This window comes from Myodes glareolus, chromosome 4 (genome assembly GCF_982192425.1).
Source record: "Myodes glareolus chromosome 4, mMyoGla1.1, whole genome shotgun sequence".
In the NCBI taxonomy this organism is placed as follows: domain Eukaryota; kingdom Metazoa; phylum Chordata; class Mammalia; order Rodentia; family Cricetidae; genus Myodes; species Myodes glareolus.
Window position 1 is genome coordinate 101,081,137 of NC_142029.1, and position 72,089 is coordinate 101,153,225.

Sequence of the window (72,089 nt, forward strand, 5' to 3'; positions counted from 1 at the left end):
ATAATGGCTCACAACCATCTGTGACTCTTGTTCCAGGAGTTCAGTCAATGCCTTCTGACTTCTGCAAGTAACAGACATGCATGTGCTGCACATACATACATGTAAGTAAACCACTCATACATATAAATCTTTAGAAACAAAAAAAAATCCTCCAAGGCGAATGGCTCTGAGAAAGGACACTTGAAGTGATCTCTGGTGTCCACCTGCAAGCATACACACATGTACATGTGTACCTTCATAAACATGTGTACCTCTACACCATATACACTCATGAACATATACCTCATACATACATAAACACAAAATATTTAAAACTTGAAAATGTTTCTGTAACTCACTGAAAGTGTCCACACATAAAATGTATTAGTATATCAAAATGTAAAGGCTGTGAAAACTTTTTTGTAAAGTAAATTTTAAAACTAAGAGAGGGCCAGTGAGATGACTCACAGGTAGAAGCTGTTGATGTGCAAAAGCTCGGAACCCCAGTTTGATCTCTGGATCTCACAGTAGAAGGAAGAGTAACTTCTGAGGGTTGTCTTCGGACCTCCACATGTGCCCATACATGGATATCACACACACATATGCCCTAAAAGATATATAGGAAGTAAGAAACTGATGCTGAGTGAAGAAGTAAATGGGCTTAGTTTCTAAAATAGATTTTATCATAACAAAACTTACACATTCATTTAGAAGAATGAGAAAACATTGAAAAAAAAGAAAGCACCAAATCTCCTCATTCATTCATTCATTTCTACACACACACACACACACACACACACACGCACACATATCTACATGCATTTCCTTCTACATGTTTTCTGGGAAAAGAGAACAAATGCCAGAGGTTGCAGCATGTTTCTCAATGGCCCATTTTCCTAGGCTTGCTTCTCACTGATTGGAAGAAAAAGGGCCCGCTGGAAGCATTTGAGTCACCAGCAGCACGCCACAATGTAAGTGGGACACTGCAGCTCCACTCTTCCTTCCTTTCACATCCTGGTACTAGAGCGAATGGCTTTCCTTTGCGCATGTGTTCACCATGATACCATGATGCCATGACAGGCCCAGGGCAAGGAGCCACAGCCATGGATTTAAGTATGAGACAAATTAAACCGTCCCCCTTTTAAGCTTACACAGTATTTGGCTATAATAATTGGGAGTCGGAAACAAAGTTTTTTTCAGTGCTTTTCTCCTTACTTTATGAACAAGTTTTTAGTATACATTTGTCTATTCATAATTTTAAAACATACATAATTTCCCTCCATACGGATATATGAAGCTTTTTTTGTTTGTTTGTTTTTGTTCTTCAAGACAGGGTTTTTCTGTAGCTTTGGAGTCTGTCCTGGAACTAGCTCTTGTAGACCAGGCTAGCTTTGAACTCACAGAGATCTGCCTGCCTCTGCCTACCAAGTTCTGGGATTAAAGGAGTGTGCCACCACCGCCTGGCATGAAGCTTTATTTAACAAATTACAAAAATTTTGATGCCAGGCATGGTGGCGCACACCTTTAATCCCAGCACTTGGGAGGCAGGGACCAACCTGGTCTACAGAGCAAGTTCCAGGACAGTCAGGGCTGTTACACAGAGAAATTCTTTCTGAGGGTTGTGGTGGGGGCAAACAAACAAACAAAAAATCTTTGGTATTTGGTATTGAACTCATGGACACTTGAATATTAAGCATAAGCAAGCATTCTTACAGCTACATTTTCAGCACTTTCTATTTCATGTCTTTTATTTAGGAACAAAATCTTACTATATAGCCTATAGTCCATACTGGCCTTGGACTTGCGATCTTTGTTCTTCAACCTCTCAAGTGACTACAGTCATAGTAGTTAAATACTGCCATTATAACCAAAGTTCTAAATTAATTCATTGCTCACATTCCTCTTAAACTTATGAATTAGAGTGAAAACATATGCACATTTATAAGTTTTAAAATTGTGAACTATAACATAGTAACAGTAATATACTCTCTCTCACTCTGTGTGTGTGTGTGTGTGTGTGTGTGTGTGTGTGTGTGTGTGTGTTTGTTCACAGGTAGAACCCAGCTTTGTGTATGTTAGGAAAGCATTCTGTCACTGAGTAATTGACCAAGCTCTACATAAATACAATAATAATCAAGCTGGGTGTGAGCTTGATTGTCTTGTCTTGACATGAGACAAGAGAGGCTGAGGCAGGAGGACCACCATGAGTTTGACACCAGTCTGGGCTGCAGAGTGAAAGCTTCTCTCAAATCAATAACAATAAAAAACCAAAAACAACCAAAAAAGTGTATCAACCACATAGGTTGTGAAATCTAGCATCATGACACATCCATCCTTCCTGTATTACAGACCTCTTTTGAGGATTGGAGCTGCATTATCAGTAATAAAAAAAGATAGAATTTTATCAATGCTACGCTGATATTACTAAAGTTTTATCTTTATTCCTAAAACGCATTTATAAATATAATCCAATTTCCTGTGCAACCTTGTGATATTTAGCACAGGAGGCGTTTGTTGGCATATACTGACCTGTTAGGCAAGCTCCTCTACCCCAGAAAGGTACTGCAAGTGGGTCACAGCTAGTGATAGCATTTGTATCTCAGTACAGGAATGGAATCTAGTTCACACTGTTTAATCGGCTTCTCATTTTGTCGTTGAACTGCTTACTTCCCAGGGTCAGATTGATACTGAGCTTGGTGAGGGCTTGAGAGAAAAGGTGTCCTAGTGACAAAGGGTAGTCCTTTCATTGGTACAGGACATTGATTTTCAAACTATGTATAGATATAGAATTATGGGTTATATATGTATGTATCTGTAAACAGGTGTGGCCATATAGAATAAAAATTTGCAAATATACTTTAAATTTTTTTTTTGAGACAGCGTTTCTTGTGTAATAGCCTTGGCTGTCCTGGAGGCAGTTCTGTAGACCAGACTGGCCTCGAACTCACAATGATCTATCTGCCTCTGCCTCCAGATTCCTGGGATTAAAGGGGTGTGCCACCACTATCTGGCACATTTTTAAATTTTTATTTCATATGTATGAGCGTTTTGCCTGCATGTATTTATATGTACCATATGCATGCAGTGCTGATAGAGGTCAAAAGAGGGTGCTAGATACCTTGGGGCTGGAGTTATGGCCTCATATAGATGCTGGGAACTGAATCCAGGTTATCTGCAAGAGCAACAAGTGCTCTTAATCACTAAGTCATCCCTCCAGACTTTACACATATACTTTAGGCTAAAAAAGAAATTCATAAAATTCTGTGTGTACAATTATTACTTAAAAGAACTTGGTATGTACATGAATTACTTATAGATAAATGAATGTGGTACCAACTAGAAGACATGAAGAAATGAGTTGCTGCCTCAGATTGATGAGATCACATACTAGATTAAATATTTCATAAAGTTATAAAAGGCTTTCAAACCAAAGAAATTATAGCCCAAACAAAAACCCTTAAAGATAACTTCTTCAACATAAGACCATAACTCCTAGAATGAAGATTTCTAAAGGAAAAAGTTTAAATTTTGTATGTATATAGGTATATCCACATGTATATAAGTCATGTTTGTGTGGGTACCTATGGATCCAGAAAAGGGTGTCAGATTCCCTTCAGATGGAGTTACAGGCTGTTGTGTGCCACCAAATGTGTTTACTGGGGACTGAACTCTGGTCTTAACTGCTGAGCCGGCTCTCTAGCCCCTTTAAAAGAATTTCAGTGATAACTTGGAGAAATAACTTAGAAAGGGTAATGAAAGAATACCATCCCACACGAACTGGTTTTTGACTTTCTGTAAGCTTATCCACTCCCATATGTTCTTTGGCATCCTTATACATGTATGTGGTTCATAGAAGGATGCTTCAAGCTTTCCTCTTCCTTGAGTATTATGTTACGAGCTGCAATTTGCTGTAGAAATGAAGAAAAGATGTCTGTATTAGACAAAGAATGACTTTCATAGACACAAATGCTTCAAGCATGTAACACTTTTAGAAGATCCCAGACATATGTACAATAACTGTTACCAGATTAAAGTACTGTTTGCCAAAGGAGCTGCAGGAGGTTGGCTCTGTTAACGTCAGTCCTTAAATGAGAATGTGTATAAGAGATAAGAATTCGGCAGAATGCCGAATCTTGTGGCTATTTTTCTTTATATTTCTGGGTGGATAAGAAGCAAGTTGGTAGTTAACCAGGATGTTTTCAGACATGTGACTCCTAGATTTCTGAAGAGTAATGTGTTACACAATGCTTTGAAACTTTGTCCGTGTGGCAACGGTTTGTTTTTTTTCTGCTTAACTCTGTATTCTAATCTCAACATGGTCAAGACGTTTCCACACACTCTATCATCACACAGGATAGAGGACATGAATTTGTTGTACCAAAACTCTACATAACTGTACCTAGAGTGATGTTAAATAGAAATAAATGAGAAATTAACATAGAATTATAAGGCTTTTAGCAAGTGTTCTATTAATTACTAAATGGTTGATCCTTAATTACTCATTTCTCTACAGCCCATGTAAAATTATCCTTTAACTGATAGTATTTATTAGTATACAAAAAGGATTATGTGGAAGCAATGGCGATATAAAAATGGTTAAAGTTCATCATTTAACCAAAGCTTAGTAGGAGACAGGCAGATGAACGACCTACCAAACAGTTAATGTGAAATTCCACTTTACATGAAAGCATGGGAACGTCTAAGGATGTGACGAGGGTAAGTCTGAAATTGGCACTCAGAATTTATCTTGAAGGGATTCAAAGAGATTGTTCTGTGCTAACACCCGGCACCCTCTACATCTGGAGTAGGGGGGAATCAGGGTTCCATAGAACATTCGTCTTCATTTTGCAGCGATTTTGACTATCCATTCCTGCAGCAGAACTGAGCATTCTTCCACTGACATCAAAGTTGTTAGCATAAATCCCTTTGGGGATAAACGTCTGCATTTTTGAAGAATGATGATTGCAAAGGCTATGCTCAAGAAGCTGTTTCAGCATCTCCTAACACTTGGAATTCAGTAAATTTTCACTGACTTGCATTTTCAAACACTTTTGGAGTTTGCAGAGCCTAGGAAGTCATGAAGAGCAATACACAAAAGAGACAAAGGAAGTAAAATATGTGAACCCAGCTGAGATTGTTCTTGGAAGAATTTGGCATTTTCTCTTGACTAGTTATATAAATATTTAAGTGGTTTGTATGGTTTTAGAAATGTTTTCAAGATGAGACAAAAAGCATGAGGAGTACGTTGGATTACCAAGCGATCAGATGAATAAGTGAAAGAGGCTGGTAGTACACGTACTTGAAGCCCTTGACTTGCCATTTCCCAGTTTTTACCTTTGCCAGTCACACTCATCAATATTTTCTTGACTCTACATCTGGCCTTCGAATTCTGTTTTTGATGAGACAGCGCCTTGCTGTGTACCCCTTGACTGGTCTAGAATTCAGTATATGTACCAGGCTATCTTTGAACATTTGGTGAGCCTTCTGCCTTTGCCTCTTGAGTACTCAGAGTCTTGTGGCATTGGGCCTGGCCTAGCATGAGATTTTAAAGACATTTAGTTAGGAAACGACCACCATGGTAAGAAAATTGCAGTGGAGATTACAATTTACATGGGAGGCAGCAGCAGAGTGTGATGGAAAAGATGAGGCTGTCCTCCAGAATGGTAGCAGGGTGGTGATGATACAGGCCTGAGTATGAGTCTGCGTGCCAGCCAAAGCTACACAGTGAGACCCTGTCTCTACAAAGGAAAAGGAGAATCACCCAGTGGAGAAGATATTAGCAGATAAGAAACAGATACTTAGTAGTTTGGGGCCCATCCTAGTGCATATGTCTTACAGTGTCTGTTTCCCTACAGGGAAAACTGAGTCTCATCCGAGTTGGAGGAAAGATACTGGATAGATGATAACATAAAATGTGGGAGAAGCGTGTGGGGAAGAAAAACCATGTCAGACTATTGTTTGCATTTTGAAAATGGCTCCAGCTCACTTTTATACCAGATCGTGTGCGTTTCCTCACTTTATTCTGCTCCTAGCTGGCAATGCAGAAGGGCCTGGAGCACCTCCCTCGCTCTGTTTTGTTTTTATACTCACTGGGTGCTTGTCTCATATATTTCTACTGGACTATAAACTCCTGGAAAGGAAGTGGATTGTATTATTCCTTACATTCTCTGTAGTAGCGACTGGTGCAAATGCTAGTGTTGATTAGAGCCCTTAAGCCTCTCTGATTCGAAGTTCATACTACATATTGTACAAGCGATCTTCTTCTTTTGTTTTTGAGATGCTCTTCCCCAGCTTCAGTCACATTAACAGGTTCATCTCAATGGCATCGCCTTACAGTGTCCCTTGTATGGAAGGGAGAGTGACTTCAGAGCTTCCTCAGTGTGGGTCCTGTCACTAATGTCCTCCCTGCTCTTGTAGAAGGCATTCCCTTTCGCTGCAGCTGAGGTACAATGCATTATTTCCAGTAACCCTGCCATGCCAGGAAAGCTGTTGCAAATGCAGGCTGTTGCTGACTTCAAGTACAACCAGCAGGAAAGCCATGTTTGCTAGTAGAAAGATCTTAGAAGCTTTGAGTGAGTTGGAGTTTTAAGACTGACAGTTTGATCTGGCCCTCAGCAAATATCTCTCCTGTAATAGTCAAGCCCTAAATTTCACACCAAAAATTGAATCTAACTGTGCACCCAATAACTCAGTCAGCAATTCTTAAAATATTGGAACTAGGGGCAGTAGCATTTATTTCCAGTACTCCATGGAGACCAAAGTAGGAGGATTTCTTGAATTCGAGGTTTGAGATCAGCTCAGGCAACACAGTAAACAATACAAGGACCAAAAAATAAAATTTCTGTTTGGTTTTTCAATAGTACCTCTTCCTCCATGTCCACAACAATTAAAACATTCTTTTTCAGTTATAACGGAAATATTCTGGTCTCAGGTCTTGGCTGGTGCTGGAACTTATTTTCTTTCTAGAACTGCTCAAGAGCACTAGAGTCTATATCCTGCCATCTTACAGATATTGTAATGGCTAAAATGTGTAGGCAGAGACTATGTTCATGTTCTGGCTACTCAGACCCGAAATAATCACACAGAGACTATATTAATTACAACACTGCTTGGCCAATCACTTAAGTGTATTGCTAGCTAGCCCTTATATCTTAAAATACCCATTTTCATTTACTGGCAAGGTTCCAGCAGACTCCAGTGGGCGTCTTCCTCCTTAGGCAGCTACAGGGCATCTCCCTGACTCTGCCTTGTTTCCTCCTCTATCTGCTTGGAATTCCCACCTTACTCTATTCTGTCCTTCTTTAGGTCAAAGAAGTTTTATCCAATAACCAATAAAAGTGACACATATACAGAAGGACTTCCCACACCATTTCCTATTTTCTGTCCAAATAAAAAGGAAGTCTTTAACTTTAACATAGTAAAATTACATACAACAAAGCAGTTATTCAGCAAGAATTATAGTTATAATATTTAGTCCATTTACATTTGGCAAATTAAGGAAAATACTCTATCATTTATCTTATATTTGTGAGTCTAAAGTTTTATATCTAATTTATCTTTTATAATTATAACTATCTTTCTTCAACTCCATCAAAGACTCCAGAAGGATAATACTGAAGTAAACAGGAAGGGCATTGTAAGCAACTTCCAAAACTCTAGAACTGACAGAGACATCTTGCTGCCTGGACAGTCACCCAAAGCTCTTCTATAACATTGGGGCATCCATCTTCAGCCTACGGGCCCATATCTGGCAGATTTTTCCATAAAGCAGAAAACTTCAAAGACAGTTCCGCCTATATTGGCAGTTTGTCAGTCACTTTCTTCCATGTCCTGCAGAATGTCTGGCACACTCTTTCATGAAGCAGGAACCCTGAAGGACTGTCACACCTTCTTTAGACAACCTCAGCAGTCATTTTGCTATGGGTCCTGCATGTCCATTTTATGTGGCATACCATCAAGCAGTCTAGGCAAGAGCAGTTTCTTGCCCAAATGGCTAACAGATTCCATAAGGAGCCTCTTTGATGCCCATTATCCTCTTGAAGTAGATTGGTGCTGCCAGGAACAGATGTGTTTCATTGTCATGAAAAGTCCTAAGTTCTTAAACATTTTAAATGCCAGGGTGCAGCAGGTCTATGTCACCATTAAGCAATCTGTGGCACGCTGCTCACAGACCCCATTTAAGTGCTTGGCTTCTTGAAAGAGCCAGAGCTGTTCATGCAACTAGCACAAACCAGGAAATCTTAAAGGAGCCATACAGTTTTGCTGCTACCGCTGAGTCAGGAAGCCTTTTTTAAAGAGAAATGCATCTCTGCTTGCTTCTAGCAAACAAAGCCCACCTGAGAAGATGCTGCTATCAAAAAGCTGTGCTTAACTGTTATTTTGTGTCTAGAATTCCTTTCCAAGCACTCTCAGGTTTTATGTGGATGTAGCGGCCCAACTTAGGATGCTAATTTGTAGGCAGAGACTGCTTGTTCTTTTCCTGGCTAGACCTGAAATAACATAGAAACTATATTAATTAAAACACTGCTTGGCCAATCACTTAAGTGTATTGATAGCTAGCTCTTATATCTTAAATTAACCCATTTTCATTTACTGGCAAAGTTCCAGCAGACTCCAGGGGGTGTCTTTCTCCTTAGGCAGCTACATGGCATCTCCTTGACTCTGCCTTCTTTCCTCCTCTATCTGCTTGGAATTCCCACCTTACTCTATTCTGTCCTTCTATAGGCCAAAGCAGCTTTATTCATTAACCAATAAAATCAACACACACACACAAAGAAAGACTTCCCACACCAAAAACGGTCAAGGTCAATAATCACATGACCACTCACTTCATTATCTCAGCATCAAACTCAGAGGAAACTCTAATTTTAATACCTCCATATACCAGAGGTCTCCAGCACTACATCTTATTGAGAAAGGATATTAGCAAACCGATTCTCAGTTTGTCTTTGTGTGTACCCCTTCTGGGGTCATCCCTGAAACCAATTCTATAGTAGTCCATGTTGAATAAAAAAAAGGACAAATCATACAGTATTTTGAACACAAGGAATCATTTCAAAGAATTTCTACTTATAACAGGGACATGGAGCAGCAAGGAGATGACTAGAAAGGAACAAATAAAACCCTAAATATAACACATATAGGAATGGGTTACTCCCGTCAGGACTATCACTCAATCATACAGAATCCCAGAGTGTGGCCCACTGGATAGTCAAGGTTCTGTGACCACGCAAAGCCACTTAATCATTGAGAGGGGTACTCATGGTGTTCCACTAGGAAGCCAGGTGAAGGGGTCCAAGAAAGCTATCTGTGGAGCTGCTTGCTAGTTTGCCTCAGGGTGCACCTGAGTAGACAACTGTGGGAGAAAGGTGCACTGTATCACTGGTCACTGACACTGGGGGAACATGGTGCTGAGAAAGTTGCAGATTTTATGTACTGAAAAAGCCTGTCTAAGTCATGTGTAGTGCCTCACACCTTAATCCCAACACCCTGGGAGGAAGAGGTAGGCCAGCCTGGTCTACAGAGTGAGTTCCAGTCTTGAAAAACTGAAAAACAAAACCAAACAAAACCATACACATGGAAAAAAACCAAAACAACAACAAAAAAGAAAAGGAAAGAAAGAAAGAGAAAGGAAGGAAAGAAGGAAAGGAGGAAGAAAAAAAAGAAAGAAAGAACGAGTGAGCGAGCCTGTCAAGTGTCTCTTGCAGAAGGCTGGGGTTCAATTCCTGGTACCTATTGGTGGCTCAAAACTATCCATAACTCCAGCTCCAGGGCATTTATCTTCTGAACTTCTCAGACACCCATATGACATATTTCACACACATAAATGCAAGCAGAACACTCATACATATAAAAATAAATTCTAAAAAATAAAGAAAAAAGAAAAGTAAGAGGAAGAAAATATGCTACCAGGTAGAGATCTCTCCAATGCCCCCTCCTGACAGCTTAAGTTTATGCCAACTAGTAAAAGAGTTCACACGATTTGACTGTTTCTTAAAGCAAGCAAAGGAGGGTACATTCATAATCTTACAGTAATAATGTTAACTGGCCACTTTTTGTAATTGAAAAAAAAAGCTCATAATGAGAACTGTATTTCACTGGCCTCTGAAAAGTATTGCAAATGAGCCAGACACTCTTCTATAGATAAATGGATAGATGTATATACAAATATGAACCTGTAGAAGGTTCAGGAGATGTGCACTCTGCATGCCCATCTCTACAGAAAGATTAGAACTACCACCCTCTGATGGTCAGGCTGATGACTCTCTTCTTGTGTACATTTAATGTCATAGCCTCAGTTTTATTTGAGTGTTGCTTTTTAGCAACAAAGGTAACAGGCATTTAAGAAACAACCAATTGGGGGTGGGCTGGAGAGATGGCTCAGTGGTTAAGAGCACAGGCTGCTCTTCCAGAGGTCCTGAGTTCAATTCCCAGCAACTACATGGTGGCTCACAACCATCTGCAATAAGATCTGGCGCCCTCTTCTGGCGCAGGGCATACATGGAGGCAGAATGTTATATACATAATAAAAGTAAATAAATAAATCTTTAAAAAAAACCGTAGAGTTATGAAATCAATAAAAGAAACATTTGAGAACCTATCAGCAGGAGGGAGTGGCTGTGAGACACTGGGGTTTGTTCTCAGTCCGTCATATGCTGAAGAAGAGAGCTGTTGTACTGTCATTAAGTACATTATGGTAGCTTGCTGCAATGAGACCAACACACTCCACTGCCTGGCTCTCAAGTCCATGTTCTTCTTCCCACATCTTCTCAGAGCGAGTTAATATGACCAGCACAGCACCTCAGAGGTGACTGAATGGTTTTCAAGGTTGTCATAACAGGCATTATGGCTTCAGCATTGGTCTCTTTGACACCTTATTCTCGGGAGACCCAGTTGTCATGCATGAGACATTCAAGCAGTCCTGTAAAGAGATCTAAACAGGGAAGAACTCGGGCATTATTCAGCAATCGGTATCAGCACACAAGCTGCATGAGTCAGTTAGCTGCAAAGTCAGTCCTCTTTTATTTACTGAACTTTTAGATGACTGAGTATCAGCTGATAGCTTGATGCAACACTGGTAAGTCTCAGACCAGAACCACAGAATAGCTCACAGATTTCTAACCCACAGGGTTTGGAGGCAATTAATTTTATTACTAATACATACTTATAGATAATATTCTCAGAGGCTAGAATCTGCCCCAGCCCACATCATAAATAAATGTGAAAAGAATTTATAAAGAATAAACACTGTTTTGTGCTGAGGATGCAGCTTCATGGCAGAGTGTTTGCCCATTATTAATGAGACCCTGCTTTCAATCCATAGCACTGATAAAAAGCACGAGTAAACACATTTTGAATTAGTCAAAGGGTAAGAGTAGGCCTAACAAGGAATGATAATACTGCAGGCTGTAACTCAAACAGCTGTGGATGTTTATACAACTGGCCGTGCTACACTGAAAACTGGGATTCTCTGTAAATGTTCCCTAGCCCTTCCGAAATGTGGGAGAGAGCAGCTAGATTCGCTCTCCAAATACCACAGGCTCTCATTCCTTGTTATCATGTGTGTTGTTATCCATGTTTTTTTTTTTAGTTGCTTCCTTGCTAAGCTGCCCTCATCTTGAACTCTTTTTTTTAAATTAATTTATTTTTTATTTATTCTTTGGATCTTTCACATCATGCCTCGTGATCTCACCCTCCCATATACACCCCAAATTAAAACAAAGACAAAATTTAATAGGGGAAAAGCTGTCATGGCAGCTGCAGTGTGACACAGGGAGTCACATAGTAAACCCCTTTGTCCATATACTTTTACATGCAGGCATTCATCATAAAGAACCATGGATCTCATTCAAGGCCCCTGGTTTCTGCTGCACCATCAAGGCTAGGCCCTCATTGGGACTCTTCCTGGACATCATGTTGTTGCCTTGTGTTATGGAGATCCTACAGCCCTGGGTTCACAACCCCCACCCCACCTCCACACCCCAGCAGATCACAGTGGACCAACACATAACCCTTGTTTTGGGCCTAGGTAGTTGCAGGATTAGTCAGCCAGTCAGTTCTCCCAGTCTTTGCCGCCAGGGTGGGCTCTCCAGCTTTGCCCTGGCTAGTTCACCCCCTTCGATGATGAGCAAGGGGCAGTGCCAGTTCTCAGCTTTTGTGACCTCCAGGTTATAAAAGAATCTAGAATCTCACAGAATTAATCAATTATGCTTTTTTTTTTTTGCTATCTTTGCACTCTTGATTAAAGCAATCAGAAGTAAGCATTCCACAAATACTGGCTATCACATTTTGTCATTTTAAAATAATTTTCTTTAAATTTCTCTTGTACTTTTTTTCAAGAGTGCTACTCCAAGGACAGAAATCAACCTAACCTCAGAAAAGTTAATATTGCTGAAGAACGCTAATTAACAATCACAAATTTTTCATTATCTGTTACCACTGTACTTTTATGAAAAAAAATGGGGACAATAAAATAAAGCCCACCAAGACCAAATGAACAAAAAGCAAGTATTTTTCTTAGAATTTGTCTTTAGTAGCAAATTATAGGTGACACATACAATTGTTCTTTTGCATTTCCAAATTTTATATAACCCATGTAAAAAGATTTTTAAATGGCATGTTAGTGCCATGGAAGCCCCTCACCAACTGCTACCATTTGGTTATCTCAAACTCATCCCAAATTTCAAGCCAAACAGTACCACTATTCTGGGACCACTGTTTCCAATATTATTCTATACCTACACATTTTAATAGAATGGAATATTTGCATAATGTGCACAATTTGACTCAGTTCAACAGGAGCAAAACTACTTTTAGAAACCTTCTTTTTTTATGTTGACTTTCTGCTTCATTTTTTATTTTATTTTATTTTATTTTTTTTTTAGTAAATTTTATTAAATTATAAAAGTTTCCATTTCCACCCCCCCTCCCAACACCCTCCCACTCCCCCTATAGAAACCTTCTTAATACAAGTTTATAAAGTTTAAAATCACCTCATATAACATATATTTTAATTTCTTGATCATTTTAATGTTTTTGTTTATGCTAGTAAACCTTTGATGGACTCTACTTACCACTGTGAAACGCCTTAATGTCTTAAAAATTATAAACATTTTGTGGCTAATGTACATCTTATAGTGCTGTGTGAGAAGGTTACATCAACTCTACAAGGTCTCCTGGAAGCCTGAGTCACAAACCTGGGTGACAGGAGCTGCAGAATTAGTTGGTGGGGGTTGTAAGGAATTCCTGGATTCAAAGGATTCTGACACAAAACAAATCTGGACAAAACAGATCACAATGTCACTAAGGACCTAGCCTTCATTATTTGTTCTGCCATTTTTGGTTTTCCTTCTTGTTTGTTGCTTCATGTTCCTCAGGAGCATATAAGTGGTTCACAGTCAAATAGCCACTAGCTTTAAGGGGGATCCGAAAAAATGTTTTTAAGCTAGAATTAAGGTCTCACGGGGGTGACTGAGTAAATTAGAGAGCAGTCTTACAGAAAGTCCGGAGTGTATGGGGATATGGTCACAGCGACTCTGGAAATGGGGATTGCACTCTTACTAGAGAATAGAATTTGAGACGCTACAGCTCCAATATTAAAGGGTATCCTCACATAAATGCAAGGTAGTATGGGGAAGGAAGATGTAGGGTAGTAGATTCTTTTTTTTTCTTTTGAAAGTAATTTTATTAAATTATAAAAAGTTTCCATTTACGCCCCTCTTCCCAACGCCCTCCCACTCCCCCCCTCCCTCTCCTCCTCCCTCTTTGTCCCTAAGGGCAGTCAGGATTTCCTGCCCTGTGGGAAGTTCAAGTTCCTCCCCCCTCCCTCCAGGTCCAGGAAGGTGAGTATCCAAACAGACTGGATCCCAAAAATCCAGTATATGTAGAGGAAACTAGTCCCAGTGTCATTGTCAATGGCTTCTCAGAAAGACTCCAGGCCAGCCACATTCAGAGAATCTGGTTGGATCACGTGCTCGTTCAGTCACAGTCCAACTGGCCTTGGTAAACTCTCATTAGATCCGACCCCTTGTATCAGTGGGTGATAGCATCCCTCGCAGTCCTTCGTCATTTTCTTCCTCCTTCTGCTCCTCATTTGGATCTTGGGGGGCTCAGTCCGGTGCTCCAATGTGGATCTCCGTCTGTATCGCCATCCAACGCCAGATGAAGGATCTATGGTGATAAGCAAAATATTCATCAGTATGGTTATGGGCCAAGGCCGGTTCAGGCCCCCTCTCCTCTGTCCAGAGAACAATCTGGGGATCTCTCCTTGGACCTGGGATCCCATATATAATCAAGTTTCCTGTAAACTCTAAAATGACTCCCTTAGTTGAAATATATTCTTCCCTGATCCCATATTCATCCTTCCTCCCTTCCCCCCATCCCGGTCAACCGAGTTTTCTCCATTCCTCCCCTACTCCCTTCTCGCTAACCCTCTTAGGGTAGTGATTCTTAACCTTCCTCCTGCTGCGACCCTTTAACACAGGTCCTCATGTTGGGGGGTCCCCAACCATAAAATTATTTTCATTGCTACTTTGTAACTGTAATTTTGCTGTTACGATATCTTAATGGAAGTATCTGACACACGACCCCTGTGAAGGGGTTCGTGACCCACAAGTTGAAAAACATTGGTGTAGGGGATTCTGCTCTATTAACCAGAAAAGAATTTCCCGGTGGTCTTTTATCCAGTGGTAGCTTGAAGACCTTCCTTGGGCAAAGGGAGAGATCAGCTCCCGAAAACCCCTCCCTTCAAGTCTAATCAACTTAAAATTACTGTACGGGGTTCTTAACCACTGCAAAATGAAGAGGGCAGGGTGCAACCATGGACTCAGCCTTGCATTGCCTTGTCTAAAATGAGAAACAGAAAACGAGCACGACCATCTAGCTTCACGTCCCACTGTACCGAGCGCACAGTTGATGGAAGAACCCGGCAAGTTTTGTGAGAATCAAGAGGAACTGTGACAGACAGAGGTGTGCGAGACAACCATGCCAAGACATGCTTGGTTTTACACGCACAGCCCACTAACTCATGCAGTGGGGCAGGCAGCCTCGGCTCCTAAAGCCCAGGCTCCGAAACGGTTCCCTAGAGCTCTGCAGAGCCCAGGTCTGAGCCTCAGCTCCCGACACGACGTGGCACTGTCGCGCAGACAGCTGACACTGAGGAAAATGGGAGTCCACGTTTGACGCAGCATCAGGAAGGATAGGATATTATTAAGTTTGCCGAGCCATCTCGCGGTCCGGAGCACTTCTTCCACTTTCGAGGGTGTGGAGAAGGCGGGGTACACCAGCTCCAGTCACGCCAGTGGTCGCGCCTCACGGGGACCGAGCGCCCGCACCGGCCACTCAGAGGCCTAGGAGGCCTCGCGGGCGGGGCTGACCCTCCGGGCGAAAGGGCGTGCCGCGAGCGTGACGCACTTCCGCCTCGAGTCTTCCGGCTTCCCCGGGACCCGACCCTCCTCACAACAACAATTTCGGCCCGGTCCCCGCCCTCCTCCCGCCACCTGCCGCCCGGCCGCATTCGGGAGGGCCCGAGGCGCCTGCGGCCCAGTCGCCCACTGCCACCGCGCCGTCCCGCGAGACCCGGAGGGCGAGCACCGGGCGGCCTTCCTGCTCGCAGGCTCGCTCCCGGCCGCGGCCTGCCTTCCTCCGAGCTCGCTCTCCGGTCGCGGCCTTGCTTCCCCCGGGCTTGCCCTCCGGCCGCCGCCGCCGCCTTCTATTGAGGCTCGCTCCGCGGCCGGTGCCGCCTCCTTCCAGGCTCGCTCCCCGGCCGCCGTCCTCAGCCGCTCAGGCCGCGCGGGTGCTCGCGTAGGGCCTTGTTGCGTTTCAGCTCCGGGGTGGCGGCGGGGGCGGGGCGCTGAGCGGTCCGCCGGGGCCTGTCCTTCGCGTCCTCCCCGGGTCGCCTGCCCGCCTTCCTCCGCAGTCCGGAGCCAGGCGGAGCCCAGACCTGGCGGGGACAGCTGCACCCCCGGCCCGGCACCCAGAGCCTGCCGCCACCATCGCCACCGTCCATCGTTGGTACCGGCAATGGCCTTCGTATCGCCCGCTGTGCTTGTGACCGATTTGGACCCAGAATATTGAGAACTCACTTCGGTCCCCATCCCAGCCGTGCCCGCCCAGTTACGGCTTAGCTGCAGCGCCGCTAGACTGTCCGACTTTGAGAGCACCATGGACCAGAGTGGGATGGAGATTCCTGTGACTCTCATCATTAAGGCACCGAATCAGAAATACAGTGACCAGACTATTAGCTGCTTCCTGAACTGGACCGTGGGGAAACTAAAAACACATCTATCTAACGTGTACCCTAGCAAACCTGTAAGTGTAAAACAACGCAGCTGCTCTGGCCTGCAGCCCCGTGTGCCTTGGTACCTCCCTTCGCCCAGCTTGCCCCCTCCTCGCCAATCGCATAGGTCTCCATTCGAAATACTTTTGGTTGTGAGGTTGCGGGTGTCTCCTGAGTGAACCACCATCATTATCTTCCTAATGAGGTTCAGTTAATTAGTGAGTATGCAGAAATGCCAAGAGACAAGAATTTGCAGTTATGGAAAAGGGACCATCTTCGTGCAACTTAAAGTCATCTACTGGGAATGGCAGATCCTAATTGTATTTGTTTTTGAGATAAAGAATCACGGTCCATATTAGAAGAACTTTCATTGCTTCCTAGGGCAAAATTCCATTTTAACTTTAAATACCTGGCTCAGGAATATGTTGATGGCGAAGAGAATATTCCCCTCTTTTGGAATAAGTATGTGACTTAGCGAAAATTATACTTTAACCATCATCCCATCGTACCTGTTGTGAGTTGCAGTTCACTTTGTTCCCCCACTTCCCACCTCACATTCCTCTTGAAGATACAGACATTGAGACGGGCAGTTTTTCCACACACCCCAGTCATTTGATACCTGTTTCTTTCTTTGGTTATATCATCTGGTTCGCTCAAATCAGTGTGGCTTTGTTTTCCATTCTTTATCTTGGTATTGGAAAGATAATGTCGCCATTTGTCCCTAAAGTCTAATTTGAAGGTACGTAGTTGGTAAGTCTTTCAATAGTTTAGAAAGGTGTGCCATATAGAGTATATTTTAGTGAGGCTTTCCTGTTTTCTATTGTATAACTTTTTCATTCTTGAACATCCAGTATTCAACTACTCAATCTTATATATAAATAATAAAGAGACTTGGTTTATATACTAGCTAGTTGGGAAGCAACTGCTTTTTAGGTCTGTTTTGTGCACCTAAGTATGGAAGATGTTGGTCTGTGTTAAGATATTTATGAGTTAGAACTGTGTCTATTGCAGTATTGTTTAAGATTTAGACATCTGGAATAGCCACTGAATTTTTATTGCCAAGGCCGGAGGGTGTATTTTTTGTTGTTTGTTTTAAACTCATTCGTCCTTAGCAGTATTTGTGACACAAATATTTTTGTTGTGTGTGGGAACACTGAGTTCCTTAGTAGTTGGAACAAACTAAAAGTTAGGACTTTTGCTCATTCAAAACTTAAGTTTGAAAGTGAAGATTTCAAAATTTTTCTGTTGCATATTATTGTTTTCCCACATTTTTGAAATAGAAAGCACCTCATGAGAATAGTCATTGATTGGCATAGATTTCATAACACAGCCCAAATACTATTTTAAAGTACTTTCTTATGTATGCACGTACTGGTATGGTATGTACTAAGGTGAGATCTACATGTTATACTATTACACCGTTAAGGGACTTGGTCAGCAATATGTGGATCAAGAGTTTGGATTAAGCCTAATGTTGTATAATCTTAGCACTTGGGGAGATGGAAGCTGGAGGATCAGCAGTTCAGGGTCATTCTTAACTGCACAGTGAGCTGGAAGCTAGCATGATCCTGTCCCCTAATCCCAAACAGATTTAGTACTCTTTAAAACCTTTCTCCTAAAACAAAACAAAACAAAAAAACAAAACAAAACAAAAACCAAAAAACCAAAAAAAAAAAAAAAAGCCATGTGAAATAGAGATGTGAGGCCTGTTTGTCCGATCTGTCCCGGGACAGCTAGTCACTAATGCAGGACTGCTGGGCAGCTGGTCCTAATGCCTGAGGGGTGATCACTTGCAGAACTCTTTCTAGGCTTGCCTGACTCAGACACACTGGAGAGTCTTTTGGAGCTTGCACCACAGACTGTAATTAATGACTTTACCTTGTAACATTTCTCTAGCAAGTTTTCTGAGTGGATTGTAATGTCTTGTCAAGTTCATTTCTAGGTTGAAAATTTTGTGCATTTATTAGATTTGACAGGTTTCTGTTCTGATTTACATCTGAAATTAATTTGAAACATCACAGTTGTTGAGTACCTGCAGTTAGTGGTACTCTGTAGCTAATAGAAGACATCAGCTCTAGGAATTGGGAGTCATAAACATTTTCTTTGTAAGGTTATTTAGAAGTCAAAACATTTTGTAATGAAGCAAGATTATTACAGGAGTTTAGATCCTTGTGACTGCCCCCACTGACTCACTCGGTTTTTTAAATGCTCTAAGTGTTATGTCCTGTGTGTGCACTCATGTGTGTATGCCTCACCTTCACAGACAAGAAGGTCTTACTGGTTTGCACAGCATGATCGCAAATTCTTGGTCTCCAATGATTCTCCCATCTCAGCTTCCCAAGTTGTGGGACTGTGGGTCCTCCCACCCACCATGTTGACCAGCTACTCTTCTTTCAGAGTTAATGTTGCGCTGAGGACTCTAAACCTTCTATTACTATAATAATAAGCAATACAGTTCTAAGTAAAAAGACTAGTTAGGAAAAAATAAGGTTGTTTAATACTGCATTAATGCTTTTTGGAGGTTCTAGAGTTTTTAGTTTAAATTTCTCTTTATATTATACTGATTTGTCTAAAATTCTTTTATTTAATTGCTCTGATTTTAAACTGCCATTTAGATCAGGTGTTTTACTAAATACTTGATATGCCCTATAATGTTTATTTGTGGTAGACACCTTGTGATATTAGCTCTTTTATAGATGAGAAAATAGAGACTTGATGATTCTTTTGTCTAATGTCATAAAACTCTTTAAGTAGAATTGAATTTGAACCGAAGTTGGTCTGACTTGAAAGAGAATGCCCTTAGCCATATATGTACATGTATATGTATACATACACAGACACACAATTGGCAGTAGGCTGCCCTGTAGTGACTTGACTCTATCTATACATCTATAAGCAGGAAAAAAATGAATTGGACTATTAAAAATGTTTGGGACTAGAGAGATAGCTCAGAAGTTCAAGAGTTCTTGTTGCTTTTGCAGAGGATGGGGTTCAATCGCCAACACCACCAACAATATCGCCTGTTTACAAGTGTCTTAAACTCCAGTTCTTTGAGATCTGATGCCCTCTTCTGGCTTCTGTGGGCATCACACACACACTTGGTACAAAGGCATGTATGAAGGCAAATACCTGTACATGTTAAAGAATTTTCTTTAATTAAAAAAAGATTTGCATTTGATATGTACCTAGATATGCTATAATACCTAGCAACTACAGAGTTGAGTAATATATCCTAGCACCTAATCAGGTTACTGTGGTTAATACTGTTTATTCTGATAAACTATAGAGAAAATATGGGAACTTAATATTTTAAGACTGCAGAGCGTGTTGCTATTTTTGTTCTATTCACAGTGTAATAAATTCTGTACTTTGGCATTCTCAATTGCACATCCATCTGACATGTAACTGAATGGCCTATGAGTGGAAACCTTTAATCAGGGAATATTTTTTAAGAATTCCAGATAATGTATATTCTGAAGATTCTGAACGCTGTTTATTGCTGTAAGGAGATAGAGACTAGAGGCTATTTGGGGAACCATGTTTCTGGTTATATACTTCTGAATATCTTGGAGCTTTGGACTGAGGGAATTTGATTAGAGACATGTTTAAAAATTTTAAAAATTAGTTTTTCACAGAGCCCATATTTTGTGTGCTTTCTTGTATTTGACTCTTTAAAGCTATTTGACACTTAGGACTGAGCATGTAAACTGAAATGTAATAGTTTCTATTTTCTAAGTACTTGTATGCTAGTTATTAGAACTTACCAGCCAGTTGAAGGTTACTTTTATTGAATCATCATATATTTTTAAAATCCACATATTTAAAGTTCAGAATTAATATTTTGAAATTATGCAGAATTCAGTTATGCTAAAGTTGGGCATAATAGTGTCATGACATTTAGTATATAGGGTTTTTTTGTCTGTTTTCCATTTTTTGAGCTTTTTTAAAAATCACTTTATTCTGATTAATTTACAAATAGAAGCAACACATTACTCAAACTCACAAACTCTATACAGTTAAAATGGCCCTTCTTTTGTCTACTTTTTTTTTTTTGGTTTTTTTCAAGACAGGGTTTCTCTGTGGCTTTGGAGCCTGTCCTGGAACTAGCTCTTGTAGACCAGGCTGGCCTTGAACTCACAAAGATCCGCCTGCCTCTGCCTTTATTATTACCTGTTATTACCTCACTTGGTCTCCTTTTTAAATTTTATAATATTTCCAAAGTGATACCTATTAACATATATACATGTATACATTATAGCTAGGATCCACATATGAGGGAGAACATGTGGGCATTTTGTTTGTTTCTTAGTTTGACATTTTTTAAGTCATATAAGAGAGACCCATTTAGTCTGTCTATAGACACATACATACATATACACACAAACTTTAATCTTGACATACTAACAAATCTTTTAAAGTATGAAAATAGAGTTGGTTTAGTAAATTCATGTGTTGGACTTGTGAATATTTAGATTTTTTTCCTAGACTGTTGTGTATGAGTGTTTTCCTTGTGTATGTAAATACATCGTATGTGTACCTTGTGCCAAAGAGGTCAGAAAAGACCATCAAATACCCACTATTCCAGGATACACACCGAGAAACCTTTGTCCAGATGTTATAATGTAGGTTTTTTTAAGCATGTGCTTCTGGAGACTGAAGTGTCTGAAGCTATTTCTTCTGGGAAAACTTAGTCTCAAAACAAATTATAAAATTGTTTTTCTAGTGTGCTTTATATATTATTAATATAGTGTAAAGATTAATGGCTTATACTGGAAGTGTATGTGGATTAGTGGTCCTTAATACTGCATTTTTTAGCATTTTTCTTGCTCAGAAGTGATAGCTTCTGATTAATTCTATTACTGTTACAGTTTAATAAAAAAAAGGTAGAGATAATCTACATAGAAAGAAATTAGATTATGTACAGGTAGGTTGAGTACCTTAGAAATAGTTGGTAAATAATGGCATTCTTCCACTAAAAATCTGAGGTTAAATGACTTAAGCTTTGGACATGGACTTTTTGCCAACTTCAAAGTGTATTTCTGGACAGAGAAGGTTAAAGATTTCTGTTGTTACCTACAAATGTTGTTTGAAATGAAGACTTGAAAGTTAGTATGGGTCAAGGCTTTCTTGTTCAGCCTTTTGTAGCTTTAGCCAAGTTTGCTTTTGTGTTAGTCTTGTTCTTGAGCATCCTGATTTGTTGCCTTGATGTTACAAAGCAACGTTTTGGAAAGACATATCACTTTCCAACAGTTTCACATAGTCCCGTTAGGTCTTAATGAAATAATGTAGATAGCAGAAATTAATATCTGTGGTCTCTTGAATGTTGTGCTCTGTTTTAAAAGGTTGATGTGCATTCTGTTCTTAGAATCCAACCTATGCAGTAAATACTGATATTATTCTCCTTTTGTAGATGAGAAATGCAAGGCACAGGGACATGCCTGAAGGATCTTGTACACATTTCCTGACTCCTCTTCAGCTGTCTCTATATATCTGCCCTACTCTATGAGTCTGGCTCCTATGTACATGACCCCACTAGCAGCAAATCAGTGATGTTGCTCTTGATAATCGTCATCTTTCTATCCTGCAATGTCAATTTTTTCTATTAGATTCTTCCTTTGGCATACAGATGTTGTTAAAAAAAAAGCCCAACCCACAAAAGAAGAAATATGCATGAACCAAAGACCTCTGTAGACCCTACTTCTCTTGTCCTCTTTTTCTCCTGTGGGGGAGAAATGCCTTGTTTTATATATGTACTGTTTCCCACTACATTGCTGTCCTTTTTCTTGTGTCTGTTCCAGTTAGGTTTTTGTTGTTGTTTGTTGGTTTATTATTATTACTATTATTATTATTACTGTGGCTGTCGCTCTAGCAAGATTGTTTTCACTAGCCTTACTAGTGATCTTTTTGTACGATGCTTTGTGAGGGAATGCAGAGATAAATAGAATAATGTGAGAGAAGTTTCCTGTATATCAGAAGCCTGGAAACATTCAAATAAATATAAATAAGTGTAGTACTTAAGTACAGTAGAATATTACATATTTGTTAGAAAGGCTTAGGAAACAATTTGTGTACTCTTAAGGTGTTATCCACAGGATATACTAAGAAAGCATGGCCCTCAGAGAGCAAGCACAGGTTCCTGCCTTTTATGTAAGAAGGGAAAGAAAACTATATATATTTAGTGAGAAGGTATATAAAATTATGGGGGAGGGAATGGGGGCTGTTGACATGACAAGGGTGCTTATAAATGCTTACACTGAGGATATGATTTCCCTCTCCAGCAGCCAGTAACTGCACAGAGCCCCGCCCCATCTATGCTGGAATGGTGATGGGCCCAGTTTTGTGCAGATAGCCTCTGTTGTGAATTTGTGGTCGACTGGCCATATCGTGTCCAGAAGATAGCCTTTCACACTTCTTTCCGTTCTCTGGCTCTTGCATTTTTTGCGCCCCCTTTTCCACAATGTGATCCTGAACTCTGTGTGTATATGTGTGGGGAGAGAAACGATATGATGTCCTATTTCAGACTGAACTCTCAACAATCTTGTGTTCTCAGCCCTTTGACCAGATATGAGTCAAAATTAACTGTTTCCCACTGTAGACAGAAACTTCTCTGACTAAGACTGAGAACAGTGCTAATTTACAATTGTAAACATAAATATTTAGAAGGCAGTTTGACGCCAGATAAATTTAGCAATCCACAGTAGTGGATTCCCTTCTAGGGCCTATGAGTCTTACATCGGGTTTACAGTGTCAGGTATGAATCACTACTATGGCGTGGTCGCCACAGCAGTCAGAACCTGCAGCAGTCTAGCACTGCTGCTCCAGTGGTAGATTGGCTTGTCAGGTTGGTATTGTAGCTTCCACGTGAGCTCATTATTTTGACTTTGTGTCCTTAGTGGTATGTATCTTAGGACAGGGAGGGAAAAGTCTTAAGAAATTATAGATTTCATTCAAATTATTAGTAACAATCTTGTGATTATTATTTTAAGATTATAAGTAGAATAAAACAGTTTTTAAATAGCATACAAATGCCATCAGCAAGTTTACTTTTAAAGTTGAGAGAAGATACAAATAAGTAAAAACTTGAAATAGAAAGTACCAGTCTGAATTCAGGGCTTAAGTTTTTGTTTTGTTTTTGTGTGTGTTTTTGTTTTGTTTTTTGTTTTTTTAAATAAGAACTTATTTTGTAGCTTTGCTTACTGAAGACAAAAGTAAGTACTACAAATTTTCAGATTTTTGTCTTCAGGTACCATTTCAATTAAAAAGATTTAGGTACTTGATCAGTGGCAGTTCTAGGCCTCATTAGAAAATCTAGAAGCTGAACATGGGGCATATTATATCTTAAAGCAAGAAGACTATTAGATCAGACAGAGATCATGTGAAATGACGCTAGAGTAAACTTAGGGATTCCCAATGGTCAAAAATGGTGCAGTCTGAGGATTAATAGACAAAGAAAATGTTAGTGTTCAAAACACAGAATGCTGTGAACTCATAATGACACTAAGGAAAAAATTACCAACACCTCACTGGTCATGCAGGAGGCTGCTTGGGCAGTCACCCTAAAGACTGACAAAGGGAAGTAGTTCACATTGTGGTAGTTTTCCTCATGTAGACTGGGTAACCAACTAGCTAATGAGATAGGTTCTAGAATGATCATACTAAGAACAGAAGGAATTATGGAATTAGAAAAACAAGTTTGCTATTTCTAATAAAAGATTGGAGCAACTATATAGGTAATTAATAAGGTAGATAGGAAGTTTGTAAAGGACAGATCAGTCTGGCAACATCAGAACCTCGGATGAAGCTCAGTATCACTAAAAGTCACCATCCTAATCTACCTGTGCTAATGGTGCAGGAAGTACATAGCTTTATTACAGAGTACTCCTCTCACAAACCTTAACCCGAGTCTGATTAGTCTCCACACCTAACTACTACAATATGGAGTACCAGGAGGATACAGTTGACCCAAACAACACAAAGTGTAACTGTAAGACAGATAATGACTTCTTTCAGAAATGCACAGGAGAAATGAAAAGAAAGTGCAAATATTTGGGGCTGTAGCTCAGGTGGTAAAATGTTTGCCTAGCATTCATGAAGCCCTGAGTTTGTTTGATCCCTAGCTTCACATAACAAGACACAGTGTCACACACCTGTAATCCAGTGCTTAGCAAGTACAGACAGGACTAGCAGGTCAAGCTCTTTTGCAGCTGTATAGGACACAGGGATGAGAAGACAAGGCCATCTGCAACTGTATAGCAAATTTGAAACCTACCTAGGCTACAGGAGTTGTTTGAGAACATAAATAACAAAAAGATTAAGAGACATAATTCAGTCTCATGTGTGACCCTTGTTTGAATTTTGATTCAGACCATCGCTAAGAAATGAGAAAATTTGAGCTGCATAGTTTAATATGGCAGTCCTGTAGTTATTAAAAAACAGAAGCAAAACCCTAGAGATTGTGCCATGGAAAGAAATGCATTTGCTCTAACGTAATCTTTTCTAACATTGAGGTTTCAAGAGGGTAGGGAGGAAGAGGATTAAGAATGTCAGTTGTTGATGAGTACTTGAGAGTTCTTTAACATGGTAGTGATTCCTTTCATTCTATCCACTCTATATGTTAGATAATTTTTATATTGAAGTAAAGAAAAAATCAGGCAAATTTAGGCTGAGTGATGGTACAGCATGAGTATCTAGTAATTAAATGTTTAGTCTGGTGAAAAAAATATTGGTTTACGCTGCTATAATACTTATTATAAGCATTGCAGCTTGGGTGAAAAAGTATTCTGTCAATGAGGAGCCAAGAATACCACAAAACCACTGTAAGCACAGCCACTTTATGGCCCTGGTCCAGGGAAAGACTTCCCCAAAGTAACAACTTTACCCCAGCAGGGAGGGTTTCCTGGCAGAATTGTTACAGGGTGTAACAACTTCTCCCTAGGAGAAGGTTCTGCTGGGGGAAAGGTCTCACCCAAGTCTCATTCAAGAGATTTATTGGGAGGGAGGAATCCAGGAGAGTGGCTGCATCTGCCAGGGTGAAAAAGGCAGCAGCAAACTGAACAAGCATAGGGCTTCTTAGGGGTGGAGTTTTTCCAAGGTGAAAATTTGGTCAGATTTCAATCCCTGAGCTTGGACAAGCTCAGAGAGTGACTGGATTTTGTGCTCAGGGATTGATTGGGTTCACGCTTAGGCACTGGTTAGTTTCTGTGCTCTCTGTTAATTGTTTCGTTGATTCTGGTTTCAGAGTCAAAGTGTGTTTCTTTCACTGGCCCTTTTTAACCTTTTGGCTCCAGTTTCAGGATCAGGGTGTGTTTCTTTGGCTGGTCCTTTTCCCCTACACTTATAAAATGAACTTTAGATTTATTTGGTCAAGTATTGACTCATTACTTACGTGTACATGTATATTTGCCATTCACTACTTATAGGATACAGATTAGGAAGCTTGCTTGCTCCTAGTATCACAGCGTTCAATACAAAATACTTCTGTGACTTCTACTCACCAAAATGTGTGAACATTTCGTGTCATCTAATTCAGCTCACGTCTGAAGATGTACTGTCAAATCCCATACTTAAGTACTATGGGTCTGCCCTGCTCTTCCTTCTTTCCATGGATTTACCAGGCTGTCACATGTGCTTCTGAACAACTGGTTCTAAATTGGGCTTCTTCAGATTCCCGTCTTGGGTTTGATTAATTTGATAGAGTAGTTCACAGAACTCGGAGAAACACTTTCCTTGTACTTACTTACTTACTATAGAGAATAGAGATAGTATGGGAGGAGGGTGGTGGTGAATTGTTAAACACTTTTATTTAAAAAGAGAAATTAATTTGATAAGTTTTTAAATTTCAAGTTAGCTATCTAGAAACTCTTGTGATTCAATCCTTTTGGACTTTAATGAAAATAGATATGATTGATTAACTCACTGACCATGGTTAACTCAAAATGGACCATGTTGTAGGGAGGCTGCTTGTTTGTTTCTGGCTGCTCATCCCTGAAATAATCACACAGAAGCCATATTATTTGCAATACTGTTTGACCAATAGCTTAAGCATATCATTCTGGCTAACTCATATCTTAAATTAACCCATCTCCATTAATCTGTGTATTGCCACGAGGCTGTGGTTTACTGGGTAAAGTTCCAGCGTCTGTCTCTGGAGGGGCTTCATGGTTTCTCCTGATTCTGCTTTCTTTCTCCCAGCATTCAGTATAGTTTTCTCCACCTAGTTCTACTCTGCCTTATCAACAGGCCAAGGTAGTTTCTTTATTCATTAAACAATAAAAGCAATACATCTACAGAAGGACTTCTCACTCCAGGACCCTCTTTCTGGAGATTGGGACAGGAGGTGACAACTCTAATCACGGGGCTGGTTCCCTTTGAAACCAAGCCCCATTCCAAGACTTTTGCTCTCTAGATACTAATTACTTTATTAGCAAGCAAAATCTAGAGTTTAAGGGTTTTAGGGAGGGAGGGTAAGTGGCAGGAAATGAAATGAAAATCAAATGTATATAGAGGGAGCGCTGTTTAGTTTTTATGTGCTGGTTAGAGTTTTCAAGACTTGGCATTAAAAAACTTTTATATTTTTTATAATATAGGAATTTGCATTTTGCATTTTAGAAATGGCACACTAAAAGTCTTGTCTATCAGTTAAGTATCTTGGAAGGGTACCTGTATTTCTCTAGTGTCTTTTGGTGTCTGAGAATGCCTGAACTATCCATGTCACTCAGCATAATAATTTCTATTATGACTTTCAAATATATGGCTCTTGTCATAGCCTTGCTGAAAATACAGTTTAAAATTATATTTATGGCTTGGATTGGATTTTGGATTTAACATTTGATATATGTAAATGAATTGTTTTCATGGAATTCAAGGAACATTTGCAAATATGCTTTATGGGGACTAACAGAAACACACTAATTTTAAATAATGCTAGCAGTGTGAACTTTAGCAGACTTACTATGAAGTACTGAAATGTAACAGAGCCAACCAGAACACACTTTCTATAGAGGTAACAACTGAATCTCCATGCATTTGTCTTGCTTTCTTTGGTTTTGCGGTTTTGAATGTGTAGATATTTGTAAGTGGCAGAAACAAAGCTGGGATAGTTATGGGAACTCCCATTAGATCTAAATGACTTTCAAACTAAGGCCAGTAAGTTCTTCTGCACTGTGTTTGGAAGGAAGAAAATGGGTCTGTATATACTTTATATCAAAAAAAATAACTGACAAATCAGTTCAAAATAACTAGTGATCTTGAAAATTTATCTTCTAATATCTATTGATGGAAGGCCCTTTGCCTTTCCATTTATATGAAATTGAAGGCTTTTAATTAAGAGTGCTACATTACAGTTGATAAAACAAACATGTTTATCTTTTTGTCAAGTTTTATGTGATGATATGTATTTATTATTATTATTATAGATATGCTGCCATTTGCTCAGCTCTTCAATGCCTTAAGCAGAACTTGGGACTCAAGTTCTTAAAATATCTGTTTTCTTCTTACTTGTCCCCAAAGAGAGTTTAGTTTTATCCACATTTGGTCATGTTTTTCCTAATCTTAAATATATATAATTAAAAAACTGACTTCTTTCTTCCATCCCATTTCTAGTTGACAAAGGACCAGAGGTTGGTGTATTCCGGCCGACTGCTTCCTGACCATCTGCAGCTGAAAGACATTCTCAGAAAAGTAAGCTCTGCTTCTACCTCAGAAGAGTGGGAGAAACTGTCTCTCAAGTTTTGTCTAGCAGATTGAGTTCATCAAGCCCTGTGGGTAGCAGAACAGATACAGTGAGTCAGAATGTAACAACAAGGCAGAGCATAAAGGTTGTTTGGCTAACAGTGTTGTAGGCCCATCTGAGCTAAATCTGAATATTTTGTTCAGATGTTTTTCATCTCTTAGAAGAAAACACTGACCTGTCAGTACTCCAAGTATAGAGTGTTTACAGTGCTCAAAGATTGATAACATCTCTATAAGACCATTTTTAATCAGGATATATAACATTTTTAATGGTTTGAGATAGGAGTTTAATTTCAAGAAAGGAAATAGGATGATGCCAAGTGGCATACCTGTTAATCAGAATTTAAACGCTGATGCTCAACGACAGTGCTACGTATGCTCCAAGGTAGCTTTTGACAGTCAACTTGAATGCTAATTATTTTAATGGCATCTTTTAGCTCATTATTTTTTTGTTAAGTTTTTACTTTATAACTTTTTATTCTTGCTATGTTACTTTTTGTTGTGAATATAGCAAGATTGGATAGTGTTCTATTTTGTGTTTGGCTTTGGCTTTTTAACTGAAGTCTTAATGCAGATATTCCTTATATCTTTTATTCTGTTTATGATCACCTATGGGACACGTAAGATGTAATGTCAGTGCATTTCTCTGCTTAAGGGCCTTTTTAGTTTTGCCAGTGTGACTTCTGACTGTTCAGTTGCCTGTTTCAAATGACTATAGTGTTTTACCATCTGCCCACCTAAAAAATATTATATAGCACAGAGATTTCTCATCCACTTTCCCCTAATATATAGCTTGCTTTAGCCGTCATAGTTGTGATCAGTGGACATACATATTTGTGATCATACATAGTTGTGATCAGTGGACATACTCAAGAGTTATCTAGGTGATGCATACTCTGTGGATTTTGATAAATGTATAATTACATGTTTCCACTATTATAGTATTATATAGAATAGTCCTAAAATGAGCTCACCTATTCTTTTTTTCTACTTTTCTGGTGCTGGGGTCATCCCCAGCCTAGGACTTTGCACTTGCTTAGGTAAGAGCTCTACCAATGAGCTGTCCTGAACATTGTTTTCCTGTTTAAAACTGCTATATGTTCTGCTCTCTGAAATATTTTGAATAACAGCCTGAGGCCAGAACATGAATATTCTCAAAAGACTGTTGCAGATCTTGTGTAAGCACCTTGGGAAGTGTTACTTTTGAAATGGTTCTTTGAATTGTTTCTCTTAAAGTTGGTTTCCTTTCAGTAAAATGTTGGTATTGGTTCTACAAACTGTTTAGTTATAAAATGTTTTATAGATATATTCCTCAACGGTGGATGGATGTTTTGATAAACCGTTATTAGTATGACCTTTTGGTCCTGGTTTTATGGGGATACACATTGGATACTTCAGTATTCCCTGTTCAGAAGCTGAGTCTGTGTGTCAGAGACACTGCCTATGTCATGCCGTCTGTCTGCTGTGTGTCAGAGACACTGCCTATGTCATGCCGTCTGTCTGTTGTGTGTCAGAGACACTGCCTATGTCATGCCGTCTGTCTGAAGCCTTTTCTTAAACAGCAGAACCCCAAGAACTTCATCCTCTAGACCCTACAGCAACTGTAGTTTAGATTTTTCAGTTTTATGCGGAATATGTTCATGTGTGTCTCTCATTGTGCCCCATTGCACTGGTTTGTTGTGTGCCCGAATGCACTAATTTGGTCAGTTAACAGTATCATAAGTGCCTTTAAGGCTGCCCTTTACTTTCCTGGAATTCACCTCAGAACTGAGCACAAGTCTGGGTTCCTGGTAGTTGATCAGGTCTTCCCTTCCTCACCTCAGGCATCTCTCTTTGGTTCTTGCCCACCCACCCTTCACCATGCTGCTGCTGCTGCTGCTCTTCATAGGTCTTCAGAAATGCTGACCCAGCTCTCTCCTCCTCTGTTGTCTGCTGCCATCATGTTTTCTAGCTTACCAGCTTTATGTCTTGTATAAATTTCTGTGTGATCTCATTAAAGCATAAAGACCAGCCTCGTTATTTAAAATGTTTTTCTCAGCCACAGTTGTAAATCTGTGGAAATAATATGGAATATTTACAGAGTACAATTCAAATATATGCTCTATATCTGTGTGTATAAATGTTATAGATAAAAAACGTTGACTTAGTTTGGAAAGCAGTAAAAAGCTGTACTTCACTTTGCTAAAATTAAGGTAAAAGAGATTGAGTTGCTTTTATCGGTATTTTTCAAGTAATTGAAGTAGTTCTGCTATTCAGAGTTTGTGGGTCTGAAATCTCAAGGTGACTCTTACATTGTTATTAAGACATTATATGCTTTATATTGAATTAATAGTTTGTGTTGATAATTTTTATTATTAAAGTAATAAAATTTATTATGAAATATTTTATAATATTTGTTGCTTCAAATCTATGTATGCCAAGTACTCTTAACATAATAATTATTGAGTATTGAAACCATTCTTTAAGCATGGATAGAAAATATTGCATACAGAAGGCTACAAAGTATTAAAATAGCAAACTTACCTCCAAATATTGAACAATTTATTACTAACAAAATGACTAGGCTAGAAAGGAAAGGAATTTTTAAGTCTTGAGTCCAATACTTTAGCTTAGCTAGTGACTTTTTGAACTGTAAATTTTTCTTTAAATATGATCTTCTTTAATTTTAGCAAGATGAGTATCATATGGTTCATCTAGTCTGTACTTCTCGGAGTCCTCCCAGTTCTCCAAAATCCATCACTAATAGAGAAGAGCATGAAGCACTGGCGTCTAGCACCAATTCTGTGAGTTGTTTTGAGAGGAGTAAACATTGAACTTCTCTTATTTTCTTTATCTGTCCTAAAAACTAAATGGAGGGCTGGGGCGTAGTTCCACAGTACAACACGGGCTAGCATATGTGAGGCTCTGGGTCAGTCCTCGTCACAGCAGAGAACAAATGTGCAAACAAAACAAGAATAAAACAGATGGATCACTTGGAGTCCCTAGCGTTGTTTTATTTCTAATCTTCATTTGATATTTTGAGAGCGGGTCTCATGTAAGCTTTCTGGTCTTGAATTCACGGTGTGTAGCTGAGACTGTCCTTGATCCATTTGCTTCTGCTTCACAGTTCCTGGGATAGAAGACTTTGCCACTACACTTAGTGAGGTAGTTTGGAAAACTTAAAGACTATGACATTTAGCATTTATTTTTGATACAATGTTACTTTGCTTACAATATTTTGTTCACCATGAGCTATAATTTGATTAATGGACAGGTCAGCAATGGAGCCAATCTTTATAGATTTAGTTACTGAAATACTCTGGAAACAGAGTTGATGTGGTTATATAATATAAATCGTAGGCTAGTGAAGTTTAAGAAATAGTAAGGTACCAAGTGTAGTATATTTTATTCAAAGCAATTAAATTATTTTAATCTAAATGACCTAAATTTTCTTAAGGTAGATTATTTGGCAGAAGACTTTGTGGGGTTTTGTTGTTTGTTTTGGTGGTTTTGCTTTTTAATCACTGGATTCACAATGAAGAGCAGAGGAGACTCACTTAATATATTTATCTCTTACATAATTAAATGCTCATTTCTGCCTGAAATTCTTTTGGAAGCTTGTAAGAGTTCATCCAGCTTTTAGGGTGAGAGGATGGAGATCATGGAAGCTTCCTTTAGTTATTTCTTGCTGAAGCAGGGAACTTTGATTGTGTTAAAGGTATTTTCCTGGTTAAGAATTCAATCAACTAGGCTATGGTAGCTCACACCTTTAATACCAGCACTTGGAAGATAGAGGCAGGTGAATATCTGTGAGTTTGAGGCCAGCCTGGTCTACAGAGTGAGTTCCAGGGTAGCCAAGGCTACACAGAGAAACCCTGCCTTGAGGAACACAAAGGAAAAGAAAAAAGAAAAAAGAATTCAATCCAAATTTTAAGGCAGGTGTAACCAATAGGGTAAATTACCTAAGAGATCTTCTAATATATATTAGATAACTGGTTCTTTAAGAAATACATCCTTAAATTGCTTATTTACTCAGTGTGTCTTCTGTGGTACCAGCCATGGGAATTGACCTTACATTAAATTGAATATGAATCTTTATATGTTTCCTACCTTGGCATAAAAAGGGACAAATTCCAGACTAGCACAGAGATTTTTTTTAAATGCAGTTTGGTACAAGTATATTCAAGTTTTTGTTTTTTTTTTCCTACTGAGCCAGTGGTTTCTTGGCCGTAATTTTATGTCGTTAGCATATATATATTTTTCAGAGTGTTATGAAAATATAAAAAGTATTAAAGGAGAAATAAGTTTAATTTGCCCTACGTTTTTATGGTTTAAAGATTTCAAAAAGGTTTGAAAATAATAAAAAAAATCTAATCATAAAAGAATTACCTAATATGCTGAGAAGTAATAAGTTTTAGAGAACTTAAGGTGTGTTGACATATAGCTAGGCTTTTCTATTAAATATACTTATGAATACCATACCTATACTTACATTTTTTGTTTGTTTTAGAATTCAGATTACTCTGATTCAACAACTCCATCCCCCAGTCAAGAGAATTTGTCATTAGTTGCTGGTTCTTCAGAAGGATTGAGGCATCGTACCCTTCCACAAGCACAGACTGACCCAGCTCAGAGTCATCAGTTTCCATATGTAATCCAAGGGTAAGTGAAAGTATGGGTCATAATTAGGGCCCTATAAAATCTCTCTCTCTCTCTCTCTCTCTCTCTCACACACACACACACACACACACACACACACACACACACACACACACGTGCACACACACAAATCTACTTTAGAGTTTTTTTTTTACTGAAGCATCTTTTTGATTATTAAAGTACATTTGAAACTTACTTTTCAAGTATTTTCACATGCTTTATTCACAAGCAGATGTAACAGAAATAAAATTAGATAATTACTGAAAGTGAGAAGCTAAAAAAAATGTAACAACAAACACAGAAAGTAGCAAAAAATAGTAAATGCTGACTAAGTGTATTATATAACAATATCTAGTAGGTTGGCTGATTGAATAGACAAATTGTTTTAATATTTTTTAAACTTTGTGCATGTTCATAATGAAATATTTATCACCTGTAATTTAGCCCCATGTTCCCCATACATGCCCTCTTCCCCAACTTCATGTATTTATTTGTTTTGCTTTTTGAAAAATTCACTAAGTCCAGTTAGTGCTGTCCATATATACATGGGTATGGGGCCATCCACTGCAGCATGAGAAACTAGTAGCAGCCATATTCTCTATAAAGAATGGTTCTTCAGACCCCAGCAACTATCAATGTCAGTAGTGTCAGAAAATTCCTAAGGGGTTTTGCCTGAAGATCTTTTGTTGGGTTGATCTTATGAAGTAAGTCTTGTGCTACAGCTGCTATGTCCAGAAGACTGGTTTGTAGCAATCCCCAGCCCGCACCCCAACTCTTACGTTCCTTCTATCTCCTCTTTCGAGATGCTGCTTTAACCTAGCTGTTGTTGTGCTGTTAATATAGATGTCCCAGTTAGAGTGAGCAGTCAGACTTTACTGTCGGCACTTGTACATCCTTCTGTTGACTGCTGGTCACTGAGAAGTTTCTTTGACCAAGGTTAAGAGCAGCCCAGGACTACAGGTACAAAACTAAATATTTAGAAGGCAATTTAACAGCATGGTCGTTTAGCAAAATACAATAGCACGTTCTATTCCAGGGCCTGTGATCTTCCCAGCTATGGACTTTTGACCAGGGACTTCCCTCAATGTAGAGCAGGCCCCAAATCAATGAGAAAGCAGTTAGTTACCTCATAACACGCTTTTCTTGTACCAGTATACATAGCTTGTTTTGAAGGTTCATATTATAGCATGCAGGGCCCATGGTCCAGGATTCGAAAGACCATTGGTGTCTTTTCCCCCACAGTAGACTGCACAGTACCTTTTGGCACTGTGAAAGCTAGCCAAGCAAGGAGGATGTGTCCTGGTTAGTTTGAGATTGATTTCTGTATGTCCTGCCATCAAATTATGTGCTGTCTTTAATAATAATGTCTTACCATGTAGTTATGGAGGGTAAGCACAATGCCTATAACTTGTATTGTTTTGGAAGCATTTGGTCCTTTTTGACCAATAACTTGTAGGGAGATATCCCAAGCTTTGTATTGAGAATTTCATCTAATAACCCATGTCTTCTGGGAGTGGCACTGTACAGAGTAGTTTCGTTTGAATTCTTATTTTTAAGTTATATTTTGTATTTTGAAATTAGCTTACTGACTAGTGGGTTTCCCTAATATTTTTTCAGGTATTCTTAGTTCTAGTTAGCCCACCTTCTGTTCCTCGTTTCCTACACCCCTCCCCATCCCTGCTTCATCTTTTAACTCAGTATACCTCATTTCTTTTCACATGTGCCCCACTATTCCCTTCACTGGTTATAAAAGTTGAGTTTGTGATAGTAAGCTCCTCTGTGGCTTGTGATATCCTCTTCCTTTGGATCAGCTCTCTTTTTCACCCCTGATTTTCTCCATACTCCCACATTTCTCTCTGCTTAAGCCTTCCCACCCTTAGTTCTCCCCTCACTACTTATGTTCTACCTATACTCCATTATCCCTCCATTTTTATTGCGCATCCTTCCCTCTCCCCCAACCACCCAAGACTTCTTTCTACTTCCCTGGCTCCCTCTTGTGTTCCAAATTAAGTATGCAAACTGAGGGAGATCTGCAAATGAGAAAGAACATGTGCCATTGTCTTTCCGAGCCTGAGCTCCCACATTCAGTATGTTTTTCTAGTTCCATATATTTACTTGCAGATTTGTGCTTTCATTTTTCTTTGCAGCAGAGTAGTGTTCCATTGTGTGTAAATTCCACATTTTCCTTATTCATTTATCTGTTGATGAACATCTAGATTGTTTCCATTTCTTTTTTTGTTGTGAATAGAGCAATAGTTTAAGTGTCTCTGTAGTAGGATATGAAGTTCTTTGTGTATAAACCCTGAGTAGTGTAGCTGGGTCATAAGGCAATGCTGTGGTCTTCTGTGCCTCTACATAAAATTCTAGGTGTTTTCCTGTTTGTAAAGAATGATATTGGAATTTCAATTGGGATCGTTGATTATTTTGGCTCATGGCTTAAGAGGATAATAGCCATCATGGACAGAGAGCATAGTGATGAGGATGGTTTGTGGTGCCTGGAACTTAACTTCCATCTGGGAAGATGAGAAGGTTGAACCAGGTTATAGTTGTAGTGCCTGTGTTATTAAGGTTGAACTGTGCTTCACTGTGCATAGTGGCCAGCACTTAGTTGCTGTCTGTGTACAGACATATAGAGTCAGAAGATGGAGGAGGAGGATGCAAAAAGCTTAGTCGTCTGAAATACAATGGTGATCATTTTATGAAGAAACTAAAGAAAAAGCTCTGATGAAGAAATTTATGACATGCTCCAGCCAAAAAGGCACAAAATCAAATCAGATAGAAAATAAAGACAAGAAATCAAAAACAAACAAACAAAAAAACCGAACAACAACAACAACAAAGCACAGGAAAAAGTTCCTAAGACATCAGAGAACTTAGTTCTATAGAAAACATTAAAGCAAAAATTTAAGCAAATATAGAAAAAGTTAGTTCTTTCCAAAATGAAAGTCAAGTTTATTGATTATGCAAAGAATTGCTTCCAAATAACCGACCAGGAGGATGTTTAAGATCTCTGACAGTGGAGGAAGTCTTTTTAAGAATATTATTTTAGGGCCTGAAGAGATGGCTCAACAATTAAGAATACTTGTTCTCCTACAGAGGACCTGGATTCAGTTCCCAGAGCCCACATAGTGACTTATAAACATTTATAATGCTGCTTCCAGGGGTTCTGGTACCCTTTTCTGATCTCTGTAGGTACCAGGCACATGTGTAGTACACACACATACATGGCAAAACATTCATATACATAAATAAGCCTAAGAAAAATTTTAAAAGTTTAAGCCATACAATAATTCTATTGTCAGGTTTGTTTCTTTGTGCTATTACAGCTTGCTGTGTTTTCCTTATGGAGTAGCATTTTTCCTTAGTTGTACACAGTGTTATAGGTCTCCTATTCAGACACATTTCAAGAGACCTACTTCATTCTGCTTCCCCTGTTCTCTCATATTTTGTTATTCTTTTATTGCCTTCATTGGTTTTTAATTTATCTTTCCATTACTTCTTGGTGGAAAATTCAAGAAAACTTCTTTGAATTTACTCAAGTATATTCTTCTCATTCTTTTTGTTTCTTTTTTTTATTATGTACACAATGTTCCTCATGCATGTATACCTCCATGCCAGAAGAGGGCACCAGATCTCATTACAGATGGTTGTGAGCCACCATGTGGTTGCTGGGAATTGAACTCAGGACCTCTGGAAGAGCAGCCAGTGCTCTTAACCTCTGAGCTGTTTCTCCAGCCCCCTGTCCTCCTCATTCTAACATGAATAGGAGCATTTATACATATTTTTCTATATCCTGCTTAAGAAAATATTGAAGAGATCACTCAAAGATATATAAAGAGATACTAATTATTTTATAGCTACATAGTAATTCAGTAAGTACATGGTTATAAAGTCTACTCTTTTATTTAAAAATATTTGAATTATTTCCAGTCTTGCTATTAAATAGTTGCATAATGGATAACTTATGCGTGCATCCTTTTTTGTTGTTATATTTTGACTGAATGGATTCCTAGATGTACAGATGGGTCAGTGTAGCTAGGTCAGAGAGCAAATACCCTCAGACAGGGCGGTGAGTGCCAGGGATCTCTATGTTGGCATATTATCATAGTGTCCAGTGTGTCTCTGTTAGTGAGAACAGATGCTGGCAGTGTTAGGAGGCTGTATGACAAGTGTTGTAACCTTGACTCCAAGGCAAAAAGATGTGAAGTTTTGTTTTTATTTTTATATCTGCTACTTTTGTAAGCATATTTTCAAAAGCAGAATTACTTAGACAAAGAGATATGAGAACATTTTTACTTTTTAGAAATTGTTCTGTAAAAGTTTATTTTAGTTCATACTGTCACTAGCAATGAAAGAGTTGGATTTCACAGTCAGTACTAGCTGTGTGTGTGTGTGTGTGTGTGTGTGTGTGTGTGTTGCTAGAGATCAACAGGATCTGAAATATTGATAGATATTTTTAGTGTCTTCTAACTTAGGAAACAAACAAAAGCTTATCATTGCTTTAATTTGTATTTGGTGTCCTAATGATAATTATTTCTAGGAACTCTGTATGTAAAAGATGTTAGTGATTATTAAAAACAGCTTTTTCTAAGCTGCCAATTTCTGCTGCGTTTTCTGTAATTTAACTCAGTACTGTATTTTAGAATACTTGACTATATAGAAAAGGTGAAACTTTTAGAACTCCTTTTTTTTCTGCCAGCAATTTAATAATCATATTTCTTAGTGTGGAAAATTTCTTTTACTTGTTGCTTAATGGCATTGTATCCAAAGTATTTAAATTATTGTTTTAGTTAGGGTTTCAGTTGTGAAGAGACACCCTGACCAAGACAACTCTTATAGAAGAAAGTATTTAATTACGGGTTTGCTTACAATTTCAGAGGCTTAGTCAATTGTCATGTTGGGAGTGTGGTGGCATGCAGGCAGGCATGGTGATGGTGCAGTAGCTGAGAGCTTTACACCCTGTTCTACTGGCGACAGACAGAGAGACACTGGGCCTTAACTCTTAGCCGCAAAGAGATACACTTTCTTCAACAGTGTCACTCCTACTCTAGCAAGGCCACACCTTCCAATCCTTCTCAAGCAGTTCACCAACTGGGGACTAAGCGTGCAAATATATGAGCCTATTTGGGCCATTCTCATTCAAATTACTATAGTTATGAAAATTTTTATTAGTTTTTTTATTCCTTTAGGTTTCAATAATACTGTCATTTAGTATCAAAAGAGTTTTTTTTTCTTGATTCCTGGAGAGTGCTGAACATTAACATCTTATCTAAAAGTCAGTAAACATAACTGAGAATTACAGTATGCTAACTTGAGCCCAGAAGGTATTTTAATGATTACATATTTCAGTCATGTTTAATAGTATTAAACAAATAGGGAAATAGCATATCAAGATCATCTTAGAGGCATTTGCTTTTTTTCTTGGCAATATATGTTTAATAGTTGCCTTCCGTTCTAGACTGTGTGTGTGTGTGTGTGTGTGTGTTTGTATGTGTGTGCACAAATGTGTAGACTAGAGGTCACCCGTCATCAGAGAGACTTTCTCCGGCAATAGATGGGAACAAACACAGACACCCACAACAAAATGCAGAGAGTGAGAGACCATGGGACTCAGTCCTAAATGGGATGTATAGCAGAATATCATTAGGAGCCATTTTATTGCTAAGTCTTATATTACATATTTTGGAATTATAGTCTTATTTAAGGGGTGATTAATTAAATCCAAACTGGCTCACTGAAACATTCTTCTTTGTTATGACCAAATATTTGACAAGCAATTTCAGAAAGAGGGGTTTTGTTTAGCTCACAGTTGAAGGGATACGTCATGGTGGGAAAGGCAAGAAGTGTTGGGTAGCTGATCACAGTAGGGTCAGGAAACACAGAAAGTACAGGAAGTAGGACTGGGCTGTTAAACATTAAAGTCAGCTCCTACCCCTACCCCGACTCACTTTTTCTAGCAGGACTGCCTCTTCTCAGGGTTCCATAACTTTCTAAAGCAGTGCCACCAGCTGGGGACCAAGTGTTGAAATACACGAGCCTGCCTGGAACGTTTGCTTTCAAATCCCAACACTGGTGTTTGCTGAGTACACTGTAGCAACGTTCTGAGGAAGAGTCCCCTGCAAAATTAGGGGAACTGAGGCATAAGGAAGTTAATCATGACTTTCTACAAGTTTTACTGAATTAATAGAATTTTAACTTATTTACAGAAATTTAGAAGTATGTTATTCACTCTTGGCTCTTTAAATGACAGCTTACATTTGAAATGTTTGTTTTTTAAATTATTTGTCTGCTGTATCTTTAATAAAATTTTACTGCTTGACTGACCTATTCCTCAAAATAATATGTCACGAAGTTTGATTTGTATCTTTGATTTTTAAAAAGAATGTACTTAAAAATTAATTTTTTTTTTACTTTGTTCACGCTAACTCCATGTTTTGTGGATGACTTATTTTGTTTATATACTTGAGTCCAGGGCCAACTGAGGTAAGATATATTGTGTTATTTGAGGAATGTTGAAAAACAGTATCTTTTCAGTAAGATTTAAAAATACTCTGTCGGTGATTGACTTAGAGTTCATAAATAAGTTCAGAGGGATTTTTTTTTTTTTTAGCTTTTGACACATTAAAAGGCTTCATTTATTTTTGATTGCAGAAATGTGGACCACCAGTTTCCTGGGCAAGCTGTGCCACCTGGGTTTCCAGTGTACCCTGCTCTCAGCCCACTGCAGATGCTGTGGTGGCAGCAGATGTATGCTCATCAGTATTATATGCAATAGTAAGTCTGTCTGAATTCATTGTTTTAGCTTCTCTGTTAATGGCTTAATGTTCCTTTACCCTAAGTTGAATTGGGATTGCATTTGTTTCTGTCATACTTCAAAATTACTGAGTAAGAATTTATAAACTTCTCAGAAGATACTTATTTCAAATTGCTTGGGTCTTAGCCCCTTTTTCTTACCCTTGATTTTTCAATATTTAGATACTTTTAAAACACGGTATAGAAATTCAAGAAGAGAGTTTCCCTGAAAGACTGCAGTCTACGTGGAGACTAAAAAGTCAAAGGAAAAGGGCCCTAGGAAGTGTAGGGCTCAATGTGACACATATGGTCACTGCACTCATTCTTGACTGTGACCAGAGGAACTAGGCGCCTCGTCAGTGAGTCAAGTCTCTGCTTTCTTCTCTCATTCATCCTCATCCCGTACTCCCATCCTTACTGACAGCTGCTGTGTTGTGTCCTTATCTGGTTTCTGTGGTCCTGTTTTGCTCCTCTTTTTTCTCATCATTTTCTCCCTTCTTTTTAACAGTAACAATCTTGGCTCACTTTGGCAGATTTACCCACCCACTCTGTGCCTGTTGGCACCCAGGAATCTGTCCTGGGCAGTGCTCTTAGATTTCTTTCTTCTGTGGCTGCAATTACTGACTCTCTCATTCATGATGATGAGTCCTTTACCTTCTGTGTTTCCTGTGTCACTGCTTACTTGGGAGATTCCTATAGAGTAATTGTTTCTGCTCTAAGTTCAGAGCATCTAAACTTTGGCTCCTTGGTTTAAATAGGAATTTATACCCAGAGAACATTTCCTTAATTTTCATTAGCTGTGTTGACTATATAATTTAAGCATTTAAAAATACTTAATAGTAAAGCAATAAAAAATAGTAAAATGAATCTCTATGTACATGTTTCAGCTTCAGTATTTACAAAATCATGTCAATCTCATTCTACAATTTTTCCTTGTTTTTAGGGGAACCTGTAATAAACAACTTATTCTAGTCTTGTTTTTCTCTGTGAGATAGGGTCTCATGTAGCCCATGTTGGTCTCAAAATGGTTATTTAGCCAAAGATGACCATGAACTGTTGTTCCTAGAGCTTCCACCTCCCTAATCCTGGTACTTTAGGCACATGCGTGCTACCATACCACTTTTATGTGGTGCTAGACACGGAGTGCAGAGTTTTCATTTGTGGTAGATTGGGACTATGTTAACTGAATTACGTCCCCAGCCCTTTTTCTGACTTAAAAAAAATAAAATTTCTTAAAATTGCCCATTTTTATTGTGTGTGTATGTGTGTGTGTGCATGTGCACACTGTGTCGCATGTAGAAGCAAAGGGAAGCATGTGGGAGTTGTTTCTCTCTTTATACCGTGTGAGTTCCAGGAATCACACTCTGGTGGTTAGGCTCAGTGACAGGCGCCATAGCCCACTGAGCCTGCTATCTGTTGACTTACATAATCACATTAACAGCACTTTAGAGGGCACAGTTCTTCCTCAGGTGACAAAACTCCTCAAATGGAGTTGCCCAAAAACTATGATTGGGGTTGAGGAGTGGTTATCCAAGAGTCATTTGATGTTTAAACCCATATTTAGACAAGTATGTCAGAGTGTGGCATGAGGGCAAGTCGCTAGCTTCGAGATGTTCATTCCATGTAGAATAATAAAGGAAGCTATTAACGGAAAAATCTGTAGTTTCTCACTGTCAGCTTGTAAACCGTTTACTAGAATGTGAACATGGCCATTATCATTTCCTCCTCCTCTCTGCTGTGGTCTTAGGTGGCCAGGTTAAGAGAATGCTCTTCCTTAGCCCCACTTTTTCACTGGGAACTGCTTCCTGAGAAACACAGAGCAAGAGTGTGATAGTCAAGATTAGGGTTATAAAAATTTTGCATTATCTAAGACATTTTAAAAATGCATAATATGGTAAAGTTTTTTTTTCTTTTTAATATTTTGGTGAATATTTCAGTCAAGCTGCAGTTACAGCTCAGGCCTCATCAAGTGCCAACCCAATTCACCCCACTGCATCACCGCCTTTAAATTTGGCACATGTTCCTGGAGAAGAGCCTCCACCAGCTCCCAACCTAGTGGGCCAAGAAAATGGGCCCATGAATGAGAATGTTCAGATGAATGCACAGGGGGGACCAGTGCTAAACGAAGAGGACTTCAACCGCGACTGGCTAGACTGGGTGTACACATTCTCGCGAGCTGCAGTTCTCCTCAGCATCGTATACTTCTACTCTTCTTTTAGTCGGTTTATCATGGTAATGGGAGCCATGCTGCTGGTTTATTTGTGAGTGATGGATATTAACTGTTTGTGGTTTCTTTTAATTATTTCTGAAAGAGTTTATCACAGATTCTAGCATAATGTAGTCAGTTAGAATGAAAGATTTTTAATATTGGCCTTCATGTATTCAACGTGTTCATGATAACCAAAAGCAATGGCAGAGGTATTGTAATAATATTTATCAGAATTGTTTAAAAGCAGAGTATTTAATTATTGTATTTTATATAAATTATTAATTTGATGATTCAGATTTATTTAGTATATTCAGTTATTTAGTATATTCAAGTACATGATAAATACTTTTTTAAGTAATATTTATCAATAGTAAGTCCTAGAAACATAGGTCACACTTTTTTTCATAAGTAGATTGTTTTTTTTTTTCTTGGCCTTGCCTTTTCTCTAAGAGGCCAAGAAATATATTTAGTTATATTTCATTTTGAAAAAAGCTCCAAATAATTTTGTGGTTTAATATGTCACTTTGAGCCAATTATGTACAAGATAGACTTTTGGATTTGAATTGAGTTTTGTTTTGCTGCTACTTACCTTGAGAAATCCACTGACTTGAAGTAAGATACTTGTTTTTATCATTTATTAGAACACCTCCAGTAGTGTTTCCCTGAGGGACACTATTTTATAATATTACAAACACAAGTGATTGTGGCTTGCTTACTTTCTTCATTTTGCTGAGCAGACACCAGGCTGGATGGTTCCCATTCAGGCAAGAAGGCGGCCAGCAACAGGTTCCTAACAATGTTGACATTAACAACGACGGGCAGAATGCAAACAACCTAGAACTTGAGGAAATGGTAGGTTATTGATGTTTGTGTGGATTTTATAGGTAGATAGTCCTTAGTCCTATATGGGACAGAAATGATGATGGATTCTTGGATTCCACAGATATCTATAGAAGGCACATGAAGAAAAGTTAATATAGAAACTGTGATAGTTTCATCTGAGGAATTTAGCATATCATATCATTTATTAGAATAAGTGGAGAGATTAACATCTCTATAAACATAGTTACAAAAGAAAATTACGCCTTGGTGAGAATGTATTATATTGGCAGTTATTTATGTACCACAGAATTTATTAATTTTAGACTTCACAAAGATTTCTGATCACCCCGGATCTACCATTTTCCATACATACTTAGATTTCTTCTTGCTATAGAAAGTATTTAGCTCCCCCCTCTGCTATTATAAGTTGGTGTTTGTGGTACCAATTCCTCAAGAGTGTGTTTATGTTTTTGAAAGGAGCGTCTTATGGATGATGGACTTGAAGATGAGAGTGGAGAAGATACAGGTGAAGATGCCAGTGCAGTGCAAAGGCCCGGGTTGATGGCTTCAGCATGGTCTTTTATCTCCACCTTCTTCACTTCACTGATACCAGAGGGGCCTCCTCAAGTTGCCAATTAGACCTGAAAACTGTGCCAGCTGAAAAAGAGGGTTTGACTTTAGGAAAGTGGTTTAAATAACAGTGCAATTTCAAAAGAAGAAAATGTATAACTTTCTTTTAATGATCATGTACAGAGGTCTTTTCTTTAAGCTTCTCACGCATATGAATATTTTAAGCACAAATGGACTACTAAGTGTGTGATTTTTTGTTTGTTTGTTTAAAGATTCTAACAGAGCATAGCATAACAGTACTGGTCTTCCAGTTTTATTCATTTCAATTATGTGTAGTGCGCCAAGCAGAACCACTGTGTGTTGTTTCTTTAAAGAGCTGCTACACCTTTAAATGTCCATAGCTAGATAGCCAACCCTTCAGTGTGTACTTTGAATAAATATATCTATTTTCTGTGAATTATCCTGAAAGTTTTAAACAGAAATGACCTCATAGTTTTTAATAAAGAAGTTTATTTACCTAAAATGTGCTAGTAGCATCTTGCCCACCCATAAAGCAATAAACTTCTCAAAAATCTTAATTTTGACATTTGAATAAATGATGGAAACTTTCTATTTTAAGGACACATGTCGTATCAGTTGGAATTAGTATCTTAAAAGAAAAAAAAGGCAGCTCTTCATTGGAATGAAGTGATACAAAATGTTTGATATGGCAGTACTTTTATAAACTATGCTGGAAATTGCCCCCTGTAATTTTTTAAATAAAAAGTCAATTATGATAAATAGCCTTATGGGATATTTATTCAAGTTCTTCAATACTAATTGACATACAGAAGTATTTTTTTTTTTTTACAAGTTTGGATGGACAGATGTCTTCCCGACCAGTTTGGCTTTCTTCCTTTCTAAAGGGTACCTGTTAGTTTCTAGGTAGTCTCATACTGACAGAAGTACTCCTTGGGTTTGAGCCTGAGGCACCTACAGGGTAGTGGCAGAAGAATGCATAACTATTGAAACTCTTGTTAAGTTTATTTCCTTCTGTTGGAAACTAAAGAGAAGAGCTGTGGAGTCGGTTGAGGGTACAACATTTTGGGGTACTGTTGTCAGGGTGCCGTAGTTACAGGGGATCCTGAAGGGGGAAATGAACAGCCTTCTTGTGTCTCAGCCCAGGCAGAGCCTCAGGAGAAAGATGCTTGTCAGCTTTGCCTTGAGAAAGGTACAATTGTGGCTTCTAGGAGTGGTAACTGTGTTGTTATTTTTAATTATTTTCTCCATGTTGTTAATTTTCTCATGTCAGCCTTGCTTTCAATAAGTCTTGGTTAGAAAACAAAAAACAAAACAAACAAACACACACACACACACACACACACACACACACACACACACACACAACCCCAAACCAACCAACCAACCAAACAAAAAAACCACAAAAGAAACTAGTCAAGTGTCAGCTGTGTTTGGAGGGGCCTGTGATTGCCAAATGACCATGGTGCTTAAAGATGGTTTTCAGACAGCAAAGAGGTTGTACTGAAGCGCAGAGACTGGTCTAAAACCAAGTGGAGAGTAGTGACAATGAGGATGTGTTTTTCGAGAGTGCTTCCAAGGTCTCTTTATATTCTTCACATTGACAGAAGAGATTAGGTTTTTTCCAGTGAAAGGTTATATGTGCAGGGCAAAAGGTCTGCAGAGTTGAAGACACTGCTCAGAATAGTAACTGGTTTCTCTGGCTCTTTCCACCATCACTACTGAAAATAGACATCTCAATAATGGGATATAGACCATTTTTGGAGTCACAATTGTGTAGTTCAGTGACAGGTTTTGTTGTTGTTGTTTTGTCTCATAGTTAAGACTCGATTTTCACCTCACATTTTAGTAGATTGTGGTGAGGCAACCTTGTGTCTGTTGAATCTTGAGTGGTGGCACTGGAGCTGCAGAACTGGACCAGGCTCTGGCTAATGGGCTCTTCACCAGCATGTTGTCGGGGAAGCCAGTGGGGCCAGCTGGTTCAAGCCATGCAAATGCAAAGTGGTGGCAACTTCCGTAGGGTGGGCACAAAGCATATTTATTTGTGTCTCACTTCTTACATGTACATTGCACTTTGAATATCCCAATATTTAGACATTTAGAAACATTATATAGAATAGGAATTCATGATAATGCTTCCTGAATGCATCTATTGTGGAGCAATGCAAACCTTTTCTTAAAGGTCCCTGTGGGGACTATGGGAGTTGTCCTCTTAAAGAGAGTATAGAACCATCACTGGGGTGTTCTATTCCTGAACTTGGGAGCTTATTTCCTAGCCAGGACTCTTAGGACTCTGCCTGGCACAGTGAAGCTTCAGGTCTACTGAAGACTTGTCTCTTCCTATAGTAAACTCATGAATGCAGCTGCCCATGCTCTATATTTATGGGTACATTCCATAGGTCCCAGTCTTGGGGATTATGGTAGGCGACCCTGCTTGGACACCCCTTGGTTGAGGGGGTGAGAAAGCACGGAGTCAATGGCATAGATACCCGGAATAACAAAGCATATAACTGCAGACTCGTTTATTGTGAAAATCAGTCTTGCTTATATACCCTCTGTCCTGCTTCCCATTGACTTCAGTGAATGAGTCTGTGGTGCTGGACTCCTATTGCTTCCGTGGATCAGGCAACCCGTGTCAGTGGTCTCCAAGCATGGTGAAAGACTCCAGGTTAGCCCAAGGGGAAGTCATTAGTGTGCATGCTCATGTGGGCCAGTCTGTGCAAGGGCATCCATGACCAGGTCACTGGCAGGCTGTTTTTCTCCTGTAGGGGACCAGTTTGGAAGACATCTTGTCAAAGCTTACTTCCCAATCGTGCTGCTGAGTTCTGACCTACTTTACAAAAAGCCTGCCACTGCTTGCACACACTGTTCAGAGTATGTATTGCAGCAGCTCAAGCCTGAGTGAGCCAAGGCTACAGAAGAGGCAGGTAGGAAAGCCGAACATTCATGGCCTTTACCAGTCGCCATTCTCATGGAAGAAGCATAGAAGAATAGGCCGTTGTTGGGCCATCTTGACCAGTTACATAATGATAAAAATAATTAGCTAGAATGCTTATATTGCTGATGTTCAAACATATGCCATATACCTGCTGTCCTAGTTACATTTTTGTTGTTGTGATAAGCATCATGACCAGAGCAACTTGGGGAGAAACAGATTTATTTTATATTAAAACTTCGTCATGAATGGAAATCAGGACAGGAACTGAAGATTGGAAGCTGGAGGCAGGAACAGAAACAGATTATTGAGGATGCCTGCCTACTGCCTTGCTCCTTATGGCTTGCTCAGCTTGCTTATACCACACAGGATACCTGCCCAAGAATTGTACCACCCACAACTGGCTGGGTGCTTCCAAAAAAATCACTAATCAAAAGACTACCTTACAGACTTGCCTACAGGTAGGCTGATTGAGGCATTTTCTCAGTTGAGGCTTCTCTTCCTTAGATAACCGACTAGCTTGTGTCAAGTTGACAAGACACTAAACAGCACACCTGTTCTAAGTGTACTTCATTTTTAAAATGTTTAAAACAGGGTAACTTCCAGTATTCTGTTTTCAGATGAGAATACCACATTTAATTAAATAACTTGCCCCAAATCATGCAGGTGGTACACCACTGCCTTCTGTCCTGCTTTTTTATACTACCTTGCACTCCTCAATTAGCCAGTTGCACAAATAAGGCATCTGGGGGCTCTTAGCTCTGAGCAAATTGTGATGAGCTTGTCTCACACCAACCCTTCTCTTCTCTTGTGAAAACAAGAAAAGTCATAGTATAATCATCTATCACCATGTTCCCAGGGCTGTCAAGAAAGAAAGACAAGTGTTCCAGAGCTGGGAACAGTGATTGGCACTTGTTGATGTAAGGCTGGGAAGCTGAGTAGAAATTTTATAACTCTATTTTTGGTACAAAAATAGAGTTCGGGAGCCAAGTGCTAATCTTAAGTTCTTGAGTAGTCTTGAAAACAGAGAAGGTGCACACACATGAAAGCATACACAAGTTAATTATAGCAGTACCATGTTTCAGTTTCTATAGTGTTCTCTACAAGAATGGAGGAATAATAGAATATGATACAAATAACCCAAAAGAACAGTCCAAAAATGAGACAGGAAAATAGAACAAATAGAAGCAAAGAGAAAACTAGGTTGATAGCTTGAAACAGCAATGCCTATATCAAGCACATGTGAACTAAGTATTACAATTCAGAGACGGTGTCAGTCCGGATAAAGAAAAAGACAATGATGCTAACAATGCCAGTTTAATGTAAGGGTACAGAAAAGATGGTGAGGAAAGACCTGATAAGCAAAGAAGAACCGATCAGAAGCTGGTGTGCTCAGCACACACGTGGACACTGGCTGGTAAGAGCACGCAGCCTGTTAGGCATCTGGGCTGCAGTGGAGCACAGGGAGGTACTGAAGGTCCTGCTGGCCTCCAGCTGGTCAGAGGAGCCAGACTCAGTATGTGGGAGAAAGGAGAGGGGGAGGGTGAAGGAGCTGGTGTCCAAGGCGATTACTGTCAGAGTTCCTGCTCCCACTCACAGGTGGCTCCCAGAAGTCACAGTTTGCCTGTTTTTTTCTTTAGCAAATGTCATACCTTTCAGGAAGTGTCCTCTGATCATTTCAGGTTGACATGGAAGATTTTAGTTTAGAAAAGAATGTAGAGCAATGGTTCTCAGCCTTCCTAATGCTGCGGCCCTTTAAACAGTTCCTCATGTTGTGGTGACCCCCAACCATAAAATTACTTCATCACTACTTCATAACTGTAATTGTGCTACTGTTGTGAATCGTAATGTAAATACCTGATATGCAGTATATCTGATATGTTATCCCGCAGGTTGAGAACCATCTGTATAGAGGATGAGAAGGAATACATGCTCTTGGGGCGTACTGTGGATCCAGCACTCATGCGTTTGTAGAAGGTTAAGTACTAGAAATGATCAGTAACTAAACAAAGCACAGTAAAAGGAGAGGAGGAGTTGTGAGACCCCAGAGCTTTCCCCTGTTGAATCTGGTTTGTCACTCTGGACAATTAGAGCGCACTTGCCAAGTCTTTGTGTATTGCTTCTGGAAGATTGTGAACCTGTTACACTCCCAGTGTTGGGCAGGAACTATAGGGGTAGATGGCTGCACTGTGTTACTCTGAACACTAGGTGGTGATATAGCACCACATAGATCTGTGCTACTGACAAAGTGGACCCTGATAGGGAGGATGCTACTTTCCTTACCTTAGCAGGAGAAAGCTAAGTAACGTGGTCTTGATGTAAAATTCCAGGAAGGTTGGAGACCATGGTTGCTAGTTGCTCCTAGTTCTAATCAGGTCTGATGAGTCAACTTAGGCATTCACCCCCTCAGAGGGTTTTGTGAATGAGGTTGGATATCTAGGTAGCTAGAAGCTTGGTGCTGTGGAAGGAGACAAGAGATTTAAAAAATTAAAAATTCCATTTATCTATAAGCCCGGGTGGGGGAGGGGCAGGCCTGCTCCAACCAACCACGTTCCGACCCTCCCCCATCTGCTCAGCTGGTGACTGCATATTTTTCCTGCAAGAAAGTCTGGTTCAGGCTCCTCCCAAATGTCCTGGGAACTAACTGCAGAGGCACTTTTCAATGGAGCCTCTTTGGGGGTTTCCATGATTATTATTATATTATTATACTTCTCAGAAGAATCCAGGTCATGAGAGACAAAGGCTGGAGAACTGTCCTGTCCTGCCAGTGAGAAATTGGAAACCATAAGGAGCCAGGGCCAGTCAGTGCAACTTTGGTGATGGGTGCTTGTGGGACAACCATTATCAACTGAATAGAGCCTGCAACTTAGCTTGTCCTAAGGCTTCGACATTCATATTATGGTTCTGACCACTGTACTATGGTTAATGGGTAAACGGGATACAGGATTTTTCCCAAGACTTTTTTTTTGTAATGTTTTGTAAATCTGAAATTATTTCAAACTTGAAAGTATAAAATTATAAAACTTTACTTTTCCATGATTATAGAATTTTAAAAATAAACATATAAACATAGAGAAAATAGAGATGACCCGTGAACAGGTGGCTCAGAGGGGCTGCTTTGGAGCCGGGGTGCCCCAGGAATGAAATGCTTTCTGGGGAGTTGGCCGGGCAGTGCAGCCATTCTGAGGGTCTCTTTATGCCCAGTCAGATCCAGTGGTGGAACTGGACCATTGTTTTCCAGGCAAGAGTCATTTAACTATTAGACAGCCTCTGCAATGACACAGATTTACTCACATGCTAAGCATTTGCTTAATGAGACTCCATCCTAGGGCTTATACCTCATGTAGCAATTCTCTAGGGAGATTTTTGGTTTTCTTTTTTCTAATTCCGTAATTCAGGGATTTAATCGTTATTGCCTAAAATGAAAAGATCTAAAACAAGATGGTCTCAATTGCTAGATGCTGTTTTTTACATAATTCTTTAGCTCTTAAGATCTGAATTTATAATTTTGGAAGTTTTAGAAGAGTTACAGTGAAGTTGCAAAAATAATAAGAGTCCTGTTGGACCCACTCTTGTTATCCTCACTTACATTAGTTCAGGACATTTGTTGTAGCTAATAAACCAATTTTGATACATATTTTAAAACTGTAGCCTATATTTTCTCAGACACCCTTGATCTGGGATGGATGTCCCACTTTTGCTCTAGAATCCCATGTTTCTTGTTCTGGTAAGTGTCCTTCTCTTTTCTGTTTAGTCTGTTCACAGCTCCAAAACTCTCAGACTGTTTTGTTTTTGAAAATCTTGTCCATTTGAGAGTTATGGGCCAGATATTTTATGAGTTGTCCCTCCATTTTGAATTGGGTTATGTGTTTTTAGGGAGACCTCAGAAGTAAAGTACCATTCTCATTATGTTTTGAGGACTTAGCACTGTTGATACTGACTTGGGTTACTTCGCTGAAGTAGTCCGTTTCTCCTTTCTCCCCTGTGAAACTCCTCTTGCCCTCCTTCCACAGGGCTCTTTGGAAACAGGGCCTGTGTGTAGCCTTTACTTAAGGACTAGGTAAGTTCACCCCACTCTGAGTAGTGTGTCTACATATCATTAGAAATTCTCCCACGTGGATACTTGTCTCCTCTTTCTTTACATGGTCACTTACTGGTATCAACTGGAACTCATTCAACTTATTTATTCTTTGGGTTTTAACCCAATTCCTGCTTTGTTTTGTTGTTAAATCCCCCCAATTTTGCCTATTAGGAGCTCTTTCAATGCCCCTGCATCCACTGAGATAGCCCACCACTGGGCTATTTCTTCTGGACACTTCCTAATGTCTTGGTGCTTCAGGCTCATCTGAGGCCTTTTCTCCAGTACTAGAGTTGGTCATTTCTTCAGTCAGCTGGGGGAGAAGGGTCTCTTTATTACAGTTAGGATGTCTTTTTCACAAGAAAAGTTTGTAATTGTCTCATAGTGATAAGTTAAGCATTTTGTGATATGAAAATTAAATCTTTAGTTTGCAGATAAAAAGCTATAATGTAAAATGCAATACAAGAAGGAATGTGTTTGAGAATCCAACTCATAAACAAATTATCTGGAACAAGTGAATTTTGTGTATCCAAAGATACCCTCTTCAGTTTTATCATGTAGTGTCATTTTTTGTTTTTTATTATTTTTATTGAAAATGTTTTCATACAATATATTTTTATTGTTTTTCCCTTATTTCAACTCTTCCCTACCTTACTATCCACCCAACTTTGTATTCTTTCTTTCTCTCTCAAAAAAGAGAAACAAGAAACAAAACCAAACAAAAAACCATTAAGAAACACAAAACTCCCACAAAAACACAAAATGAAAAAACAAACAAGAGACCAGTAAGACAAAAGGTACAAAAACAAAGCAAAATGAAACAGAAGCTCAAAGCACACCATTGAGTTCATTTTGTGTTTGCCAACTATTCCAGGGCAGAGGGCCTATCCTGGAGTGTGATTAATATACCAATGACACTCCACTGGAGAAAGCTGATTTTCCCTTTGCTGGTGGGTATCAATTGCAGACAACTTTTTAGTTAGGAGTGGGACCCCGTGTCTACTACCCCATCACAGTGCTGGGACCCTGTCTGACTTGAATTGTGCAGTTTTGTGTGTGCTGTCACAGCCTGTGAGTTTGTGTGTGCATAAGTCCTGCTGTGTCTGGAAGACATTGTTTCTGTGGAATCATCTTTCCACCTCTTTTTTGGCATAAATCTCTGAGCACTGAGGGAAGGGGTTTGATAGATGACAACATCTCATTTATGACTGAGTTCTCCAAAATCTTACTCTGTGAACTTTGTTCTGATGCTAGTCTCTGTGTTAATTCCCATTTACTTGCAAGAAGCTTCTCTGATGTGGGTTGAGTCAGGCGCTGATCTTTGGGTATAGGCATGTGCCATTAGGAGTCATTTTTTCTGCTATGTTCCTTTAGCAGAATAATAGTATTAGGCTTTCCCTAGATTATTAGTATCAGATTCTTGGTCACTTTAGCAGTGTCAGGTATGGGTTTCATCTCCTGTGCTGGGCCTTAAATCCAATAAAAAAAAGTGTTACTCCCATAACGTGTGCGCCACTACTGCACTAGTATGTCTTGCAGGCAGGCCACTGTTGTAGTTCTCAGAGTTTGTAGTTGGGTAATAGTGATGATTATTTTTCTTCTCTGATAGTGTGCAAGGTGCCTTGCGACCATGAGTGCTCCATGTTTAATACCATAAGCAAGTGTTGTCTTCAGAAATAGGGCCTTACCATTAGGTTGTGGAAAACCATCAACAGCACATAAAATATTTGGCAGGGAGGATCCATGGGACAGCTTTTTGCCAAGGACTCTACAAGTTGTAACCCATTCCTGGCACTGAAGGTTTTGCATGGTGGAATAAGATGTCTAGTTGGGGCATTGTTGGCAGAGGCTGCTTGTTCATTTCCCCAGCTGACCAGACCCGAAATAGCCACACAGAAACTATTAATTAAAATACTGCTTGGCTAATCACTTAGGCATATTGCTAGCTAGCTCTTATATTTTAAATTAACCCAACTTTATTAATCCATGCATCCCCACGTGGTTGTGGCCTACTGGTAAGTTTCCATATGGCATCCCACGTCTGTCTCCTGCCTTGGCTACATGGCTTATCCCTAACTTCGCCTACTCTCTCGTCCTCTGTCTTCATGGAATTCCCACCTTGCCCTTTTCTACGCTGCAATAGGGCCCAAAGCAGATTCTTTATTAAGCAGTGGTATTCACAGCATACAGAGGGGAATCCCACATCAGGGTTTTCCTATTATTTGGCTTTGTTTAGATCCCATTCATAAGTGTTATATTTTAGGAAATTTCTATCTAGTAGGTTTTCATATGTATAGGGACTGGTATTAGCTCAGGACCCTGAAGACCAAGCTCACAGCACAAAGGGGATTTATTTGCTCCAGGGGGACAAAGGGCAGGTAATAAGAGACAAAGACAGGAGATGGGAAATGAGAGAGAAGAAGAAGGGAACAAGAGAGGGGAAGGGAACAAGAGAGAGGGGAAGGGAACAAGGGAGAGGGGAAAGTGGTATTTATCCCAGAGGGGTACAACAAAGGACTGCCTCTGGATAGAGAGGAGACAGACATGGCCCATAGGCAAGTGGTGGTTTATACAGGGAAAGGGAACCCTGTGTTAGGATGAGGTGTTTGATTTTAATTGACCACATTAATAAGGTGAGCCAAAGGGGACTGTTGATTGCTGGACCTCAATACTTTGATATCTAGACCTTGGTAGTCAGTCTGAGGAGGAGGAAGTGACCAAATAAGGGAATAGGCCTTGGTGGCTAGCTTTAGTAGTGCAATCTAACAGTTTTTAGCAAGGCAGAGGGAATGGGGCCTGCCAGATATGTGTTTGCCATGCTCAGGCTGACTAGAGTCCCTTCAATATGGTTTTTCAAAAGGCCTTCAGTGTTACCTGTCCCTCCCTATCCCATGCTTTACCCTGCTCTCCCTACCCTGTGCTGACTAGTCTTATGTCAACTTGACACACAAACTAGAATTCTGTGAAAGGAGGGGAACTTAACTGAGGAAATATTTCTGTTAGATCCAGTTGTAAGGCATTTTCTTAATTGGTTATTGACTGGAGAGGGCCCAGTCATTGTGGGTGGTTCCGTCTCTGGGTTGGTGGTCCTGGGTTTTGTCAGAAAGCAGAATGAGCAAGCCATGGAAAGCAAGCCAGTAAATAACACCCTTCCATGGCCTCTGCATCAGATCATGCTTCCAAGTTTCTGCCCTATTTGAGTTCCTGTCTTGACTTCCTTCAGTGCTGAACAGCAATGTAGAAGTATAAGCCTAATAAACCCTTTCCTCCCCAACTTGTTTTGTGATTGTGGTGTTTATCACAGCAGGAGGAACCCTAGCTGAGACACACACTCTCCCCATTTAGTCCTCTTATTCTAGTTCCCTTTTACCTCTCCATAACCCTATTCTATTTCCTTTTCCTTGAGACATTTCTCCCCTGGCCCCTTACTAGTTACCTACTTCTCTGGTTATATAGATTGAAGTACACATATCTAAAACATCCACATATAAAACATGCAATATTTGCCTTTTGTGTCTGATATACCTTACTAAGGAAGATTTTTTTTAAGCTCCATCTATTTATCTGTGAATTTATTTTTTTAACAGATAAATAATATTCCATTGTGTAAATGTACCACAATTTTTCACTCATTCATCAGTTGATGGATATCTATGCTCTTTCTGATTTCTGGCTATTGTGAGTAGAGCATCATTGAGCATGAGTGAACAAGTTATCTCTGCAGTAAGAGGTAGAGCTTGTTGGTCTATGGTCAAGAATGGTAAATAGCTGGTTCTTGAGGTAGACTGATTCTCAGTTTCCTGAGGAACCACCACACTGATTTTCATAGTGGCTGGACCAGGAGATTCATATGGGAGAGAGTTGAAGGGACTGCCCTTTGTGATGGATGGCTACAAGAAGCAGACAGAGAAGGTAGCACACTCACTCCAAGATGCTGCCCCACTACCATACTTAAACATGAGGATGAGATGCTTTGTTGAAAATCATCCATGTTCTCAGCACTTGACTTGTCAATGATGTACTACTAAAATCCTTACTTTCCGTTTGGCACTTGGATTAATTTCGAGTAGCTTCTGAGGGCCTACAGAGAATCTCTGTGAATTTTTAAAGAAAATACAAAATATTTTCTTCCCCTGGTAGACATGCAGTAGATTGCCCAAATTACTGTTCTTTTAGATGCCCATGTAGATACCAATGGTTTCCAAGGCTCCCTCATGGCCTTGCCTCATGAGATCCCTGAAGGGGCTTGTGAATCTTCAGGAAAGCCAGGCTGTCACTCAGACAACTTGTCATCTTATGTTATTGAGGAGCACTTTTATATTAGTGCCAATATTTTCTTCCTGCATAGATATGCACTTCTTAGCTGTAGTTTTCAAATTGTGCAGACAATCCAGGGAGTGCTAACACAAGAGGCAGGAATGGGTTATCTCTTAGGGAAGCAGCATGGTGGTGGTGGTTGTGTGTGATGGGAAGTCCTGTGCAAAGGTGGGGCCACATTGCCAGCCTGTTCAGGGTAAAAGTGACGGCCTGTGTCTGCCCAATGGAGCAGAGATGTGTTCTCTTTGGAAAGGGCAGTTGGAGGGGTGAAGGTTCTCTGGGCTCATTCTTATGTGTCCTTTTTTGATAGAATTAAAAAAAAAACCCTAAGGTGGTAGATTTATAAGATGGACGTGAGCCAGAGTCTTTAGTTACTGCTGGGAGTGTGAAGGAGAGCCTGTGTGGTCTGCGTATTGTCTGTCCACCTTCTGTGCTTTCAGTTACTGTACGCTGGAAGGATTCGGTGGACGCATCCTCAAATGAACGAAACATAATTCGAGCTGTGCACTGCTCTCCGTTGTTATTGCAGTGCTAATGGTCAAGTGACCCTTCTGCACAGCTTAGGGGGCCCCACAGTGTCTGTTGCCATCCTTCCCACATCATTTCATCATGTAGACGCTGTGTGAACACATGTCAGCACATAAACGGGGCAGATACAGTACAATAGGGCGTTCTGAGCAAGCATAGCCACAGAACTTCCATTGCAGCATATATGATAATCTTTGTTTTATTAGTTCTATGGATGCTGTTTGACATGACCGCAGTCTTCTTGAGTCATTACTGCCCCCATTGCCCTTGAGTAGTCCTAGCCTGTTTCTTTACTTAGCTATGCAACAAAACACAAATAGATAGAACCTTAAGTAGGTTCTTGGAGCCCTGTGTAGTGTTTACCATCGGACTCTTTCTCCAGAGATCTGTTTCTCCTTTTCTGATTATCTTAAGGAAAACCAGGTACATTCTAGAGATGATATAGATACTTTTATCTAATCCATAAATACATCTCTTTGATTCACGTTTTGGGAATCCAACTGATTTTATTGCTATCTAGGACTACACTTTGGCCATTCTCCAGTAGATTTTGTTCTGTATAATTCCAGATCCGTCTTCCTCTCTTATGCCTTTCACGTGGGACCAGTTTTCAAACACTAGAACCCAGCTATAAATGACTCCGTGTTACCTGCTGTTTCAGAAATCTGAGTTTGTGGAATGCATCTCCCACATAAAAAGGAGACCCTTGTAAATGTTCACACATGATTTTAAATTGTTAACATACATTAGTTTTACATAGAAATGGGTTTATTATAACATTTTGTCCTTTATATGAGTTTTAAGCCATGGAGATCATACGACCTGTCTGTGACTGCCTCAATACGGCAATGCAGATTGTCTGAGTTGGGTAGCCACACCTTACTTTCTCTTAAGCTAGGTAATGTACGTGTGGGGATAGTTTTAATATTCTTTGTGTTTCTTACGTTTTTAAATACTTATTTTTTTGTGTATTTCACAATAAATGTATGGAGTTGAGAGTTAGTTGACCTGTTTTATCTTGGTCCGGCTGAGAGCATGTGGGAGCACACACTGAAAGAGTGTTTGGGGGAAACTATTTCACAGACTATGTCAAGAAGCGTTCTCTTTTTATAGAGTCATTTTGTTTCTGGTAGTTGAACCTAGGAAAATAAACTGGGATGAAAGTTAATGCAGAAAGCTGTTCACTGGTAACATTAGCAATAGTGGTGAGATGTAGAGAGAGGAAGGCAGCTGCTGGAGCATGTCTGCTAGTTACCGCTGCATAGCTGCTTCCTCTGGACTGAAGGAGAAAGAAGGAAGGTGCCTAAGACTTAGGAAGCTAACAAAATGCATGAAACCTAGGAAGTATAGACAGTTCAAAATTCATAAGTCCCTCTCCAAGAAGGTGTAAACAGTATACAGTGTGTAGATGAGACTCGAGTGGAGCTGACTGCGACTTCACTGCAGAAGTTCAGAGATGAAGCTTTCCTTAGTTGTTGCCCATGCTGGGGTGGGCTCCTCAGTGCTGCACTGCCCAGGCTCTGTGAGCAAGTCCAATAAACCCATTACTTCGCCATCCTGGACTTGGTGGGATCATTTTTTGATCTGTTGTTGATGCCTTGTTTGGGGTGAACAGAAGCTTGTTCCCATATCTCTAGGGAATATCTCGCAACTCATTTAGAAAGAAAAATGTAAACCTGTTTGAAATTTTATATATGATCTTTTCTTCTACTAGATTAACTTAAAAAAATTAAAGCACAAGTTTAATTAGATTCAACTATGCAATCCATTGAAATATTTGAACATCCTCATGTGTAAGGACTAAGGAGGAATGAGAGGGAGTGGCTGCTAAGGGAAGGGGTGGTGGTGCCACTGTAACAGGTGACATTCCAGGTCTCTGCCCAGTGTGGGAAATGACCTCTAGTCTCTCATTGCATCTCTGAAAAGAGTTCTCAAGAAGTTTTCTTCACCCCAAAACAAAGCATCGGCGACTGAACAAATAAATGATCCCATCAAGTCCAGGATGGCGAGTTAGTGAGTTTGTTCGGTTTACTCACAGGAGTGTGGGCATCACAAAATCCCACCCCAGCATGGGTGACAACTATGGAAAGCTTCATCTCTGGACATCTCTTCGCCCCAGAATTTTCTGCTCATCAAGAGGACAGAAGACACCAAGGCTGAATCCAATGGGTGAAGAAATCAGTTTGTACAAAGATAGGCATATCTTGCCGAGACACTCCCTGCTCCCTCTGAAAGAACAAACCACTCTCCCTCATCGCAGCAAGTTTAAGTTTTGCTCCATAGTTTACTCTCTTCAGCTTAACTGCTGTATTTCAGAGCAGGGGGACATCTTACCACTTCTCCAGGGGCTTCAGCTACCTTATAATTATTTCTCTTTGGAAGCTGGCAGGATGATAGAATCAAAGACCACACACAGACAGACTAAAATTAGAAAGAAGGGAAGATACAAGAAAGATGTAAAAATGTCCATAATGAACTCATGCATCTTGAGGAAACTTCTGATCTAATGAGAATGGATTTTGTTGAGACGATTGTACACCAACAATTAATTATTCATGGCAGAGCCATCATTAAGATTTCATTTTGTTTAAAGGCCTCTAAGTGACTTAGAAAATTGGGTTAAGTGGGAGAAGAATTTCAAGAACGAGACAAGGGAAAGCTTTTCGCTATATTGACTTTTTAAATATTTTCAAGATAGATCTTGTGAGTTGGCACATAAATTATACTCTGACTGAAAATGCTCAGGGACTTGCGTGGACACTGTCTGTGCTCTGGTAGATGGTGTGCCAGCATGGTGATATGAAAACAGCTGGACGGGCTTGGGAAAGGCTTAGCATTTATTCCAGAATTCTATAATAACTCAATTGGGTGTGAGTAGAAGAAGTCTCTGTGAAATAACAGGATTGTGCAACCTGTGACACTTTGTGTCCAGTGGGAAGTGAATGCACACTTTGCTCATTTATAGTAATGTGAAGTCAGGCATAACTTAGTTTTATAAGACTTTGGTGTCTTAGACCCTATGACTTGCTTTTCTTTGAAATTGGTGTCATGTTGAGGTTTTAATAGGAGATTGATTTACAGCATAGAGTTAGAGATCTAGGGTGAAGTCATAGAAAGCCATCGCACACAGGATCTGTCCCTGTGGGTGCTTAAGAGATGTTTATTGAACAAATAGAAGACTTTGGTCTAGCCTTGTATCCAGAGTCTCCTAGGACAGTGTTGGACACAGAGTAGGAGTTCAGGAAGTGTCACAGTTGACTTAGGATCAGAGCCTGTCAGTGAGGAGACCTCCATACCAATCAGGGACCATGGTGAGAGAGAAAGCTGTACAAAAGGAGGACCTTTTCTCTGGTGGGGAGTAAAGAATCCTGCAACACCTTTAGTAAGTACAGCAAGAGAGCAGAGTAGCTAGATCAGTGTGAGTCAAGGGGTAGAGAACAAAGAAGTCAGGGTGATTAGGTTGGTAATGGTAGTACATCCACCATAGACAGAATTCTTCATCTCGAGACAACGTGCCATGGGAGGGTAGAAGATACAATAAACAAAACATACAATGGGAACTATATGATCACCTTAGGAAGGAGCCATTGTCATAATATTGGGATGAATTCAGCATGGGTTTTTATTTCTAAACATCTGTAGCATTTTACAAAAAGTTGCCTGTTGGGGGAGGCTCCTTGTTTGTCCTGGCCGCCCAGAACTGAAATAATCACACAGAAACTATTAATTAAATCACTGTTTGGCCCAGTATTTCTAGCTTCTTATTGGCTATTTCTTACATATTAATTTAACCCATCTCTAGTAATCTGTGTATTGCCACATGACTGTGGCTTACCGGCTAAAGTTCTGGCATTCGTCTCTGGTGGGGCTACATGGCTTTTCTCTGACTCTGCCTTCCCTCTCCCAGCATTCAGCTTAGTTTTCCCCACCTAGCTCTGTTCCCTTATAGCTTTGCTATAAGCCTAAAGCAGTTCCTTTATTTATCAGTGATAATCATAGCACACAGAGGGACATCCCACATCAGTTGCCTTGTTTAAAAACAAGTTGGTTTCTTCCATGCTTGTGGCTTCTCTATTCATAATACCCAGAAATTGGAAGCAACTTAGATGTCACTCAACAGAAGTATGGATAAAGAAAATGTGGTACATTTACACAATGCAGTAGTTAATAAAAACATGACAGAATGAAATTTTCAGGCAAATGGAAGGAACTAGAAAAAAAAAACTTCCTAAGCGAGGTAACATAGACCCAGAAAGGTAAATATGCATTTACTTATATGTGGATATTACTGCTAAATAAAAGATTACCGGGCTACAGTATATAGATCCAGAGAGGTTAGGCCTAGAGGAAGGGACTAGGAATGGGGAATAGAATAGATTTTATGGGTGGATTTGAGTAGGTGGGTAAGAGGGAGTGGAAATGGGAGGATCAGGAAGAGAGATGGGGTTGAGTGAGGGAATGTGGGAAGAGGCAGGTAGAATTGAGAAACATTTTAGGAATGGTATGGAAACCTGGTGCAGTGGAAATTTCTTAAAATATATGACAGTGATCCTAATGAGATCTCCCAATAATGGAGGTGACAGAGTCCCAACTGGCCATCTCTTGTCACCAAATGAAGCTTCTAGTACCAGGACTGGGTTACATCCAATTGAGTTGTGTAACATGAGGGCCAGCTTGTTGGGGTTTCTGTCCCGCCCAGCACCCCACAGCTGGCAAGGTCCCAAAGAAAATCACACAGAGGTCTCCATAAGATTATAAACTGATTGGCCCATTGGCTCAGGATACTTATTAGCTCTTGTAGCTTATATTAACACATTATTCTTATCTATGTTAGCCACATGGCTCGGTACCTTTCTCAGCAGGGCAGGTGACATTTTGCTTCTTCAGTGATCTGGGTAGGAATCCAGAAAGAGCTACCTTCTTCCCAGAATACTCCTGTTCTCATTGCCCCGCCTCTACTTCCTGTCTGGTTAACCCACCTATACTTCCTGCCTGGACAATCAGCATTTATTTAAAACATGATTGAAAGAATACAGACAATTCTCCAGCAATACTTCCCCCTCTTTTTTTTTTAAAAAGGAAAATATCCATAGTCCGTTTTTGGGGAATGTGGGCATAGTATTCCAGGCTACTTCTGGCTGGTTGGGTGTGTTGATAATCTTATAGGGACCTAAAGAAAATTTGAAGTTATGATAAAGTCCTGACTGGAGTATCCTGTGAGGCTTGATCATCTCAGGCAGCATCTTGAATCTGTTCTGGATGTAAAACTCAGACATCTGGGCCATCTGTTTCTGTTGGAGATTTCTCAGGTGGTCTTCCTTGATCAAACCTGATTTTTTTTAACTCTGAATAAATCCACAACCTCACATTTCCTGTGGAAACAAAAGCAAAAATCTCTTCCCCAAAGTAGCATATCTTTTGACTTCAATTTTGAAGTCAAGGTGGAAATCCCCAAACAATCCAGGATGCTGGCATGACAATAGGTTACTATCTACAGTTTGACAGCGAGGCCCCATTGCTGAAGACAATACCTGTGGAGGGCCGCAACCACATTCTCCATTGCTTCAAGGGACAAAGGTAGAGATTGACCTCTGTGACCTCAAGGTGTGGTGGTACACGCCTTTAGTCCTGATGCCTGGGAGGCAGAGGCAGATTGACCTCTGTGACCTCAAGGTGTGGTAGTACACACCTTTGGTCCCAATGCCTGGGAGGCAGAGACAGGCAGATCTCTGTGAGTTCAAGGTGTTGTAGCACACACCTTTAATCCTAGCGCATGTGCTTGGTAACTCTCTACTGCTGCGTCCCTGCCTACTTCCGAGGCATCATCTGGGATAATGGGCAGCGGACCAATCCAAGAGTGACACGTCAGAAGCGAGGACTGTTTCCTTTATAAGGGCTGGGTTCCCCTCATTCTGGGTCTCCGCCATGTAAGTTTATGCTCTCCCTCTCAAGACGCATTAAAGCTTTGCTGCAGAAGGATCCTAAGTGCCCCGTGTCGTTCTTGCTGGCGAGACAGTAGCGCGGGACAAACACCCATACAATTCAATAAACATAACAGAGGTAGAGCTGGTGCCTGCATTGAACCTTCACCCCTTGTTCTAGTGCCTTTGGTATGTGAAGATAATCTGCAGCCTGTAGGTACCAAGGTCTTTCCCCTTTTCTTCCTTGGCGATTCGCAGGGCCGCAGGGCCATGTGACCTCCGGCTCCCTGGAGATTCTGCACTAGCACTGGCTTGAGGGTATAGTTTACAAAGAACCTGGCTCTCTTTGTTATGGTGATTCCACCTGTAAACAAGGTTCTAGCAGTGGGCCCCATACGCCTGCCCCTCCCAGCTGATTCTGCCTAAGGCACCGGGGCCTGTAATCTCCTTCTCCTGCTCCTGATGGGAGGAGGCCTTGCCCTTTTGATCCCCCTTGCCCACTGGTATAAATACCCGACTTGAGTTTAATAAAGTTGCCATTTACTCTTTGGTAAGTGAGCAAGGTCTCTTTTGTGTGTGTCTGTTCAAACCCTCAGGACAGTTGTCCATTCTTGTGGGCCCGAGTTCGGGAAAGCGCACGCCTGGATCGGGTGTGGGTATCCATAGAAAAGGCGGATCCTACAGCAGCCTTCCAAAATAGAAATGTAAGCACCAGCTCAGCCCCCAAACCTTTCATCTACTATCTGTCCTGCCTGCAAAATATGCCAGGGCAATGGCAGCACAAAGCTTGTGAGGATAACCAATCAATGTCTGATTTGACTTAAGGCCCTATCCATGAGGTAGAACTCATACCCAACATTGCTTGGGTGACCATGACCCAGAGACTAGATGGCTCAGAGACCTAGGATAAAGCCAAATACTACCGGCCTTAAAAAGAAAGTGGTCACGCACGCCTTTAATCCCAGCACTCAGGAGACAGAAGCAGGCGGATCCCTGTGAGTTCGAGGCCAGCCCATTCTACAAGAGCTAGTTCCAGGACAGGCACCAAAAACTATGGAGAAACCCTGTCTCAAAAATAAAAAAAAAAAAAGAAAGTAACAATAAAAATGGTGCCTAATGCTATTCTGCTATGCTCTAGGCTGGTGCCTTACTCAACCATCATCAGAGAAGCTTCCTCCTGCAGCAGATGGGAACAAATACAGAGATGCACAGTCAGACATTATGCAGAGAGTGAGAGACTTCGGATCACTCAGCTCTAAAGGGGCTGTCTCCATCAAACCCCTCTCCTCGGGGCTCAAGGAATCCAGCAGAAGAGGAGGGAAAGGAATGTGGGAACTAGAGGGATGGAGGCTGCCTGGAGAACAAGGTCCTCTAAATCCACTGAACAAGGCTCATATGAACTCAGAGACTGAAACAGTAAGCACAGGGCCTGCAGGAGTCTGCACTAGGCCCCTTGCATACCTACTATAGTTTCAGTTTAGTACTTTAACAGGACTCCTTAACATGTGAATGAGTGTGTCTCTGATTCTTGTGTTTTCTCTTGGGGCTCTTTTCTTTCTGTTGGTTTGCCTTGTCCAACTTCCATGTGATGACTTTTGTTTTATCTTAATAAAACAACAACAACAACAACAGCAATACCAAGGTGGTTTCTTCTCGATGCGTTTTCAAGGACATGTCATAGAGCCACTCTCTTCACTGATGTAGGTGTCAAGTCAAAATGCACACAGCTTTCTGCACTCATTTCCAACAGCAGAGAGTCTCTGCAGCGAGTCTGCAGCTCCTTCACTCTGACATCAGCTCACAGCCTGTGTATGTGTTTCTTGACTTCTGTGCTATGCAGAGCAATGAGGAGGTTGCTGTTTCCTTAGCCCAGCAGATACCACAGTCAAATTCCACAACACGTTTACACATTTCACAGAAGAATGTTTAGGCTTGGAACCTAAACATCTTTCTCTCTTGAAACAAGTTTTTCAAAACTGTATCCTTCATGTAGGATGAGATGGGAAGGCTTTACCCCTGAGTCAGCTTCAGGGTCTGGTGGAGCACAAGCTCCTGGCTAAGGCAAAGGCCGGGCAGGAAGCCTCTCTTCTGTGAGTCTGATTCTGGGCCACCCAGAAAGATTTTTTTTTTTGTGCCAGACAAACAGACACACATGTCTGTGAGGCTCGTGCCCCATTTCTTGTATGGCCTGGTTTCTTTCAGTTGATTAGTAAACTGTGACTTCTTGCCTTTAAGTCCCAAGAATGCTAGGATTTTGGCAGCCAATAGTGATTTACAGTTAAGGTTTAGATTCTTGGGGCTGGGACTGTAGTTCTGTGAGCACAGTACTTGCCTAGCATCTTGCAGGAAGCCCTGGGTTTAATGCTCAGCAGCACATAAAACAGACAGTGGTGATCGCTGTATAGTAATCCCAGCACTTGGGAGCTAGAAGCAGGAGGACCAAGGTCATTTTTGGGTATGCAGTTAATTTGACATCAGCCTGGGATACACAGAGACACTGAGACCCTGGAGTGGGGGGGGAGGAGAAGACAAACTTAGAGAGAGAGAGAGAGAGAGAGAGAGAGAGAGAGAGAGAGAGATATTACAGGGAGAGAGAGATTAGAGGGAGAGAGGGTTGGAGGAGGAAGAGGGGAATAGAGAAAGATTGCAGGGAGAGGAAGAAAGAAAAAGATTAGAAGGTGGGAGAGAGGGAGGGAGGGAGAAAGAGAGAGGGAGAGAGAAAGAGAGAGAGAGAGAGAGAGAGGAAGGGAGGGAGAGAGTTGAACTATTTTCTCTGAGAAGCACAGAATTTTCTGCATTGCCTTCTTCCTTGGCCTTGTCGCATTCAATATACTGCATCTTTTCTCACTTGGAGTCTTGGCTTCTGCTGATCGCACAGTGGAACTATAGTTAGTATTGGGGATGGAGGAAGCCTTAGCATATCTGTCCAGGGCTGTTGTAAATTGAATAGGAAAAGATAACTCTGGAATATTCAGGGTGCAAGAAACATTCCAGCCTCTTACTAAAGCATAGCACACAGAGAAGGCTAGCATCAGTTATGCCGTTCCGAACACACTTAAGTCAGCCCTGAAGTTTGTGTTTATTTCCTACCCCTCTTGGCACCTATTGCCCGATCATGCTGGCTTCAACCTTTCATACCCCGTGTCTTCCCTAAAGTTCATTGCTGCCAGCCTCTGCTCTCCCCTCTCTGGCTACTTTAGGAGCTTGCTATATGAGTGCCCCTGACTTTCTTCTCATGAAATCAACTGGTGGTCCATTTCAAATGTAATTTAGTGACATACCTCCTCTGCTCAGTGGCCTGGATTTTCCTCTTTACCACTCTGGTCTTTGTGCTCCTGTCTTAGGATCAGGTCACCCTAAGGAGCCCTTACCTACTGAACCAGCTCATCAACCCTGTGTTTTCTTCTTAAGCTGTGCCCCTTCCTGCTAGCATGTGTGAGACTCTCATCTTTTTATCCACTGATGTTTACAAAAATGCCAGGGACATGGAAGGCAACGCTAATGGAATCATGTGATTCTATCAACCATCTTTGGATCAGTCTAAGAGTTTGGATGTTAAGGATCTTGGAAAATGGCAGGAAAGAGGTTTGGGGCCACTAGCTTTTCTGGACCCATCCCCACAACTACCCCTTGGAGTGGAGTCCAGGTACCAGGTACCAGGTCTATTTTAAGTCACTGGGGTCCCAGCAGGCTTCCAGGAGGCTAGGTACAGACATTCCCTGTCCACTGCTGACCTTTTGCCATGGCAGGGACGCAGTTTGCAGCCTCCTCAGACTCCTGTGTGTTTGTGGCCATCTGGGATCTGGCTGTCTCTGAACTGATCCTGATAGAAGAGTGAAACGTGGGGAAACGGAGCCTTGTCTCATCTCAGCCAAGCTGGGCACTTAGAGCACATATAGTCTGAAGTCAGTCGTGTCTTTTCTTTCTGTAGTCACTCAAATCTATAACGTAGCTTTGTCAGGAAGCTGAACACGACTCGCTCTTTTCTGAGTCACAGTGGAATAAACTCGAGGTATCCATGTATCATTTTGCTAAAATTCTACTTCCTTCAGCAGTGCAATTCTATGACTGCCAGTAAAAAAAAAAAAAGAAAGAAGAAAGAAAATATGATGACACCTGGGTTGAAGGGAGATTGGGGCAGTGGGAAGCGGCTCGCAATAGTTTGAGAAGTGTGTGTTAAGATGTCTAGCATCTGCTGCCTTCAGTTTTCCCGATTATCCTAGCATTGCATGATGTGTCTCTCCCTTCCTGCTCCCGTCTCCCACCTCTTCAGACAAGTTCCCTCCTCATGTTCTCAGAAGCAGATCTTTCTGGTATCAGTGTGTGCCATGAAATGGGCATCTTTCCCATGGGCAAAGCAAGAGGTGAGTTACGATCGCCATCCCTAATCCTAGTCATTTCCTTAAGGTACTTTCTGTGTGACTACGTGGAGGCTGGAGTACGCTCAGTGTTTAGGAGTGTTTACTGCTCTTCCAGAGGTGCAGGCATCCACGTCAGGCAGCTACGCCTGCAACTCCAGGAGGGCAGGCTCTCTCTCTCTCTCTCTCTCTCTCTCTCTCTCTCAACACACACACATTGGTGCGGGAGAATTATCTGTATTCTGTCAATCATATTTTAATAAAACGCTGATTGGCCAGGCAGGCAGTATAGGCGGGAAAGCCAGACAGGAAGTAGGGGTGGAGCAAAGAGACTGGGAGTATTCTGGAAGCAGAAGCTCTCTCTCAGGCACTCCTGCGCAGATCATCGAAGAGGCAGCATGTAACTTGACCAGCTGAGAAAGGTACGGAGCCAATGTGGCTAATGTAGATAAAGATAATGGGGTAACATAAGTTATAAGAATTAACAAGAAGCCTGACCTAATGGGCCAATCAGTTTATAACCTTATGGAGTCCTGTGTGTAATTTCTCTTTGGGATTTGCCGGCTGTTGGGGTACCGGGCGGGATGGAAACCCCAACAAGCCGGCCCTCATGTTACAACACATACAAATAAATCTTTTAAAAATAGGTAAGCAATTTTCTCTAATTATATACTTAACGACTGTGTAAGTATTAATTGACATTTAAGTATATAAAAATTGTGCCTGACCCTTGAATTTACTATGTTCTGGCTAAAATGAGATTGTACTAATTGAAACATATTGAATAGGATTTTAGTGGAAAAGTACCTAGAAATGCCACCAAAGAGAATAAAAATAACCAGTGAACACTTGGGAGGCAGAGGCAGGTAGATCTCTGTGAGTTTGAGGCCAGCCTGGTCTACAGAGCAAGTTCCAGGATAGACTCCAAAGCTATACAGAGAAACCCTGTCTCAACCCCCCCACACCCAAAAACAAAAACCAAAAACAACAACAAAAAACCGTACTTCCAAACTACTGATTTCTAAGGGTTGAAAAGAAGCCAACTTTGAGGGTACCACTAAGAGAACTCAATCTCTCCCCAAATATTGCAACTAAGGGCCCCCAATAGGCTGATAACCTAGTAAGAAGTCAACACATAATGTATATGGAGGCTGCTTGTTCATTTCTGGCCACCCAGACCTGAAATAAGCACACAGAAACTGTGTTAATTAAAACACTGCTTGGCCTATTAGCTTATGCATATTTCTAGCTAGCTCTTATATCTTAAATTAACTCATTTCTATTAATTTGTGTATCGCCACATGGTTGTGGCCTACTGGTAAGTTTCTGTCTAGCGTCCGGCATCTGTCTCCTATGGTTACATGGCTTCTCTTTGACTCTGCCTACTCTCTCTATATCTTTTCTAGCCTGGCTATATTCTGTTAAGTCATTGGCTGAAAGCACCATCTTTATTAACCAATGGCAATAAAATATATTCACAGCCTGTAGAGGGTAATCCCACATCACGCATAGAAGTCGATGCAGACATCTTACCCAAGGGGCAGCTCTACAGGAAACCCAGAGAACATAACCTTTGTGAGATAGCAAACAAGAGCAGCCTGCGGCTTGTATGGAAAGAGAAGTGTACTCATGGGGGCATCTTTTGGGCCTCACCGTGTACAGTGATGCTACTGATGGCACCCAACTCATTGTTGGCAGAAGCTCATTTAGCTCTCAGCATTGGAAACCATCACAGAACATCCAAGTAGGGGAGAGGGAAGGCCGCATGGGTGAGGAGCTCCAGGCTTCACCAAGAGTGAAGAAAACAGTGCATAGTTGGTTAACTGTCTCTTGTACGCAATAATCATTCAGGTCATGCACTCTGTCAAGGCTCTCTCTCTCTGGAGAAATGATAAATGTACTTTTACAAGACTCTGTCCTTAGTCTTTCTAGAATTGTAAATAAAACTGCTGATTCAGCTGACCTGCAAGCACTTCAAAGCAGAATTGAATTACAGTACACTGTTTCCTACCAAGACCCATTCCCTGTGTCTCCTCCCTCTCCTTAGGACATGGTACCACCATCCACCTGTGGATCAGCATGAAAAATAAAGAAACAAAAGTCCTGGGCGAATATTGACTCCCCTGTGTTTTTTCAAGCCTTCCATAATATGATTTGGAGAGAAGTCTGAGAACAAGAGGGCACAGATAGCCAAGTTGTAAGTGTGGAGTCCAGGGTCAGATCTCCAAAACTGATCATGGCTAGCTCACTGTCGACTTTTTGAATCTGTATAAACTTGGAACTGCTCCCACTTTCTGGTTCCTGAGAACCAAGGGGATCAGCAGTTTCTAAACTAAAGGGCATTGTGAAAATTTAATGACCTGGATGTGGAACGTTAGAAGCAGAGCCCCAATCAAGACAGCCTACAGTCTTACATTCGGTTATTCAGTGTCATCAGCCCACCAAGGAAACTGAAGAGTGAGCTGTTTTTCTCTGATGACAGAATCCGTCCAGTATTCTCATTTGACACTGGTACTTCAAGCATCATTGATCTTACGGGTTCTGTGTCCCAAGTGTGCAGCCTATAGTTCAACCTGGACCTATTGTAGAGTTGCTTTCTATTCTGTATCCCAGTCAAAGCCAGAAAAATGGAGTAACATGCTCAGATGAGGTGTATTTGTGTTACAACCCCAAAATGTCCTGCATCTTCTTTCTCATGGTAGGGGAAGCCAGGGACAGCAATATGTCTTTCAAGTTGGGAGAAATATATCAATATGCTGAGACCACTGGACCCCTCAAGCCTTCAGCAAACTACAAAAGCCCCTAGTTTTATTTTATCATATTTATTTTATTTTTTTTAGAATAAACTGCATACCAGATCCAGGAGATGTGATAGCACTGTAGCAAGGAAAATAAGATCAAGCTCCATGGATGCCAGGGCTGGAGAATGGCTATGCGCCTGCAATAGAACACTGTAGGGAAACTGCTGGTCTTCTTATCCCCAAGGAAACCTTCACAAAAGCACGCAGAGAAAAGAATGTTTGCCACACCAGTAGCAGCGGCTTGGGGGCCAAGAGATGTGTTGATTTGCTCCAACAATGAAATGACATTCTCGTCCTCTAACAATTAAAGGCTCTCAGTTCTTAAAAAAATCAAGATCAAGCCTTGGGTTTATGATGGGGAATCTCTTTCAGCCAATGGCTTTTGAGAGGCTGGACCAGGTGGAGGTATGGTTTTGGGGTACCAAAAGACCGAGGTGCTACCAGCTTGTCCTTCTCTTTCCGTGCTCCATGCCTTGATGTTGGACCCCCGTTCTTGTTCCGTGATTTTTCCCTCTTAATAAAGAAAAACCTTAGAATACTCTATTCAGAGTTAGATTGGGATTATTTGACTTGCGTTCCCCTCATTCGATGCGTTCAGCATCAGGGTTCGAGTCTTGCAGAATGGACACACACACACACACACACACACACACACACACATCTTTTTTATGGCAGTAAATCTACAGTTCTATTTAAAGCAAATTTACAAAAATATTAAATGAAAAGAGAGACTAAAGTTCCAAGAGCAAGACAGCCAGTACACTCTTGGTGTGTGGATAAAAGACCGATTTCTTTATGTAGCTTTTCAGACACGGTCTCAATCACATTTCCTGTCTGAAGGTAGGATCACTGTCCTCGAGAAAGCAAACTTGCCCATAGCATCTGAGAGTGAGGCTCACTAACATGGGAGCATTCTGTACATCCTTAAGCATAAGTGAATCAGCTTCAATTTGCCAGATAGATGGGCAGTTTAGTGGTTCAAAGCAAAATGTAATAAACTAAATAGTTGTGGCCTTTAATGTAATCTCATACAATCCCATTGCATCTCAATTACTTTTTTGACCCTTTCACGATAGTTCTTGCCTTAAAAAACACACACAATCTGCAGCTCGGAATGTCTTCTTCCAGTGTTATGCTGAGGAAATCAATTGATCAGGACAAATTAATATCCCACTCTGTCTTCCACTTGTGGTGCATGCTGGCTCAGGAAAGGCATGAACGTGGGTCTCTTGGGCGTAATAAATGCTTATCAAGCATTGTTTGTGAAAAGCTCCCCATTTCCCCATTCCCATGACTTTTAGTATCTCAGCACCTTTTAGTTCTCTTGAATTAAACAAACAAATCCAGGATCAGTTCTGTTGCTAGTTCAGGCATCATAAAATGTGTGAGGACAGCTGGTTTCCACATATGTCTTTATGCTGGAAATAAAGAGCTTGCAGACTGAAGTTTGTCACGGGTGCGAGGTGACAGTGGTAAATACGCAGTGAGGACAGAACTGAGGAGCATGACTGCCCGTGGACAGGACGGCAGCAGGGGCTTGACGCCACAGTCACTTTCTCAGATGGCTGAGATGATAATAAACGGTTGTGTTTATCCAAAAGTAATTAAATTACCGTGTGATGAGCATAGGTACCAGGCTCAAAGATCTATCTGAGGTCAACGAAGTGGGGGAAGATACCATGACTGTCCTTTGGAAGCTTCATAAGGGTGAATGCAAGATGGTACTAAGGGATTGGAGCCAGAAGTAGGCAGTAGCTGATGGAGGTGCTGTGACCCTGCATGGAAAAGCCAGGAGGAGGAGGGGGGGGGTCAGGGTCCTGAGGCCCGGGTGGGAGTTACAGCCTGGACACAAGGGGAGAGTCTCTCACAGTGAGTCCCAGGAAGAGGATTCATTTGCAGGCCTGTTTAACCTTCTGACTCTGTGGCATGATGCCATCAAAAGCAAAATTCACCCTTGAGACCTGCTCAGGAGTTACCTCTTCTCAAGAACCTCCCAATGTTTTGAGTAAGTGTAGAATTTTGCGTGAAGCCATGTTCCTAGTCAGCTTGGGCTGCACACGGGGCACAGGGCAAAGGCTGGACACGCCAGCATAGGTGATACAATCTATCTGAAAACCAGTGCTGACCCTGAGGAATCTTTGTGTTTGAGCTATATCAGGGCTCCGTTCACTTGCAGGTCCTATAAAAGCCTGCAATAGTGCTTCCAACAGGCAACGGTTCATTTGTTTAGAGCAACAGAAGTGTGGTTTTTGCCCTCTAGATCTGGGTGGACGGCCCAGTGAGGCATTTGCAAGCTTGGCTTTTTCATTCCTTCCATCCTCATAGTGGAGGCCTTAGTCTGCAGATGTGCTCTTCTCAGCTAAGGACTGATCTGTGGCTTCAGGCTCCAGGCCAGGTAACAGTCAGAAAGAAAGAAAAGGAAGGAAAGGGTAAAGGGATACCATAGTGGAGCCTGCTTTTTAAAAGCTTTTCTGGAAGTTTTTCCTTGAGACACCATGTTACTAGCCAGCACTTGGCTACATGGCCATCATGAGAAAGTAAGAGCTAAAGAGACTGGGAAACAGCCTTACCTCTGCAGCCAGATCTGCGGTGGGTGACGGAGAGGGGTCTCTGGGATCTCTGGAGCATTTGTGCAGGGTGAGCCAGCAAAGTGCAGCACACAGGTCTCCTGTGTAACACAGAGCTAAGCCGAAACCATACAGACGTAGCCCTAACGGAGGGCTATACCTTGAAGAGGCAAGTGCAGCTTTTGTAAGCCCTTCATTCTGTAGATGAGACAGCTCCAGGCATGAGACCAAAAGGCTTGCTGAGGATCTCACAGGGGGATTGTGAAAGCTGAAACTTGAACTCAGGACATCTGGTTGCAGTCTTAGGTCTTCTGCTGATCTCTGGTTATAATTTGTAGTTTGTATTGATCTCAAGTTAAAGCATACTTATAAAATTACTGAAAGTTTCTATAATTATTATGTCAAGAATAGTAAGAAACACAAATCGAGGAGGTGAAATATCACAAGACTCTGAGTAGATCATCATCCTTCAGAAAGTTGGTTCCAGAGCATACTCCCAATACATCACAATCCTCCAATGCTAGTCACATACGTAAAACGTGTAGTGTTTGCTTGTACTTCAAACATCTTCTTATATGCTTTAAATCAACTCTAAATTGTTTACAATAGCCAACATGGCTATACATTCAGTTACACTATGCTGTTTAGTGAGAAAGACAGGAAACATAGGCACACATTCAGTTAAATGACAGGAAACATAGGCACACATTCAGTTAAATGACAGAAAACAGGCACACATTCAGTTAAAATGACAGGAAACATAGGCACACATTCAGTTAAATGACAGGAAACAGGCACACATTCAGTTAAAATGACAGGGAACATAGGCACACATTCAGTTAAAATGACAGGAAACATAGGTACTAATATTTCTTAAAAAATTATGCTGCTGTGACCGCAGCCGCTAGTCCAGGCAGAGACGGCCAGAGTGGTGCAGATTCCCCGCGGCGAGTAGCAGAGCTGGCTGTGGGCAGGCAGGCAGGAGACAGAGACATGGACATGTAAAATGAGATTAAAATATTTATTCAGGGGGTTATGGAGGAAAGGGGGAGGGGGCAGAGAAAGAAAGGGAGAGGGAGACGGAGAGGGAGAGAAAGGAAGAAAAGCAGAGAGAGAAAAGACAGAAAACACGTGTGCACATGCCAAGAGAGGGAACAGAAAGAGAGAAAGATGGCTACAAGAGGTCAGAAGTTGCTGGGAGTGGGCGTGGCTTGTCCCTTAAAGAGACCAGAGACCAAAAGGAATAACAGGTACACATTCATTTAAAATGTAATTCAAAAATTCTTTCTAACTGCAGTTGGGTTGAGCCATGGATGTAGAACTCCTGTTTACAGAGGCCCAACTGCATTATCTCAGTGCACTGCAGGGATTTTGGTATCTTTTTTTAATCCCTGGATTTTGCCTTTTCTAAACAGATTTAAACTGTCTTAGACAGTGATTTTCTAGACTTTCTCCTAACCCTTCCCCATTTCTTTAGAAGCATGGGTGTGGAAAAATCCACAAAGACATGTTTCTTCCCTTTGTAGTGACAAAGGCCTGTTGTCAAACTC

General features: G+C 40.6%; 1 protein-coding gene across 1 annotated transcript; it reads left to right on the top strand.

Moving 5' to 3' along the window:
• Positions 1-15,896: 15,896 nt before the first annotated feature.
• Herpud2 (HERPUD family member 2) lies at positions 15,897-43,796 on the top strand. Its single transcript, XM_048446642.3, has 8 exons — positions 15,897-16,287; positions 27,857-27,934; positions 30,655-30,768; positions 32,475-32,626; positions 39,275-39,397; positions 41,353-41,676; positions 42,362-42,476; positions 42,924-43,796. Exons 1-8 carry the CDS (start codon positions 16,141-16,143, stop codon positions 43,083-43,085), a joined length of 1,215 nt encoding a protein of 404 aa, XP_048302599.3. The 5' UTR covers positions 15,897-16,140; the 3' UTR covers positions 43,086-43,796.
• Positions 43,797-72,089: the final 28,293 nt, after the last annotated feature.

What these genes read in the sequence shown, in the direction of transcription:
- Herpud2 (XM_048446642.3), top strand. Translation starts at nt 16,141, where the DNA reads ATGGACCAGAGTGGGATGGAGATTCCTGTGACTCTCATCATTAAGGCA. An exon ending in TTTCCATATGTAATCCAAGG is followed by an intron (nt 32,627 to 39,274) that starts GTAAGTGAAAGT and finishes TTTTGATTGCAG; the next exon opens with AAATGTGGACCACCAGTTTC. An exon ending in ACCTAGAACTTGAGGAAATG is followed by an intron (nt 42,477 to 42,923) that starts GTAGGTTATTGA and finishes TGTTTTTGAAAG; the next exon opens with GAGCGTCTTATGGATGATGG.